Source organism: Castor canadensis, chromosome 3 (assembly GCF_047511655.1).
Source record: "Castor canadensis chromosome 3, mCasCan1.hap1v2, whole genome shotgun sequence".
Taxonomy (NCBI): domain Eukaryota; kingdom Metazoa; phylum Chordata; class Mammalia; order Rodentia; family Castoridae; genus Castor; species Castor canadensis.
This window is the reverse complement of record NC_133388.1, coordinates 176,095,009-176,167,097: the sequence shown is the minus strand read 5'-3', so window position 1 is coordinate 176,167,097 and position 72,089 is coordinate 176,095,009. Positions and strand designations below refer to the sequence as shown.

General features: G+C 36.9%; 1 protein-coding gene across 1 annotated transcript; it reads right to left on the bottom strand.

The window, feature by feature from the left end:
* Window positions 1-28,861: 28,861 nt before the first annotated feature.
* Slc30a8 (solute carrier family 30 member 8) lies at window positions 28,862-65,017 on the bottom strand. The gene is made up of 8 exons (XM_020187620.2): window positions 64,474-65,017; window positions 57,433-57,632; window positions 48,911-49,057; window positions 44,891-45,044; window positions 40,501-40,651; window positions 38,525-38,630; window positions 32,172-32,306; window positions 28,862-30,822 (listed from the first exon to the last, which is right to left on the bottom strand). The coding sequence occupies exons 1-8, from the start codon at window positions 64,542-64,544 to the stop codon at window positions 30,677-30,679; spliced, it is 1,110 nt and encodes a 369-aa protein (XP_020043209.1). The 5' UTR covers window positions 64,545-65,017; the 3' UTR covers window positions 28,862-30,676.
* Between the last annotated feature and the right edge of the window lie 7,072 nt (window positions 65,018-72,089).

Sequence of the window (72,089 nt, the reverse complement as noted above, 5' to 3'; positions counted from 1 at the left end):
TTTCATCCCCAGCCCTTAAAATAATGACTGACCCATAACAGAGGCATTGGAGAATTACTTTGAATGAGTGAATAATTTTTCTTTACCTTGATTTTACTGCAAATGATAATGTTTGCCTGTGGGCTATATTTTCTTAATGATTTTCTTATTCTCCATTGGAATGATTAGAAAGAACACAATGGCTAGACAGAATCAAAGCAATAAAATAATTTCTAAAGTGAAGTGACTTTATATTTCGTTCATTGCAAGAACAGTACTCTGTTGGGAACCAGGACCTGAATGTCATGTAGTTACTCTCATTGCATTAAAGACAACATGAAATTGAATTTCTGTATTAAATTGGTCTTATATGTTTTAAAAGGGATCAATTTAGAACCTTTTTCATCCAGCTTCTAAGAGGAGGCTTCTGCTAATGAAATTCTACAGGAATTGCCTGAAGGTCAATAATGTGTACATTTACGATTGAATCCTGTGGGGCTTTTTTACAATAATTAATACCATGGGGATTCTTTTTCCCAAAATAAAACATTTTAACTCTTAATGAGTATGCTGTAAAGCTTATCTAAACACAGTCTTTCAATCTCATATCAGGTAATTCAATTCTGATTTCATTCTCTTGGTCTTCTGATGGCTGAGAGAAAGGAATGTGTAATTGTTTCTTTCTTCTGAGTCAACAACTCTTTGATCTTCTGCATCACTCAGGATTATTTGGTTTGGTTTGCTCCCATTAGCAAGAGAGTACATTGACAGGTGGTTGGGATGTGGGCTTGTGAATTTGGCTGGTTTCTCTATCTAAGTCCTTTGGGAAAACTGAAATAAAGATTCTTCAAAATTAGCTTCTTATAGTCATAATAATGATAATAAGTAACACTAACACTTATTTAGCATGTACTAAGCACTTTCTAAACTCATTTTAGTTATTATCTAACTTAATCATTGACACAAAGAAGTTAAGAAAGTCAGCCACATTTATAGGGAAAGAAAATAGTGGAGCTTGGTTTTGAAGTCTGCTGATCTTACTCTAGAGTCTGTTTTCTTAGTCACCATGCTAACATTACTTTTAAAAATAAAATGTTTTGTTGGGAAGCACTTTTATATGTGACAACTTTTTTTTGGCTGTCACAAAAAAGTACAATCAGAAGAGTAAGACAGACAGTAATATCTTCATTTTTAGAGATTAGAACACAAAGATAACAAAGAATTGAATGTTTTCCTTAAGGTCATAGCATATTGGAAATCAGTACACTGTCATAGAAGAGTGGAAATTGTCTAGCCATTTGAATTTATGTTCAAATCCAATTTGTGCATCACTAGTGGCCTACCTGTATTTAACTCTTTCAACCTTAGTTTCATCATTGCATTATCTGAATAGTGGGGTGTTATATTAGTTACATTTTCATAGCTATAACAAAAATACCTGAGAGAACAACTTAAAGGAGAAAAAATTTATATTGGATCATAGTTTCAGAGGGTTCAGTCCATTATGATGGAAAGGGTGTTGTGAAGAAGAGCAGATCACAACATGGTGACCACACAGAGAAAGGGAATACAGGAGGGAGCCAGAGCAATGTATAGTGACAGAGAATGCACCCCTAGTGACTTTCTTCTTCCAACTAGGCCTACCCACAATCTTTCGCAACCTTCTAATAATGCCATCATAATATAAATCCATCAAGGGATTAATCCATTCATTAGGTGAGATCCCTCACAAGATATCCCCAGAAGTATGCTTTGCTGATCACCTAGGCATTTCTCAATCCAATCAAGTTGACAAGACTAACCACCACAAGTCTACATCTTTTCAACTTGATAGCCAAATAAATCTTATTAAACCATAATATTTCACTTGTGGCCCCCAAAGACTCATCCTGCCTACCTCATGATGCACATGCATTAAGTCCAATGTCAAGAGTCTCCATAGTTTTAACAGTCCTAACCTTGTTCAAAAGCCCAAGTTTAAACTCTCCTCTGAGACTCAAAGCAACTCTTAGACTCTTAGCTGTGAGTTTCTATAAAAATAAAAAGGAATTTGCATACTTCCAATATGCAATGGCACTGAGTAAGCATTCTTATTCCATAAAGGGGAACAGAACAGCAAGAAGGATTGGACAAAAACAAGACTAAAATCCGGCAAAGCAAGCATTAAATTCTGTATCTCCTTGTCCGGCATTCAGGGCATACTGTGATGAGATGATTTGAACTGCAGCAGGCTTAGGCAGCCCCACCCCTATGGCCTTGTAGACTATTACTCACTCTTAACTTCTTGAAATTTTGCATCCAACTTAATCATTCTACTAAAATTGATCTCTCAAAGTTATTAGACTAGTGTACCTAGCCTACAGTCTACCAAAAGTAGGTTAATCATCTCCTTTGTATGCTATCTGACATATTTACCTTTTTCCATAGTGTCCCAATTGGCTGCATACTTACATTCCACTCTAATTTACCAAGATTGTTAGTTGTTGAGGCTCTTTTTTATAAATTAGGAAAAAAACATCTGTTCCTCTTAGGTCTGTGGTTCTCCCACTGTTATCCCCGCACAAGCATATCAGCTTCACTTCCGAACTTACTGGAGATGCAATTTTCTAGGACCCACTGAATCAAAAAACAAAAATCCATACTGTAAGAAACCTGTCAGATTACTTTGAAGCACATTAAGGAGAAAGAACATGTCTCTGAGGAAATTACACCAGTGTTGCCAACAGGAGAGGGAGGGAGACAAAAGTTCAGCTACCAACAGCACCCCTCAACTGGGCTCCCACAGTCAAGTGTCCTTCCTCACCCTTGCAGATGTGCATCTTGACTACTTCATTATACTCATCATATTGCTAGCTGTTAAAATTAGTATTTTAATAGATTGAAGAAGAGACATGTAATCATAACAAAATCAAAGCATGTTTATAAAACTTGCATATTTATTTCTGAAAATAAAAATTTTAATAAAATAGGGATATGTATGTTCTAAAAATGATTCACAATATGTATCATCAGCAAAATTCAGCATTAATGCTTAATGCTGCAACTCTAAAATAAATCTTACTTATATCAGGAATAAGACATCACAATTATTGAGGAGATTTCTGAAGATGCTAGCCCTCACCATTAGACAAGAAAAGGAATGATATATTAAAATTATAAATAAAGGCACAAAGTTATTATTATCTTCAAATGATATAATTTCATGTCAGGAAACTCAAAGAGAATCAACCTACTTCACTAGGATTAATTAAAAAATAAGTAATGCTATATTATAACATTAATACATACGTAAATCAAAAACTTTCTTTTATATAACGAACTATATATTGGTAACAACTTCCTATTTGTAGTTTGACAAACTGTATACTGAGAACCAAATTCAGTAAGCTAAGACTAGTTTTTACATGTTAAAGGAATTACAATGCACACATGCAGAATACCTGGCACATTTATATGTCCTGCAAAGCCTAAATACCTGGCCCTTAACAAAAAAATTTTCCAACCACTGATTTAGATAATATGGTGTTCAAATTTTGTAAGAAAAAGTAAAAACTTTCTAGGAATAAATTTAACAGGATATGTGTAATAGCTACATGAAGAAAACATGAAAATCCAATATAAAATAAGACTTGAATAATTGGAAAAGAAAGTACAACATTGTTTTTGAATGGGAAGTCTTGGTATTATAATGATATGAATTCTCCCTATAGAATCTTGCCTCATGTTTTCCAGTGCCATCAAATGCTCTCTTCTAACTGTGCAGATCGACCCTAACCTCTCTTCAGACTCCAGATACATATGTCCAACTCTCTGCTTAATATCTTTATTCAGATGTCCAAAAACACCTTAGAATAAAAAATCCAAAGAGAATCTGGATCTTCTCCAAGTCATCCCACCTGCCATTCCCTATCTCTTTTAATGGAAACCTCAATCTTTTATTGGTTTGGACCACAAAAAATCCTTAGTTTTTAATGATTTCTTTCTTTTTCTTACAACCCATATGCAGTCAGGAAATTTTTCCATCTTTACCTTTAAAATATATTGCATTATGTCCACTTCTTATAATCTCCACTGCAATTGCTTTGGTTCAAGATACTATCATCTCTCTACTGGGATTATAGCCACAGTTTCCCAATTGGTCCCTTGTGTCTACTCTTGAAACAGCTGCCAGTTCATAAACCTAAATTTAAAATCTAAGTTAGCTCATGTCACTCTGTTGGACAAAACCTTCTCCTAGCTTTCCACTTTATGTAGGGTAAGAGCCAACATCATTGCTACAACCTTCAAAGTCCAACACAGCTGGCCCCCATTTTCTCTCTGAATTCATCTCCCAATACTCTCCCTTTCTCTTTGTTCACTCTAGTCCCACTGGAGTCTGTTATTTTTCTAAGACACAAGGTGCATATTCATGTCAACAACATTACCTTTCCTATTTGTTACACAAAGAATGTTTATTCCCCAAATAGCTAACCTCTCACCTCCTTGAAATCTTCCTGCAAGTGTACCTCAGTGCTGTTTCACCTAAAACTCACCCTCCTCCTAGGGCCTCCTGCTACCCACCCTCCCTTACCTTTCTCCAATAATTTTCTTCTAATGTATCAGACCATTTATGATTTTCTCTGTTTTGTTCACTACTTTTTCTCCAGTGCCTAGAATGTGGTACACATGGCAAAATTCTCTGTGAATAGTTGTTGAAAGAATGCAGACTATGAGGAAAAATTTTTTAAAAGAAGATTTGAGGAGAGCTAGGTTTTGCAGATAATACAAAGGACTACAAAGTTATGGTATATAAAACATTTTGTATAGCACAGGAATATTAAGAGAAATGTAACTGAAGAGAATGAAGATATAGGACCAAATAAAAATTTAATATATTATTGATGTGTCATTTTTAGTTGATGGCAGAAAAGATGCATAATTCAATAAATTGTAGAGGGAACAAAATTTTTAAAAATGAAATAGTATCTTGACTTATTTTTATAAAATGAACATAAATTTCTCAAAAAATGAGGACTCTGAAAAAAATATATGCTGTGGTAAATCAGGCAAAGATGACAAAGAAGCATGGTTAACAGACAAATAAGCAAATAATTAAGTAGTAATAACTATAAAAATAACAAAAGTAAACCTTCCAGGGGTGCAGTGAAATTTATAAAGTGAGAATGAGAATACATTTGGAGCTTGCAGAGTGAAGTTGAAAAAAACCACCAAGTATGCAACAGGGAGAGATTTTGAATTGCCAAGGGGGAGAGACAGACAGCTAATAAGATCTGATTCATTTCTTTGTTTTTCAGCTTTATTGAGGTATACCTGACAAGTAAAAAATTGTATGCATTTAAGGGGACAATTTGATGTGTTGCTGTATGCAGACATTGTGAAATGGTTACCATATCAAGGTAGTGAATATATCCATCACCTCACACACTCAATGACTGTGTGTGTGGCAAGGACACTTAAGATCAGCTCTTTGAACAGATTTCATGTGCATAACACATATTATAAACCATAGTCACTGTGCTGTGCATCAGATCTCTAGAACTGATCCCTAACAGATGTCTGAGTCATTTTAAATGCCAAAACCTTGGGTCAATAGTTTAAGAAAACGCTTGCTAAATAAGATTAATGCACATAACAGATTTTGACTGTAATTTAGAAATAAAACAAGGAAATAACTAACCTCAATCCAGAAGGGGTTATCTTTTAGCAAAATAACTCCTTTATCTCTGAGTAAAAAAAAGCTCCGCTTTTTTTCACTCTGGCCTTTTTCACTTACTAGTCAGCAGAATGAAGTTAATTTCCCATCACTGAGGTTGAAGCAACTCAAGGGAAACTGCAAACACTGGCTTCTGGCTTTCTTGGGAGAATCAAATGAAAACACTCCTTTTAGTAGAGTGCTAGTGTTAGTAACCTTGGCTGCTGTGGAAGTGGCAAACAAATCAATTACCTTGGTGCAGAGCTTGACCTCTGTACCTTAATATAGAGAAAGACTTTTGAGAACTGCCAAATGAGCCTCCTCTTGTGGAAGCAGTGATTTTTGTCAGAATTCCAGGTAGACACATAGCTCCTAATTCTGACCTTAATATATTCAAAAGCTCTGTGATTACCGTAGGGTTACTGATAATTTCAGACAAAATTAACTATTCATTTGTTGACTTTTTATTCAGTGCCTGTTGTGCACCTGACATGTTTGGTGTTGGGGACACAGTGATGAAGAACAGAAAAATTAGAAAAGAACAGGAAAATGTGTTCAGCGATCACTGGTTAGAGGTGGCAGAAGTGTCATTTTAACTGGGTGCCTGTGGCTCAAGCCTATAATCCTAGCTACTCAAGGGGCAGAGATCAGGAGGATCATGGTTCAAAGCCAGCCCAGGCAAATAGTTCCAAGAGACCCTATCTCAAAAAAACCTTTCACTAAAAAGAGCTCAAGGTGTAGGCCCTGAGTTCAACCCCAGTACTGCAAAAAAAAAAGAATTCACTTTACATAAAGTTTAACTATGAAGAAGCCAACTGTGGGAATGGGCAGAGGAAATATTCTAAGGAAAGAGCAATGTGGGCAAAGATGCCATAGGGAGAAAAGAATTTGCTACTCTGAAGGAAGCCAGTGGTGGGATCATAAAGGCACGATATTGGCTAGATCATAGGACAGGATAAGATATATGCACATATTCACATATGTGCTGGCAGACAGCGTGTAAGATGAAGCTATTGAAGCAGTCACTAGTTGCCTCCCATTCTACTCTCATTCACTCCTGGCAATATCTTGATTTTGTTTGGAGCAGTAGCAGATTACTGTAGATGGTGCGCATGTGAAGAAATGAGGCATAATTCCCCACGGAAAGCCTTTCCCCCTAAGTTAAAAACATCAAAGTCAACAATAAACTCTTGACTTTGCCCTTTATGCTTCTTCCTACCTCAAATATCTCGATATGCTCCATATCTGGGGATCTCTGCCTCTTGAGTAGCTAGGATTATAGGCTTGAGCCACAGGCACCCAGTTAAAATGACACTTCTGCCACCTCTAACCAGTGATCGCTGAACACATTTTCCTGTTCTTTTCTAATTTTTCTGTTCTTCATCACTGTGTCCCCAACACCAAACATGTCAGGTGCACAACAGCCACTGAATAAAAAGTCAACAAATGAATAGTTAATTTTGTCTGAAATTATCAGTAACCCTACGGTAATCACAGAGCTTTTGAATATATTTAGGAAGGGAATCAGCAGCCTTCTGCTCCATGGTGAAAATAGTGTAGAGAAAAGACAAAGGGGCCTAGACTCTTAGATGACTCTCTTGATTAGCTGCTTGGACTTCTTACTTTTGAAGAATTGTTATATGAGAAAAATTGATCCTTTCCTTTCCTGGTCCCTTGTTGAATTTTCTTTTACTCAGCACATAACCACAAGTTCTAATGGATACAGTTGCAGAGATCAAAAGAAGCAACACCACGCAGAACTTTATAGAACATGGGGAAGACTCAGAAGTTTAAGGACTGTGAGCACATATGAAACAGCCAATTACACTTGATAGCACATTGTAAGTTTTTAACAAATGGCTAACAAGACTATTAAAATGACAATATTCATACAATTTTGTCAGTCTAGAAAAATTTTAGGCTAGATTCTCATATAACTACAAATATTTCTTTATCCAAATGCTCCATTCCTTCCCAAAGTAAAAGTCTCAGAAAACTGACCATATGAACATTGGGTCAACACTGGCGCACCATGCTACATTAGGTGCCAATGATTACATGGACGCCATTTGGACAGATGATGTTGATTTCGCCTGATGTTAAAAGAGCAAGACAGCAGAAGCCATATGTGGTGTGCTAGAGATTTCTAATGATCAAATTACAAGGTATTTTTGAGGTTGAGAAAGCAAAGCCCTGATAGCCAGAGACAGCTTAGATGACTGGAATTGGCCCGTTGAGCCCCAAGAAAGAAGGGAATGGAGAACACTGCTTGCAGCCTCGGAGACACAAAGTCCTTAAGGTGGAAAAGTGGGAAAAGCTGTATCCCTCCTCTGCTCTGGGCACAGACAGCCTCCAAATGGGATGCCTGAGAAATGGGGCTAAGTGGAAATCTTCATCTACTTAGTTAGGATGTGAGACATTCAGAATTTCATCAGGCTGTGATATGCATAATATATAATATAATGTTATATAACATATAATATAGTGTTTATACATATATAGAGGTGCAGCAGCAAAATGAGAGTGTCTGTGGACTCCCATCTCTGATCTGGTTGAGAAGAGCTATGGAAATATCATTTATGAGTTATAAAACTTATAAAGTAGCTTTATAAAAATTATATAAATTTATTTATGTTGGACACCACATATGCACATAGTTATGTATGTATACATGTTTCATATACAAATTTATGTTACATTTGCCTATGAATAGGTGTATGTATGCATGTATATGTATGTATATTCATGCATGTATATTTATAAATGTCATAAATTCATCTCTGTGAATTACAATGGTGGCAGATATTGTTAATTATAAAGTTCAAGCTAAAATTCTGCTGAGATAGAAGTTATCAGCAAGATTGAATAAAGGTCATCAAGATAGTTTGCCCCAAGTCCAAAGAAGGTGAGTAAGGAAGCCCCAAAAGTCAATAAGGCACATATGACCCTGGTGAGAGTCTAATACCTAGAACTTAAGACTTGGGACAATTTATCATCACACTCCTGCCCAACTGAGTGAATCAAAACTTGAAATGAGCCACTCAAGGTGAAGGATATGATGTGTCTTTCTGTCTCAAAATTCCACTGGAGACACCCTCATGGTTGACTTATCTGCCAATGAGTCTGACATACTGCTTGTGCTTCCCCATCACCGTGGGAAAGACCCTCCATCAGACAGCAGGGGCTGGTGAACAGGGATAGCCAGCACCTGCACAGATGCCCACCATGCCTCTGTCTTTGTTCTCTACCATCCCAAATAGCTCTGGGGCAGAATTGTCTAGTGCTGACAGACAGTAATTTTGAAAACCAAGTCCTCAAAAGGAGCTTAGATACTTGTATATAAGGATATATTACATGTGTGTCAATATGCATTGTGAAATGGTTATAATAGATATGCAGCATACATAAGGAATGCAACAAAAATTTTACTTCCTACTGACTTGCAAGTTAGCAGAGCTAAGCTTTGTGGACATTTAAAAAGCAAACTAATTTGCAAAATAGATAGCAAGGACTCCCATGTGATTCTCAAGTACAACTTTCAATTTACAGGTCTTTTATCTGTCCTTGCTTTTCATCTGTCCTTCTTCCCTTCAACATCATTTGAACCTCAGCAGTTATATAAGCATGAAGATTCTGAAGGAGTGCCTAAAGGCTTCCCAAAAGAGTACAGAACAGTCTGTTTGAAGGTACTTTCAAATGTGAGACAATGGTCTCTGGACACCTGCCATATGTGCTAGTAAGATGCAATCAGCTCAGGGCTCAGGTTAAAATAGTTAGTAGTAGTAAGAATAGATAGTAGTAGTAAAATAGTAGTAGTCACCATGTTGATCTCTGTATATGCATTGCCTCACTAAATAAATTCTTTTGACAACCTGTAAGCTTTTTTCTTTTTTTTAAATTTCTTTTATTCATATGTGCATACAATGTTTGGGTCATTTTTCCCCCTTCCCCCCCCTCAGGCTTCTCTTTTGAAAACTGAAGAAAGTGGTTTGAATATATCAAAACCACACAAATAATATACAATGGAGACACAATTGAACCCAGATCCTGCTCTTAGCTCAGTTATTTCTTGAAAGACTAAAAACATGGTAACTTGTGTGTTGCACAAAAATTATGCTGACACCACTGGACCAGGATTATGTGGGGCTTTATCTGCAGGTGCTCTAGCCACAGCTTGCAAGAATCAATAGTAGTCGGAACAGGCTGAAATGCTGGTACAGGAGAACCATACACCCAATTTGAAGCACCACGATGCAGTTGAAATGCTACCCTGACAGAAAGACACATTGGCAAATGTCGTAACTTGAGATAGGCTGATTCTGAGCAGAAAGCACTTAGGCAACAGTGGGGCAAAGGAGCAAACCAAAGTGACCTCCAATAGGAGGCAGAATTGCTTATCTGGACTGTAGTAAAGACAGGTCAGGTGCTGCACTCATAATCTTGGGCATCACCAGCACTCAGATAACCATAAGTGACAGCATCCTGAAGTGTCAACTTCTAGGTGAATTCATACACATTGTGTATGTACTTACACTTGGCAGTATTTGTTGTTCATGAGGCCAGGTGGCTGGATGGAACACAAAATATCCATCTTTTAAATTATTTTTGACTGATGTCTAAAGACTTAAAACCACTTACGTTTCAATCACTGACTCTGTCTTTGAGGACAAAGGAATCTAGTGGAAAGATAGGTTTATAAGCAGCTACTGGAAGATAAATGAGTAAACCTCCTAGCGTTATCTAATATTCTCCAAATACTTGCAATAACAGAACTACCAACAACAGCAAGAGAGTCTTGTGTTCACTCATTCATTCATTCATTTATTCAGCTAGCATTTCTTCAGCCTCTATTAAATGTCATCTTTGCACATATAAATATAAATAAACTGGGAAACATTTTTAAAATGCAGAAAATATAAGTTTAATTATAATGTGATTAGAGATACAAATAAGTTCAGGACAGCTATGGTAGTACAGATCAAGAGACTGAAGCCAAGCCTGTGTGTCATTTAAATTAAGACGTATATGAGAATTTAGTCCTTTTCTTTAAGGATGAGAGTGATCTCTTATAGGCAGAAGAATAGTATTTGCAAAATTCCTGAAGGAGAAAGTCAGTACTTCCAATGAATGAGAATGTCACTAGAGTAAGAACAGAGGGAAAGATGAGAAACCCCAGATGAGGCGAGAGATGGATCAAAAAGAAGGACATCACCAACACTATTGCTTATTTCAGAATTTATTCAAAGGTTACTGAGAAGTGACAAGGAGGATTTTAAGTTGGGGTGTGACATAATTATAAAAAAACCCAGAAATTCTTTTAAACCTTTACATTTATTAACTGTACAAACCTTCCAAGCGGATAATCTAATCGCCCCTATCATGGAGATGGGAACATTCAGCATTAGAAAATTTCAGTAACTGATGTCAGACAACCAGTAAAAACACTGACCTGGGAATACGCCCAGGCAGTCTAGCCCCAGAACACAGCTGAACTGTTACCTGACATCCCCTCAATGGGCAGCTTTATGTTGCAGAAGATGGTGGATTGGTAAGCATGTTCCATCCATATTTCTTCAGTTGGTTGTCAGTGAACCAGAGTAGACTAGGAGTTCAAGAAGAAATCACTGGGCATCTATCTGCTGTGGGTATGCACAGCTGGCAGAGACCTTTTGACAAATGTGAGCATCACTACCAGGAGTGCTTTCTGCACCTATTAGATAGACATTTTGTACTTAAGAGGCTCAGCAAAAATAGGAGGCAGCCCATATTTCAACACCTTCCATTAAGCTGTCATATACCTTCCCCACATTTCCTCCCATATGGCAAGCCTAGGATTAATAAAATTTTTACTTAGTGAAAGTTTTCCCCTTTCACTTTCCTAGATATCCTGTATTCTGTTCCTGATATCACAGTCTAATAATTTTAATGTGAGATGCACAAGGTCAAACCTAGATCCTGGCCCCTTGGGTGGTTTTGAATCATTTAGCAACTGCAGCCAAGCCTTAATGAAGGCTGGAAACACACTGAGATTTTGCCTGCCCTGCAATACCCCTACTTGCCTTGCAGGGGAACAGTGATAATCACTTTCATGCAAATTGGCCTCTTTGGAAATTCTATATAAAACATGGTGCTACCCAATTTCCAGGTGCAAGAAACATGGAAATACAGTAGAAAAGGACCGTTGTTTAATTGTTTTTGTATATGGAAAATCCAGGGAATACAGATGTATAATTCTGCTATAATTGCATTTCAACCATGCATTTTAAGGTCTTAAAAGCAATTATCTTTTAAAGTTGTTTATTTTCTAAATAAGTAGTATACTTCCAGCACAAATAAAAACACAAGATTTTTATGCCTCCCATTAAAATTATATAGTTATATACACACAAATATACATAGGTGCATATACACATGTATATGGAGACGTAAATGTATATACATCTATGAAAGTACAAGTGTATTCAGAATATTTCAATTCTCCTTCCCTCTACAATTTACCCATTTCCCACCAGACATCCTCTAAACAGACAACTTCTGTCATTTTCTTATATACAGATCATTTCTTATATGTACTTCAAGTGATCCTGCAGATATACACAAACACACATACATAGTCTTGATTTTACTTACTCTTAGACAAAAGTCAGCATACTATACACAACATTCTGCAGTTGCTGTTTTCCACATAGTATATAAATATTCAACATAGAAATTCCTTGTTCTTTTTTTTCCCCGCTATTAGTCATACATGACTGTTGAGCATGTGGCTAGTACAAATGACTTAGCTTTCTGCCACTACAACAAAATACCTGAGACAACCAACTTATGAAGAGAAAGTTTGTTTTGGCTCACAGTTTTAGAGGATCCAGTGATCAGTTGCCCTGTTGCTTTGGGCCTGTGGTGATACAGCATACCACAGCAGGAACAGGTCATGGGGCAAAACCACTAACCTCATTACCAGGAAGCAAGAGTGAGTTTCACAGTTATCATCAAGGACAACCCCAATGGCATAATTACCTCCTACTAGGCCCCGCTTTCCCCCACCTCCCAGTAGAAACACCCTGAGGACCAAGCATTTAACACATGAGTCTTTGAGGGACATTTAATATCCAAACAATAACAACTGAGGAAATTTTTGTTTCTCAATAGTTTTGTTAAAATGAAATGCACATATACAATTGACTCTTTTACACTGTACAGTTCAGGGCCAGGCATGGTGGCTGAAGCCTATAATCCCTTCTACTTGGGAGACAGAAATTGGGAGGGTCACAGTTAAGGCCTGGGGAAAAAAGTGAATGAGATCACATCTCGACCAGTAAGCAGCATGGTGGTGTGTGTCTATAATCCCAGCTCTACAGGAGGCTGTAGATAAGAGGCTGGTAGTCTAAAGCCAACCCCAAACAAAAAATGCAAGTCCCTATCTGAAAGAGCTGGAGGTGTGGTTCAAGTAGTAAAGTGCCTGCCTAGCAAGCATGAGGCCCTGAGTTCAAACCACAGTTCCACCAAAAAATAATAAAATGTAGTAAATTATGCCATTCTGTGTTTTTAATATACTCACAAAATTGTATAGCATAATCACAATTTAATTTTAAAATATTGCATCACCTCTTACCCAAACTCCCCTTCCTTAGTCCTAAGAAATGCTAATACATTTTTTAATCTCTATAGATTTGCCTTTTCTTGACCTTCACTTTAAATGGAATGATATAGTATGTGGTCTTTTATGACTAGCTTCTTTCACTTACTGTACTACTTTCACGATTCATCTATGTTATAGCATTTGTACATTATTCTTTTTTATTGATTAATAATATTAACAATATTCCATTGTGTGCATATAGCACATTTTATGTGTCCATTCATCAGCTAGTGAATATTTGGGTTGTGTTATGGTTTGAATATGAAAGATCCCTGGCTTGGTCTCCAGCTGATAGTGCTATTTTGTGACAGGAAAAATTTTTGGAAACGGGGCATAAAAGAACGTTTGAGTCTGTCAAGTCCTTCATTCATATTTACTGAGATGGTCTCCACTTTAATTGGAAGGTAAAAGTCTTCAATCTGTTCTTTGTGATCTGAGTTCTACTGAGTTTCTCTCTGTGCTTCACAGTTCTCGTGTCTTCTGCTCAATTCTAGCTAATGCTGAAAGATGAGTACATATACTAGAATCAAGGGACTTTATCTGTCTTCCAGTGTGACTGAGAATGAAGTGTGAAGGCTTCAATTTCCCCATTCTACTTATTTGCTTCATAATACAAAAAGAGAATGTGAAAAATGTTGGCTTCCTCAAAGCCATTTCAGTTTCCATTTCAACAACAGCTAATGAGGTACACAAAATTCTACCTTCACATTTTTCAAGTAAAATAAATTGAAGCACATTCAAGACCAGAAAATTATTTTAGGACATTTGATGTTTCCAGACTATAGAATATAAGGGTGGGGCACTCACAAGTCTATAGCTAATGACCTTGATAATATTTTGAGTAATATCTAACAGTTGGGAAATTTTTCTCTGAAGTCATGTGTCTATGATGACCACCACTATTATTAGTATAACTGGCTTCCTCAAATGAAGAAGATTCACTGTTTTGTCAGGTAGTGAGGTTAAGAGAAAATTTGCAAGAAAACCTAGTATTATTTTACATTCTTTTTATTTTCAATTCATTTGCTCCAGCCTCCAGCTCACATTACCTTGCCTTCTACTACCACTGAGGAATGTCGCTCCTGTGCTGCCAAATGTGGGAGGAGAAAGCTGTCTCATGCCCTGCAAGTCATTTTCAGTGCTATTCATGTAGCCATCAAGAGAAATGAGCTGGAGAAGGAACATAAAGTTTTAGACCCTATGTTTTAGAATTACACAAACCAGGTTTGAACCTTAGCTTTATTATGTATTAAGCTGAGGTTTGGACAAGTCACTTAATCTGTTTCCCACATGTACTATTGAGGTCATTATACGTATGTCATGAAGTTTTGATGAAATCTGAATACGAGAATGACTAATTTCTCAAGCCAGTGCATGACACCTTGTCAGTCATATTATAGTTATTACTAATATTAGATCAATATTCTATTGCTATTATGACTGTCATCTACAATGAAGAAAAGTTAGGACTCTGTTTTTCCCTCTAGCAGCTGGTACAGTATCTCCAGTCTCTTGTACAAGATTTTTTCAGGACTATGCCAAGTTGAAGCTGTTATTGCCATTTTGATTATTTAATATTCATTGAGCACTGAGATGGTGTAACATTTGCAGGAACTCAGAAGGAGGTGGAGGCAGCCTCTTCTACTCTGAGTTGAGCAGGGATCCTGGAGCTGGCTGGATGTGTGTCTGAGAATAGTACATCCAAAAAAACCATCTGGACCAAAACAACAAGGGCTTCCAGAAAACCTGTGGGACCTCTGACTCAAACAAAGTTATTTGACTTTTAATCAACTAAATTAAAATTCTCCAAACCCTCCTCTCTAAGATGCTAATTTTTCCTAAGAGGCATATGATGTATAGGAGCTCATATCAATCAGGCCGCTGTTTTCTTTTGTCTCATCTCACTTATGTCAGCTGGATTGATAGCCTAGAAAATAGACTTTTCCCTTTAAATAAAGTAAAGCTCTAATTTAAATAAACACTGTTGCCAAACTTTGACTTTAAGAAGCTTGAACACACTTGGTGTTTTATAGCTTTGCTGTTCCAGTTAATACTACTCCTGGAATAGATGCAAGGTTTCCCTTCTTATTAGAAAAGTGTGTAGGCCTTTTTCCAGCCAACTATACCTTCTAGAATCACTCAGTCCTTAAACTCCTATCTTCTTAAAAATTGTCCAAAGGCCATGGGTGTCCTGAATTATAGACAACATTAGTACAGAAGCTACCTCCTCCCACAGGTTAATTACTAATAGGAGTCCGTTCTAAGTCACAAAATGTATCCGTAATTGCTTTCTTTAGCTCACTACTGGCTTTTGCCTAGGTACATAGCATTTGGAGAAGTCTAATTGTACTAACAGTAAGTTATTAACACACTGTGATATAAACTTGACCTATTTTACCTAGAATGATGGCTAAAACTTCAGACCAGATCCTCTGCTTCATCTTCATGGAATTATCTTGACTTTCCAGTGCCAGGCACAAGAAAGCAGCTCAGTCAATGATTGTTGAACTAAGCATAACAGCTACAACCACCAGAATAATTTCTCAGCTTCCATGGATTTGTATTTGCATTTTAGCTCCATTAGAATCTGTTTCCAAACCTCATGACCACACACTATTATAAGAAGATATCAATAAGAAATTCTCCATAATTCAGACAAGCAAATAGCCAGCATATAGTCCAAATAGGCAGGCTATTTAGTCAAGTGAATAGTCAAATGTGTACGTGAATGTGTGTGTTTTAAATATGTTGGAGGTTAAGAGAAGAAGAAGAATGTGGAAAGAGGTAAATAAATTGTACAATTGCTGTGATGCATTGTCATACAATAATCACAGTTAATAAGGATGATAGTAACTGCTGATTTTATAGTAGTTTGCAGTTCACAAAATGCATTTGCCTATGCCATCCCATTTGTTCTCCACAACAGTTGAAGGATATAAGAAGGTCCAGGATTTTTATTCTCATTTTACCTTTGCAGAAACAAAGCTCCTAGAATCAACAATGAGTAATTCAGCAATTTACAGTGACAATCGGCTATGTTGACACCTATCTTGTTACATTTCCAACCACCTACTCCTAGCTACTCCTGATACCCCAGTTCCTTAAAGGTTCAGTCAAAGATTATAAATCCACTCCTATATTTTAAAAGTTAGAATATTGCATAAATTTTCATTTAACAAGTTATCCAATGATCAATTAATTCCTAGGAGTCATGATGGTTTGGGGTGGAAAAGAAAATGTTTAATAAGATAAAAGATCACTGCTTTTGAGGAAACCAACATAAAGTTGGGGGAGTCAAAATTACACATAAATATTTTTGTGGAATATGATGAGTACCTGCAAAGTATTGAATAAGAAAGGAAGAGGGAAAAATGAACTCTTCTGAGGGTAGAAGACAGAGAAGGTGCACAGAGTTAATCATTAGCAGGGCCTTAAGGACAGATAGAAGTTTTAAGGAAGAGAGAGAAGTTAAGAGAAGAAAGGGTATTTTAGGAAAGGGAAGTGAGCAAAGATGCAGAGTCAATGAGTAAGCTCATTGTGAAACAATGAGCAACACAGAATATTACAAGTTTAGGATACTTGAAAAAAGTGGAAATTAAAATGACAGTTCAGTGACACTGTAATGAGAAATCCAGATTTATTAATATACATTAATGGTACAAAACACGTGGATTCATAATGCCATTTTCAGATATGTATACTAGGTAATTTTCTGTATTTATCCTCTCTACTACCCACATTTATTCCCTCCTCTCACTGTTTCCTTTCCTATTCCTTAAGTAATTCCTCCTTATATGTTCATGTCTTTTTATTTTATTTTTTAAAATTCCACATATGAGAGAAGACATGCAATATTTGTCTTCCTGAAACTGGCTTATTTTGCTTAACATGATGATCCTCATTTTTCTCTCAAACAACATAATTTCATTTTTGTTTATGGCTGAATAATACTCTATTGTGTATATATGCCACATTTTCTATTGATTCATTTATTAGTGGGCACTTAAGCTTATTCTATGACGAGGCTAGTGTGAGAAGGCTACAGTAAGCATGGGTATGCTGGGATCTCTATTGTATGGTGCCTTTGGTTCCTATAGATATATGTCTACAAAAGAAATCTAATTTTTAATCATATGTGCTATGAATATTTTCAGAATTTATTTTTTAAAGATAAGGTTTATAAATAAGCATTGAACCTAAGTACTTGGTTAATAAATGTTGAAATTTCTTCTCTGGAAAGAGGCCAATCTTGTTCCAAGATAGATGCAGATAGAATATGGGCCTTGGGGCCAGCAAATCATCTGGGGTGCCATGGCCTTTCCCTGTAGGGAGGAGGATGCATAAAGAAAAGGACAGATCCTGTAGACTCAGAGAAAGAATCCATGCCTGGAAAGGAAAACAATACGTAAAGTTCAAACCTGGTTTGGGTTTACTTTACCACAGTCTCATTCAAATGCTGATGATGGCAGAAGGCAAGAAAGGTTCAAAAGGAGATGTATCTCAGGAGCGTGGAGCTGGTATTGACCAGGCATCTCTCCTTACACACTCTACCCAACACCGCCCCTTGATGCTGAGTGTGGTTTATTTCACTCTGTAGTACTTTCCTTTTTTTGTGCATGTGTATATGTGCATGTGCTTTAACAACAAATATCAAAGAATAAATACTAAATGAGCCATGTTATTATAAGAGGATTGGGGGTACTTGGTAAATCTTTGATGAATTTGTTTGAAAATGTATTTTCCAAAACAATACTAACATGAAGACTTGTGGCATGCCAAGCACTTGCTATGGCTTCTTTTCCGGGCAGTGGAGAGCTTTGCAGTTACAATCAAATGTCAGCTCCGTATCTTGGTCTGTAGAGCTAAGTGCATCCCAGCCCAGCTTGCTGTACTTTCCCAAGCCTTGCTCATTATGTTCAGGCATACAAACTTCATTTCTTTTCTTCAAGGATGCCAAGTTCTTCCTACCTTAGGTCTTTGCCAGTACTTCCCTTCTTTTCCACCATCACCTCACATGACTGGCTCCTTTCCCTCTACTACTTTTTATGGCTGGATCCATCCTAACATTTAGGCACAGCCCAAATGTCACTTTTTCAGAAGAATCTCAACAAAAAGCTTCTTCCCTCAATCCTATCTCCAATCATTACCCTATCATTTGATTCCATTTTCTTCTTACTGCTTATATCCAAAAGTGGCTCATATATGTCTCAATTTGTATTGTCCATGTCCCCCACTAAAATTTAAGTTGGTATCATCACTCCTGGATCTTCAGGTTTACCACAAGGCTTTACACAAACTATACAGTCATTAAATACTCTCTAATTAAACAAGTGGATGTAAAAGTAAAGGCAGTTTGAGATGAGATAAACTCTTCCCTACATTGGCAGCATCATTTTATATGCCTCCATTTCTACTGGACATTTCCAGATATAGAGAGAAATAGACATGTTATTCCACTTTCATCCCATTTTTTTTAATATCTTCCATCCAGAATATTTGCAACTTGTAAGCTAGTTTTATTACATTATCTCCAACACCTCACCCTTCTTTCTACTCCCACTCTGTTCTTCATCCCATATCACTTTCCTGGTCAATTATTATATTTCTGTGAGTGACAGGAAAGGAATTTATGCCCTAACATACCAGGCACTACACTAAGCATTTCATAACTGTTATTTCTGAATGTAATTTACTACAAACACCTTCCAAATATTGACAGACCCTACAAATTTGCATTTTAACTTCCCTACCCTTTTTAAATCACCTCTTACTTTATTTTTCCCAATACCTTAAAATAGATCTAACACTCAACAGAATAAATCCATTTTTACAGTCCTCCACTATGGATCAGAAATATTTTCAAGGCCTATTTTGATCATTTAATTCTTCAAATAAATCCACGCATCTTTCTTTTAAGTAAAGAGTCCATATCTTCCCTATATTACAACCATGTGGTCCACAAATTCCTGTTTGAGAGCTGGGATGTATCCCGAACAGAAAGGAGAGTGTGTGCTCTCTCATGCTATGTGTGGACACATTAACTACTACTTGCCTAATGATTACAAGAAGCTTGTGACATAGGTGTTGTTATCCTCATTTGATTATGAAGAAACTGAACTCTGCTCTATAATGTGTCCTAAACCACACAGCTCAAAAGTAGATGCACAGAGTTCACATAAGTCAGGAACAAAGTGAATCTAAATCTAGTGTCAAATGCAGCTATCTGCATTCACAATGAAGCATATGAAAAAGTTGAAATGTATCCCTATCTTATTGATAACTTTTAAGTTCTTCTGGATGAATGGATTTTACTTCACATAAGGTAATTTGTTGAATACTACTTTGTGCTAAAGACCCATGCTAGGTGTTATTGTTCAAAGATAAATAGAAATTCACAATTTAGGGAGGAAAACAGCTAAAAACACAACAGACAGGACACAAAGGAACAAATGCAACAGCACAAGAAGATAAGTGATTGAGAAGCATGCACTGAAGCTGGAATGATTGGCAATGGGTAAGATGTCAGGTAATAATTTCAAAATATGATAAATTAGTGTACAATGACTAGAATTAATTGAGGACTTACTATGAGTGGTACAAAGGGCTAAGTGATTTACTTGCAGTTTTTACTTTAATCTCCACATTGCCCCCAAAGTGGATATTTCTCATTCTTTTACCAAGACCAAAACTGAGGCTTGTTCAGTTTTACTCACTGGTTTCCTGGTGCTCAGTCAGTGTCAGGCAGCCTGAGTCAGACAGACTTCAATGAGAGCATTCAATGGTTGTGTATTATTTTATATTTGATATAAAAAGTTTAAGTATTGAAGAACTGAAAGGCAAAGAGAGGCACTGAAGTCACAAAGACAGAATTGAAGAAAGAACTTAATACTTGTAGGGCATAGGACTTGGAGAATTAATCCCATATGAAATTTAAACCCCACCTCTAAGGAGGAAGCACTGATGGTCAATGCTAGTGTCTTAGCCTGGTGAAGGCCACCATGGAGCTCTGATGAAGACCTCTGAAGAAAGAGAATAGCAAGTTGGTGCACTCCTCTGAGGAGGTGTGATAAGGCTGGCTCTGTGAGTATTGGGTAAACTGCAGACTGGAAATTCTGAAGGAATGAGGATGAACTGGGTTGCCCTGGTGATGTAACATTGCTGGACTGACACTGCTTGGAAGAGGATCAAGCAGAAAAAAAAGTAAGAAGAAAGTCCCATTTTCTTCCATCTCAGCATCTAGGGCCTTCTAACAAGGAGCCTCTGGCCTCCTAACAAGAAGCAACAAGCAGAGGAGAAATGAAGTTAAGGCAATCCCATCCCAGCACCATGAAGCTAAATGTAGATGACAGAGTTGAGAGCTAGGAGACAAGGCAAGACCAAGCAATCATCCTTTCATTGTGATCTCTTCACTCTCCACTCTCCTAGACGGTTTTTTTCAATCTTGTTTGAAATCCCTCATTGTCACACTCAGCTGATGGCCTTGTTTCCTACTTGATTTAAGAAAATAATCAGAAGAGAATGCTGGATTGCCCCTACCATGTCCACCCATCTACTAGCAGAATTCTGTGGTTGTACTTTGCTTTGTTTATAAATGCCCCCTGTAGAACCACGCCCACTGCCTGTGCTCTAGAGTCCGTGCTTTCTGGTTTATGTATGTACACTGCTCCAGCAGTCCTCTCTCCTCTCTCTCTAGTTAGTCCCAGTAAGTACCCACCAATAATCCATATGCTTCCCTCATTTATCACTCTCTCTTCACTTAGGTTGGGCTATTTGATTAGTTTGGCCAGTATACTCTGAACAGAAGTAAAGAAGTGTTAGTTTAAAGTTACTATAAGTTACAAGTATAAGATGCTGTTAAAGCCAGTATTTCTCTTCTTTTCTGTCTTCTTTTGTTACCCAATGGTGCAATTTTCAAAGTGGCATTGCCTCTCTCATTATGGATACCAGAGAGATTCTATAGAGCCAGCCAACAAAACTGCCATGTTTATAACTTCAGCCATACTTCTGAGCTGTGCACCCAAATAAACAACTATCTAATTAATATCATGTTTAAGACTCAGTTTGTCTCATACAAAACTCCCAATGCTGTTCCAGCCCACAAACATATTCCCCTCTAACCTTTCCCAGCTCTGTTTCTGAGGTCTGTTCCAGAACTCACATTCCAAGCCTAGCACTAGCATTCATATCATTGCCCCAGATATACCACTGTACAATGCAGACACTGACATCTCAGTAATTGGAGAAGAAAAGCGAAGTGAGATACCTCACAAGTTGTGAAATAAGCAGGAAAAATACATGAGGAAATGTGACTAACTCTGGGATTGGATTGTGCCTGAGCAATAATTTTATGAAATATATTTTTCAAGAGAAAAAAATGCAACTGTATTTATTTCTTTGAGTTGATGCCTCACCCACAAATATGAAACTTTCTTCAAGACCCCTAGAATTTAGCAATTCAGTAATTTTTAAATCCCTGGTATGAATATACACCTTTTGAACTAATGTCAACTTATCCAAGCAATCATCATGTAGTTGATTGATAAATATTAGTAAAATGAGTTGAATAAATGAATTGAATGAATGAAAATTCTTTAAGTATGGAATTAAAGATTTTCTTCAAGCTTTGTATTATTGGGGTATCTGTATTGTGGTGCAAATGTTTATGCTTCAGTAAAAAGACCTCAGTAGTTGAGGAATAAGTGGAGAATTCAAGGGCATTTTATTTTATTTATTTTTTTTTCATTTTTCTTTTATTATTCATATGTGCATACAAGGCTTGGTTCATTTCTCCCCCCTGCCCCCACCCCCTCCCTTACCACCCACTCCACCCCTTCCCGCTCCCCCCCCCAATACCCAGCAGAAACTATTTTGCCTCAAGGGCATTTTAAGATCACCACAATAATAACAAAAATAAGAAGAGGGAAAATAATTGCAAGTCCTTAGCTATGTTGGATCACAACACCAACCCCAGAACTCTCCTTTCAGTCAACATGACATATTATCTAATCTAAGTCCCTGAAGAATCTTCTTTGTGGCTTCATGTGTATAAAGTACTGGAGGTTGAACTGAAAGGCAGTCTACTTCTTGTTTATGAATTACTGAGCCAAAAGTATCTGAACTACCCTTTCACCATTTCAAAATGATTTTTTAAAAAAGGCTAAACTCTATGAGAAGGAAGAAACCAAAATAAGACTTCAATTTTTTCAGGGCCATTAATTATCTATAGAAAGTATTGTTGTAAAGAAACTCCAATATGGGGTATTCATAGCTTTCTAACCATGGACTTTGCTATGTGAGAGGCAATTTTGGAGTAGAGAATAGGTCATTAACAGATTCTTGTTTGTTAACCCCATCTATATGCCAAATAAAATCCTCTGTTCATGTCCGAAAAAAATAGAGAAAGGGGTGGAAAAGAAGCAGGACATTGGTTTATTATATCCCTACTGTTTCCCATTTGAAGAAGTAGTTTAACTTCAAAAGAGACCTCAAATCACATCTGATCCTAATTGCCTTGTAGAGGTTAACTCACCACAGTTTACAATGTCTTCTGTACAGCTGGTGCCCTTTCTTCTTCTGTAATACCCCCAAAACACTCTTAAACTCTACACATCTCAGAAAATAGCATCTGATGGTACTATTGGACTGTGTGCAACAACCATCTGGTTTTAATGGCTGTAAAAAGGACAATTATGTTTTAGCAATTGGGTAACCCTTTGAAGAAAGGAAATATAGGGCAATTATATTGATACATTGTCTTCAGGACTTGAGGACACCCATGAAAGGGTCTAATTCAGTTTGATACCTCTCATCACTTCCTGGCCTTTATGGTAGAAGAGCACAGTTTGGTTTTTACAACTGTCAAGTGCTACTACTGCCTCTGACCACCCTCCTCCCTCATGGAGTTTTGTGCCCATGACCAAGATGATTTCAGCAGCACCCCAGTTTTTAGATCATCTTCCTTTTCTTCTAAGCTAATATGCTCCCCAGATGGGTTCTTTCCTCCAATGAAAGATTGAAAGTGGAAGAGTATATGGTGATCCTCACTGGTGTCAGGGAAAACATTTTCTGCTATGAGTTTGGCAATTAAAAAAAAAGATGACTTAATCAGAACTCTTTTTTTCCTAATTTTATTCTAAACATCATATATTAACATTTTAAAATAGAATTTAAACAGGTGTCCAGAAACAGAATGACAAGTGTTAAGTGCGAAATCTGAAAGTTAGGAAACTCAACCACATATGGTCAATTTTTTTTTTTAACATCCGCCTGCACTGGCCTGTTAAGTGGCCTCATCACTGTCAAGCCAAGCAAGACTTGCAAAACTTGGGAAGCAGGTATTCAAAGACAACATTTGCTTGTTGCCTTTAATGATTTCTGTAATTAGTCATTTAAACAGATTGCCCTATAATCCAAAACACGGAATGCAAGGAGATGAGCTGAGAAAATCATTTCCTGAAGGCACTTTAGAGCTAATTGTGGAAAATGAGGCTTGTCTCTGTGCAGGGTTCTCTGGGTCATGTTTCATTGGATGGAGATCAAACTGGGGAGAACATTCTCTAGGAATCTATAAAAGGCATTTGCCTGGGAACATGTTTTTTTTGTTGTTGTTGTTTTTTTAACACCAGCATGCTAAAGGTCTTTGTTGGCTTGCAAAGTTTAACATGTATTAAATGATCCAATTTTGTCATTAGCAATTTTGAAACCAGAAGGAAATGGACATGGTTAGAGTGAATTGGAGCTATGAGAAAAAGAGAAAGAGAGAGAGATAGTATTTAGTATTTCACAGGAATAGAGCAAGACCTGGGAGGACTATGACTTGGTCGTTATTGAACTGGTCAGTTGTACTTTGTGTTAATAAAATGTACTTTGAGTGACTAATTCAACTTTTACTTCAAAGATGAAACTGAAAGCGTTCAGAGACCATCAAAAAAGGACTGGGCTATTTTAATTAATCCCTCACCAGGTAACACTCTCTCAGTAAATGCCTTTATCTCAGCAAGTCTCAATTGCTCCTTCTCAGAGAAGAGGCTGTTTAATTCTCACCAATAATTTTGCCACTCTTGTGAGAGCTACAATGACTTTAAAACTCTTCAAAGTTGGTATGATTTAAAACTCTGCGTTTGCCTCACATACTTACTTATTCACTTTTGTATGTAACTGTTCTGAGTGCTGACAAGATGCTATATACAGGTCCAATCCCTCTAATTGTCCTAATTTATTAAATATTCACATACCTGACTAGAGCATTTAAGTAACCAGCTTGAGGTCATATCATAGAGCTGATAAAAGGAAGAACTAAGATTTAAACTCAGGCAATCCAGCTTCAGAACTAATGCACTAATGCTTGATGTACAAATACCTTCTTCTTGTCCTTCAGAATTCCAATTTCCCGTTTCCCATCTGCAACCAGACATATGGAACACATAAATTTCTTTTATGGACCCATGCATCACCATAGAGCCCGAGATGAATCTTAACCGGGTGCTGAATGATGAAGAAGCGTATTAAGGATGGAGAGGGAGTTGACCTGATTCCAGTACTCAGAAGAATGAGGTATATTGCTTTGAAAGACAAGAAAGGTCATCAACATTTTGATAGCCTGGAGCATACAATGCTAAAGTAAAGAATTCCACTACACTCTTCCACTGACTTCAATGACCCAGAGTTCTGACCATGTCAAGGAACGGGCAAAGCAGAGTCAGGACTTCAAAACTGATGGGTGGCACATAAAGCCCCTTAGCCACATCTGATTTTTCACCTTAAGATCCTTAAAAGTCCCCTCTGGAAACTGTCTTGCACTTCACTATCCAGATTTCTCTGCCTATTGCTAAAGAAGTACAATTTCAGAGAAATAGCAGAATTAGCTAGGACAATCCTTTTGGTTGATATACTGAATAATTACCTGACATTCAATGTATTTCCACACAAAAATCAAATCTATTTTTAAAAGGAGGCAAAGCAAATAATTGCACTAGAATCTGTGTGTTTGCCAGCTCATCTGGTCTTTAGGGCCCTGCTTTGTACAAAATATGGAAATGGAGAATCATTCAGTAGCCCTTGAGACAGAAGAAAAGATTTGGCATGAACTGTCCTATTCACAGAGCCAAATATGGCAGGAGACATCAGGAACCTGAGCAGCTCTGATCCTTGTTGCCTAACCATGCTCACTGAGGTAGGGGAGAAGTCATTTGTCTCCACTGAGCAGGGCCAGTGTCAGCAGAATGCTAAGTAGCATTTCAGTGGTGCTGACTGATTTGCAGAGAGATGGCACAGATGTGACCTTCTCTGTCAAAGTCAATGTTTTCTTGGCCTTCAGAATTTCAGAAAAATACAAATATAAATGAAAAATTATAGCAAGGCCTACCTCTAGCCCTAGAGTCATTGCCTCAACAATTATTGCTTATTAGTTTCCAGTATCCAGCTAGAGGTTGACAGGGACATAAAAATCATCTAAGATATAACTCCTGATCATAAATTGTACAGATTATATGGTTTTAAAACATCACAGAGTTGAGACTTTCTGTTGTTATGTAAATTTTGCTTTTCAAAATAAAATAAGCTAATAGATAAGCATAAGTGTGCTTATGTACGCTCTTCCTTTGGTCTAGAATGCCCTGTTCTTCACCTGCCAAGAGAACCTGCATGTGCAATTCAAATCCAACACAGTTGTCATCTCAATGACATGAAGCCTTGATGACTAGGCCTGCTCAGCAGTCCTTGTCATTTTCCCTCTGTGCCCCACTACATCCTTACAATTTGAACTCTGGGTATGTGTTAGCCTCTTCTCCTCAGTGGCCTCCAGTGGTTATGTTTCTTCCAGATTCTGGCTGTTCTTCAGAGTCATCTCTGGATAACCTAAACACAGAAGTCCAGATCCCAAACCAAACCCATGCCTCAGGCTTTCCCAGACATGGGTCTGAACATCTTTTTTAACTTATTCTCCACAGGAGGTGACAATTAGGGTTTGGAAGTATTCTCTGTGTTTGTTTCCTCTTTTTTTTTTTTTTTTTTGTGGTACTGGGGCTTGAACTCAGGGCCTTCACCCTGAGCCACTTCACTAGGCTTATTTTGTGAAGGGTTTTCCAAGTTTAGGTCTTGCTATTTACCCAGGCAGGCTTTGAACCACAATCCTTCTCATCTCTGCCTTCTGAGTATCTAGGATTATACAGGTGTGAGCCACTGGCATCTGGCTCTGCTTCCTGTTTATATGCCAAACACAAAGCAGGTACTCAGACCATGTTTTCACATGGAATGAATTAATTGCATCTGTTTATTCTTCCTTGTAGTTTAATTATAATGGCACCAACTTGGATTGTTAACTTGAACATTTTTGAACATCTTTTTCTTAAAGATACCTGGGTTTCTATAACCATGTTCTTTGATGGGTCCCACAGTTTAAACACTCTGTAAGGTAGAAATATTTTCTTTTGATATTCCTATTTCAGCCTATTACAAGCATGTACCACCACACCAGGTAATAGTTTCGTTTGAAAAGTGACTCTATGAAATTTTATTTCTCATTACTTTTATTTTTATTATATTATTCTTGGGGGTACATTGTAACATTTACAAAAGTTATTACAACATGTCATACTTGAGTTCACCCCCTCCATCATTCTCCTTTACCCCTTCTCCCCCAATTCCTGGAATAGTTTCAACGTATCTCGTTTTCTATTTGCATACATGAGTACACAATATTCCACTACATCCAGCCTCCTTCACCCTTTCTTATATCCTCCCTCTTCCTGCTGGTTCCAATCCCCAGAAAGGACCTATTTTACCTTCCTGTTTTTAATAACTTATTAATAAACAGGTTGGAATTTTAGGATAGGATGGATTTATTTCAGAAAAGAATAAAGATTAATTCTAAAAGGAGTCTCTGTATATTCATGGATATATTCAGACTAGGAAAAATCCCAAGAAATAATCTATTCTAAAGTCCGTAACCAAATTTCTAACTGCCTGATGGACATTTATGCCTTCACACTTAATATATTCAAATTCATTTCCTCTCCACCAAACAGCTAAACTATCTCCTTGTTGGGGTAAGGACTGCAGTTCAGAGAGTGATAAGATGATGTAATAAAATCAAGGACTCAGAATGATAGAATCCTGTCTTGCAAATTGCCCATCTTCCCTATGAGAGTTCTGTGAGAAGGCCTATAAACAACAGAATACAAATCAAGATACCAGTCGATTAGTATCTGAGTCAAGATCTAATAATCTAGTGAAATGTTTCATTGGGACACACTTCTTGGGCTGGAGGCTGAAGGAAGCCATCAGGTTCTTGAGTAGAACTACTCAAACTGAAATGTTGAGACTACCCCACTCAATCATCCCTGTGCACAGGGGATGAGAGGGAGAGAGGGATGGGCATATCTGCAGAGAAGGCCTTAGTCTAAATCAGCTCTTTGCTCAGAAGAGTCATTAAGAAAAGGAGAGAACCATGACTAGTCCCGGCTCACAGAGACACACTCTGCCTAGTTTATTTACCAAGGGGGTAAGAAAAAAAGAAATGAGAGCATGATATGTCCCTGGCTATAAAACACAGGAACTTTGTGTAATAGTAAACTTAGTCTAGTGAATATCCTAGTCTCAGACAAATCATATATACCCCTGCCTCCTTGGTGGAGAATCTGGGAAGTAAGTGCACAGAAGTGGACCTAGAATAAAAGGAGTTGCCTCAATTTTCCTCTTTTATCTTTAGTTTCTTGTTCAAAGACAGCTATTCAAGTTCCAAATCCCCCAAGCCAAGCAACCTCTGTCCTTCCCTTATAGCATGTGTGTGTGTCTGGCAGGGTGGTATGTCTGGTTGTTTCAACTAGGGGTGGAGAGCACAACTGGTAGCTAATGGATAGGGGCTAGGGATTCTGATAAACATCTTACCATGCAAAGGATTACCTGAACAACAAAGAATGATCTGAGCCCAAATGTGAAGAGTACTAAGGCTGAGAAACCTTGGACTGGAGGGAACATTTATTGAGCAATCACTATTTACCGCCAAAATAACCTTGTTTGCTACATTTATTATCCTTGGTGAAATTAGAATCTTCATTTTCAGATGAGGAATTTGAAGCCCAGAGAAACAGAACAACTCAGTGTTATAGATCTGGAAGGAAGCAGAAAGGGAGGAAAACCATGTTTTTAAATTTTCTGTCAAGTTCATTCCTCTACCAGTTTCCTATTTCAGCTATGCCACTTCATCTCCTCTCTTCCATAACCCCATTGCCAGTGGAATAACACAGGTCCTCTGGAGTGAGGCCTTTGGGTAGGCCAGCCCATAACCTTTCCAATTAGTTCAGATTTTCTATTTCCTTAGCCAGACTCTTGGGTAGAGGGTGAAGCTCAGTGCTACCTGTGAACAGCTCTACCTGTTCACTGACGGACAGTGACATCAAGGAAGCACAATCAGTCTTTTACTTTTAAACTCAACATGTTATTCATCTCATTCTTTTGAAGAATTTAGATTCATCTTTTACATGCACTTCTGAAATAAAGATCGATTGTAGGCACAGATTCCTTGGTCAAAAAAAAGGGGAAAAAGTGTTTAAAGAGAAAACCTAAGTAGACTTTAGGATAAAATATATCTGGTTTTCTGCTTTGGCCTTGCTTCTCTCTCCTGTTTCATGTCTTTATGTTCTTTAACTCACCCACTCATGTGTATCCTTTTGTCACAAGGGCTTTCCACAATTTCTCAAATGTCTCCACTCATTTTATTGCTTCTTCGAGGGTCATGGTTCCCCCTAAAATTTGCTTAGCAGGCATCTATTTTTGGTTCCTTTCCAGTTTAGATGCTGTTTCCTCAGAAAAACTTTTCATTAACCTCTTTCAATCTAAATTGGCCTCTCTTCTTTCATATCACTTGCTACCCCTTGCAGCATATCTCTGGTGTGTTTATCCATTCAATACCTGTGTCCCCACAAAAGAACAGAACTCCATAAGCATAAGAAATCACATAGGCTTGGTTCAGTGCTACAGTTTAAATAGCCCCACCAAAACTCATTGTTGAAGTTTAATCCCCATTGGGAGGTATTAAGAAGTTAGAAACTAAATCTGACTATGGTATTTAGGGGTGAGACCTCTGGGAGATTAAATAAGACCATAAAGGTGGGGCCCTAATCCAATGGGACCATAGCTTTATATGAAGAGGAGGAAAAATCTGAGCTAGGATGTTCAGTCTCACTTATTCTGTGATGCTCTGCACTCCTTGGGATTCTGCAGTGAGTGAGCTCCCACCAGAAAGATCTATTACCAGATGCACCCGCCTAATTTCAAACTTCCCAGCAGGGCCACGAACCTAAAAAACCTCACTTCCTTTCAAATTACTTTGTGGAATTAAGTTATAGCAACAGAAAACAAACTAAGACATTCAGCCCATAGCCAGCATTAAAACATATTTTTGAATGAATTACCAAATAATATTTGTTCAGTTACTTAACTTCTTTGAACCTTATGTCCTATCTATACAATAATGATATTAATTCCAACTTCTCAAAGTTGTTGTTTGAATGAAATGAAGTGACAGAGGTAAATGTCCCAATATAATAATTGAATAATAGTGCTCCATAAATATTACTCAATATCTGAGAGTTTTTTATCTTAATTCTTTGACTAAATGAGTTTCTATATGACATGGGATAAGTCATTATCCCTTTTGGTATCTCCTCATTTTCTTACATTATTAAGTTACACTTTATGAAATCCCTCAAAAAGCAGCAATTTCATAATTTTTCTTTTGCAGAGAAGTAAAATATAATTCAATAGTTTCAGATTCATAACAACATAATTTACATACAAGATGAGACAGGAAATTTCTATCCCATTTAGTGAATAGTGATGTTGATAGGAGTCAAAAGTTGTTACGCAAATGACATTAAGGATGGTGGAAGAGTCAAATTCTAATGACTCAAGATTCCCTTTTATGCCTGATGAAGCTCTTTTCATCATTGTTTCTCATGTTTTGGGGGAATTTTGTGACTCTTTGTCACTGACACTAATTCCAAAGAAGACTTTCCTGAATTCAACATCACCCACTAACTCTCAGAATACATTATTGAAGGAAGGTGAATCTTTTATTGCTTTTGGTTACAAATAGCTGTTATTTCAGCCTCAGTTAAGAATAATTTAGACACATGTTCCTGTAATTGAACACAGCTACTGATGAGTGTCTAATCCAATTGATTGATTGATCTAAATGCATCTTCATTCATGGTAGATGAAGCTAAATAAAGAAGAAAATAATATGCATTGCAATGTATCATCACGACTTTCTCAAATTTCTTTCTGACTGCTTATTTTATGTTTCAGAAACTACATAGCAGATTGTTGTGGCCTATCAAATGCTAGAAGCTGACAGTGTGACTGAACTAGTCCTGGGGGTCTTCACAGAGAAGGCAGTCTGGGTCCTGGTCGGCTGGAGATTCCACCTGAATGGTGAGTGAGTGCACAGTGAAACTGCTGCTGAGAGCTTGAGCAATCCTTCTGTGCACAGTCTGGCTGTCCCAGCTGGCTGCTGTTGACAAAGAACCACAGAAAGATTAGCGCTGGTTTCACATAAGGGTGATAGCTGACATCAGCTTCAAATGCTTTCTCTTGGGCCTGGAGGGGTAGGGCACAGGCAGAACACTCAGAAGAAACTGTATTGTCTTTGACAGTCAACTACATTCACACAGACAAGCCAAGGGACATTCTAGTACAGCAAAGTATCCAGCGCTATGCAGTCTCTTCCTGCCCACAGTTACCTCTGGACTCTGGCATCCCTAGGAGTTGAATATAGAAGGGGAGAGAATCCCTGGGAAGGGTTAAGACATAACTATTATTTTTTATACAGTCCTATTCTCTAGCCCCCAGGGATCTCTGTGTTGCAGCCCTTGGATTTAATTAGAATTTATATCAAGGCAAGTGACAGGAACCAGGAAGCATTTAGAGCTCCCTACAGACTTTTCTTAGAGCAGCAACCCTCACTCCATTCTTTCTCCTGTTCCAAACAGTACCAGGAGGCTGTAAAGTCTCCTCCATTGTGACCTGATTGTTTAGCATATTCTTACATTTGTGATGAAATATTGGTGTAGAGGATGCTATAAACTCCTGGAAGCTAGATCTGAGCCCTGAAGAGAAGATGAGGATGTCTGAGAAAGTACAGCTCTCAAATAACTGTCTTAGTGTTCCTGTACCCTGCCTCTAAGTCACTTCTTGAGTCTTTTTTTTAGCAGCCTATCATATCATCTTGGCCTGAGATCTCTCCCTAGCAGTGAAAGATCTCCAACTTCCTATTTCTCCTAGCTTTAGTACATATCAAGGGCAAAGTCATCTTCTACTTGCAAAAGCAGCTTTTAACTATAGTCCTAATACCCGAAAAATTATCTCACATGGTTGCAAAATCTCTAAGCACCTGGGGAAGGACCTACCATAATTCCTACCACCACTTCTGTTAGCTTATTAGAACTTTAAGAGTGAGGCCTGTATCTTTCCTCTTTCTATCTTCAATGTATGCACTTACACACAGGAGATACTCAATCTAGATTTTTTGTTAAATTCATTCTTATTGTTTTGACTGAAAAAGCACCAAGCCAAACAGCTGAAGTTGACTTTTCAGAGTCCAAGGCTTTGAACTTGGGAGGCAGTTAGCCTTTTGTACTATCTCTACTCTCTGCATTCAGCCTTAAGGATGTCATCTGAATCACTGTTGCTATGACAACATTGATAAGTGGGTTGGTTTCAAAGGGCCTGGGTAGTGCAAAACACTTTACAGTTGTTTTGACAGGCAATAGACCCTAAGGGCAGCTCTACAAAGAGGCCAGAAGACTGACATTTCAGGACAAGGGCTGAATTTTGTCCATGGTGTTTACAAAATTCACTGACCTGTAGCAACATGAGCTGAGAGAATCACTTGGTTCATTGTTAGAGACCAGATGTGCAGGCTATGAACAGACACCACGCCATCGACTGCTAAGATGAGCTCTTTCACACCATTGTAACTCAGGCCCTTTGGTACACCTGAAAAAAGGAAAGAGTGGGAGGCTGTTGTTAGTCACTTAGCTAAATACAGTTCATCAAGATGGATATACAGGTTGTGAAGTCCTCACCAAAATTCTAACTTACCTCCCTTTTTTTGATTTCATACTGTCAGTGTTTATGAATCAGATCATATCAAAGGGTTTGCATCAATCAAAAGTTCACAGACAGAATGCTTGCAGAATTTACTATGCAACCCCTAAGAATAGTAATCATCCTTAGTACATTAATAAATTAATTATGCTTTTTAAATTATCTTTGTACACACTCTGGAAAGAAAAATGAAACAGTATGGGATTTAGTATCAATAAATTCTGGTTGGCATCCTGACTACAACTATTGTGAATTTGCTCAATTTATGAAACTTCTTTGATCCTCAGCATATTTACGGTAAAGAAGAGATAAGAACAATGTGTAGATCACAGAATTATTTGAAGAGCAATTCAGAAAATACCTTTTCTTTGCAAATTATAATGCTACACAAGTGTTGGTTATCCAAAGGTCACCTAATAAACTGTGTTAATAGGGGAGTCTAACATTTTAATGCCATCTTATTACTTGGTTTGTAAATTTTCCATTATTTTAGCTACATTAGTCATCATTCAGTGTGTGGATCACAGAATATAATAGTTTGTTGAAAGAAATAGTGTTGGACACACAGGAAGGTGGGAAACCTGGGTTGAAGGAACAAGGTGACTCTAAACCACAAAAGAGAAGGGATGTGTAATCACTTCTCTCAAATGTTATAACATTTTTCATGTAGAAGATAAGAGAACATGAAAGTGTAATAAGAATGGCTTTGGCTAGCTCCAGAGACAGAAGCAGAAACCATGGTTGAATAATAAAACAGAAGTCATCTCAATATAAGAACTAACATTGTTGCTAACACTTATGGGCCCTTGAGCACCTCTGTTTAGTATGTTCTCAGGCATGAGGACATGTTAGGAAATAACAAAGCTTCTCGAACACCAGACAATTAAATGCAGATCCCTGGGTATAGTGGCCATGCGTGTAAGTATTTTTAAAATATTTTCCAGATGATTGAAAGGAGCCATCTAGAACACACAAAGTAAAAAAGAACTGGTCAACATGTTCTTTTACTATATGAGCACCAAAAAGCTCAGGGTACTAAAAGTAGATTACAGGAGTTCTAAGATGGATCACAGAATGTGTATGAAGTTGTAAGTGAAACTGTTACATTCCAATAATAATAACAACAATTTCACACCCTCTATTATATTCCCTTGGCCTTCCCCCTCTTTCTCCCTTTACAAACTGCGTTCAGTGGGTTTTATCATGCTGTCTTCACACGTGCGTTCGCACACACACACACACACACACACACACACACACACACCATACTTTAATCCTCTTCAGCCCCTACTATTCTTTCCTTTCCCCATCCCCATTCCCTTCCCACCTATTCCCCAGAAGTCCCCCTTTCACATTCATGTCCCATTATTATTATTATTATTACTATTATTATTAACATCATTTTAGGTCTAGACTCCATATGCGATATTTGGCTTTTTGAGCTAAATCTCACTCAACATCTAATTCTATCCATTTTCCTGCAAACAACATAACTTCATTCAACTTATTCAAAGTACACTGTATGCCTCCATGGAATTATCACAATGAAACACCCTTGTACTATTAATGTAAGCTAATAAAAATAGTAAAAAAAAAAAAAAGAAAGAAAGAAAGAAAACAGACCCAAATAAAAATAATAACAAATTTTTATTGGGGACCTACCATGTGTAATCTTTCTGCCAAACACTTTACTTATTGTGACTATTTCATTCCATAGTCCTAAGAACTTTATGGACTAGTTATCAATGTTACAATTCTTATTTAACTGTGGGAGAGGAAATTGGAGTTAGAGAAGTTAAGAAAGATCACTGAGACCACCCAGGTAAGTGACAGAGCTGGAGAGTCTAACATACATATGTCATGCATATGTATGAAATGTCATGCAAATGCAGGAGTTTAGGTATTACAATCAAAAAGTTGACTATCATGCCTAATGTGTGTCATCTGAATACCTGCTGCCATTTTTCTAGGACCCTTGAAATGAAGTCATGACTCCATTACCTTTTTGCTCTCTTGCTTCATTCACCTCTTAGCTTTTATGATGAACAAAATGCCACCATTACTTGTTTTAATCTAGGAAACAAGGTTGACAAACAAGAGGCATGTCCCCATTGTTTATAATGTCACATCATGGCCTAGAAACTTCTTTTACTGAAGGGGAATCTACAAAAAAATACCAATTCATCCAGGAAAATGCCCAAATTGATATTAAAAATAACTCCCCAGGTTAATACATATAGAAAATACCATTTAACATTGCTCATAATTAAGGAATTACATATGAATGCTATAAAATAAAATGTTTCACTTATCACTTTGATAATACTCAGTGATGGTGAGCATTTTAAGAAATGAGCATTCACACATGTGTTGGTGGGAAAGAAGTTGGTGTGGTATCTGATAGACATGTCAATATCTAACCAATTTTAAAATGCACATAACTTTTAAATAGTCATATCGGGTCTAGGAATTATTCCACAGATATACAGGTGTTAAAAATATATGTATGATTACATATATAGGTGTATGTAATATGCATACATGATTACTCCACTGTTTATGATGTCCACTGTAAACAAGTACATACATAATAAGTGGAGTAATTACAATTATGAAAAACAATGCAGTGTGTTTAAATATGTACAAAGTGGAAAAAGGAAGATGCAGAACAAACTAGATATCAATGTGTAATTTCACTTTTATTAAAAAGACACATGTAAATATGTGTATATATATGTTTGTAAATGCATAACTATTTTAGAAAGATATATGTCAACTTTTTATTAGTAAGAATTCTTGAGAATAGGACTGAGAATTCAAAGGTGGAAATATAGAGAAAGTTTGCCTTACTGTTTTATATTTTTCTGTATTATTTTTAAATTTTACTAATTACAAGGACTTTTTTTTACACTAACTTAATTTTAAAACCTAATTTAAAAGTTGTGTCTTCCAGAAAAGAGTCACCCGCCAGTTTCAATAATTAGCTAGGATAGACCAGTCTCTACACTTTTTCTTAAATAAATTAAGAAAAAAAATTGCTAGGAAAGCGCTTTACCCAAGACAGGAAAAGTGGAATATAGTCATCTTAAAATGTACACCAACTTATCTCTTATCTCCCTTCAAAGTGATAATTCCTGTAATAGCAATGATGGCTGCAGCTTAGCACATGGCCCTTAGGAAAGAAAATAGACATATGTGTGACTTGACAAACCAAATATTCTCACATTCAGAACCAGAAAGTTTACTTATTATTCAGCTTGGTTGATGGATAGCTCATGTTTGACTCCATTATCCATCTCACTGTCATCAGCACTATCACCTGTCAATAACTATAGTGCCCACCAAGAACAGAATCCTTAAATGAACATTCATTAGTGTCATTAGTGTCACTGACAGCAACTGCATGCTGAGACTGTTTCTATTGTTGTGTCCAAATGTGCTGGGAAAAAAGACAAACTTAGCAAACATCTGGATATGTTCAATAAGCTGGACCTTCTGGACCTTGGATGTGATGCAAAGCACTGGTTCTGGTTGAGTTTTCCAGGTGATATTTCCGAGCTGTCAGGTAGGAATTCCTTAAGCAGTATGAAAAGACCAATCCAGAGGTTCTTAAAGCATGGTCCCTGGACCAGCAGCATTGGCATCTTGTTAGAAATTTGAATTCTCACCCCTTTATCCCTCCATTCCCTACAAGACCTACTAAGAATCATGGAGGTGGGTCCAGCAATCTGTTTTAACAAATCCATCAAGTGATTTCAAAGCCTCCAAAACTTGAGTACAGCTGACTTAGTCTAACAAGGGTTTTAGGCAAGTCCTCCACCATACCTGTTTTCCTGGTATATGTAATAGAAAATTTAATGTCATTTTTGGTAATTGCAAATGGTCTATATTACAATGACAAACAACACTGCAAATGTAATGCAGTACCTTATGTTTCTAACAGACTTTAATACAGTTTGAGTATCCCTAATTCAAAAATCCAAAGTTGGAAATGCTCCAAATTCCAAACCTTTTAAAGCATCAACATAATGTCACAAACGGAAAATCCCACATCTGACCTCATTTAATGGGTCTCAAGCAAAATACAAATCCACTAAAACCAGTGTATATAATTGCCTTCTGATTATATGTATGAGATGTACAGGAAACATAAATAAATTTCATGTTTAGATTTGGGCTTCATCCCAAGATACCCATCATGTACAGGCAAATGTTCAAACTCATTTACAACTCAAGACACTTTGGTCCCAAACATTTTAGATAAGGGCTATTTGGCCTGTCTAGTAAGATAATGTCATCATGAGTGAGTAGATCTCCCATTTTGACTATCACTGAATAATTTTTCTGGTGATGAAGATAGGTTTGTTCTAATCAAGATGCTCTTACGTAGCCCTCTCAAGATCATCAGGGAGAAGGCCAAAGCCTATGGCCAAGAACTGAGAATTTCTTGGCGTGAGGATAAATATTTAGTGCAGAATTTGTCTCCACACCCTGGTTTCATATTTCCTATATTCTAGTCAACTAAAGATCTAGCTGATTATCTCAATGCCGAATTCTCTCAACAGCATTGACAGGTGGATACAGTATTCCTAGATTTGAGTTGAGGAAACTCAAGTTCAGAGGAGTTAAAAGTCTTTCAACAGTAAGAAACTTACATGACTAGAACTTGGACTGATGTCTGAAACAGAGACTCCCCCTTTTCAACTATGATGTCTCTGGGAGTTAACTATGCAAATAAAGATATGGCCTGGAAAGGGCACAAACCAAAAGTTTTTCAACTACTTTTTGCCAAATGAAATGAAAATCAGCAAAATGCAGAATGGAGAAAGGAGAGGTGGCCAGTGAGGGTTGCAGGGTGGGGATGGTGGAAGGTGATCTAATCAATGTACAATGTAAGCCTATTCAGAATCATCAGAATGACTCCCCCCCATACAAAGAAAGTATCCTAAGAAAAATGGGAAAACAAAACATATAAAAGCATAAGAAAGAATTTCATTTGTGTGTGTGTGTGTAGTACTGGGGATTGAACTAAGAGCTTTCATTTGAGCCATGCCACCAGTCATTTTGCTGTTTAGTTTGTTTTCCAGATAGGGTCTTATGCTTTTGACATAATGGTCTCAGAATGAGATATGCTACCTCCACCTCTTGAGTAGCTGGGATTACAGGCATGTACCACTATGCTCAGAATTTTTTTTGAGAATAGGATCTTGCTAACTTTTACCACAGTTGGCCTTGAACTATGATCTTACTATCTTTACCTCTACAGCAGTTGGAATTAGAAACATGCACCACCACAGCAGACCAATAATTTCACAATGCAGGTTCAATCTGTCATCAAATCCTAATTAACTGGAAGATCCAAGGGGCCATACAAGCCAGAAGAGTAGTCAGAGGTAGACTCTGGTCATGGAAAATGAAGTTAATAATCCAGGAGTTCTTACTCAAGACCAAGAGGAAGCCAGAAAGAAACATCACTTCCTCAGCCAATCATGGGCTCCTATCTCCCAGCCATGTTAAAATCCCGCACCACTTCTTTGAAGCAATCACAGTTCTAATCTGGATAACTTCTCTCTTCCCTCACTGAAGTGTGGCCCCATGAGGCCAAAGCTAGTCTCTGCGCTGTGCATCTTTGTAACTTAGCTTTAAGCACACCATCTAGCAGCGTCAGAGCTCAGTAAATGCTTTCTGGGCAAATAAATAGAAGGTCACCCTGGTATTCTTGTACTCTGAGATGCAATTAGACTCAAATACTCAGTTATAATGCTACCTGAGAGGTAGAATTTCTTGTCTTTCTTAGGTCTTTTACAGATATACTTAGAGATAAAATGTAGTTTTGCAATATCTCCCTCCAGTGTTATATTTAGTATACGTACTTAGTGTTTTCACATTGTGGGATATCATTTTATAGCTGCCAAAAGTTTAAACAGAAGTCAGTTATTTTATTTGTTCCCATATAAATAAAGATGTATTTTCACAAAAATTCCCTATCAGTTTAAACTTTCTCTATAACACAAATTAACAGAGAGCACACAGTCACCCCCTTTTGTGATGGAAGGGAAACAAAATCTTTGCTCCTAGGAATAATAATGAAATGAAATCATTCCTACCTTCCATGAGTAAGATGCAGAAGTCTTTTAAGATTGTAATGGTGCTGGCCAAGACCAGGATGGAAAAGATAAACGTGCAGATTGGATCAGCAATTTTGTAGTCTGGCTGGAAATTATAGCAACTTTGGTTAAATGAATTTATATTTTGCATCAAGAAAGCCTGAGGACTAAAATATGTGAACCTCCCTGTTTCCTTCCTTCTGTGTTACCCATTCACTCTCCTGACACTTGACATCCACCTTGAAGGCAAGATGCTCTTTCTAAAGATTCAATGCTTCTTATCTTTAGATTACCAGTGAGTAAAGAATGGACACCATCAAACATTCTCACCCATAATTTAAGAACTAAAGAGTGCCCAGGCATAGCTGTGTACACTTATAATCCCAGCACTCCAATGGCAGTAAGATCCTGAGTTTGAGGCCAGCCTGAGCTAATGATGAAGGGGATGAATTTAACTATGATATACTGTAAGAACTTTTGTAAATGTCACAATGTACCCCCAGGACAACAATAATAGATAATAAAAAACTAAAAATAAAATAAAATGCATACCGAAGAATGAAAAAAACCCACAAAAGTTTGAAATAGTATTAAGTGTTCTTAATACTAAGACCTGATTTAACTTCTCTCAAATTAAAGCAAGTACAAAGTGTGTGATGAAACTATGCACAAACTATGTCCACACTATCCAATGTCTTTTCAGCCTTTATTATGGTGAAGAAAAGAATCATTTACTCAGAGGTTGCATATACTCAACATACAACTATCCCTTGGTCTTGGCTGACAGGGGTTAGTTTATTTTTTTCCTCTCCAGTATGACACATACTTTAGGCAGGTGTCTTTGACACAGTTCTAATGGTGTAAACCAAGGTGTCATTCTTGTTCTCTCTCTCCCCTAATGCCCTTGACATCAAGGTGAAACTGCTGCTATTCTGCCTTTTATAAAGTTCAATGCCACAGAAAAGCCTGCATTCTATAAATTTAGCCTCAACTTAAAATCTTCTGTAAGAGCACTCTCAAACTCCAGCAGTCCTTATAATTTGTAACTGCTTTTGCCTTGTAACTTTCAAGGACCATTTTGTCAACTTGAATTCAGTTATCATTACAATTTTTATTTACATGTTTTCATATTTTAATAAAAAAAAGTAAAGTCCCTGCAAATTGGACATGATACAAAAAAAGAAAGAGCTACATGTTCTTCACCTTCTTTGCCCCACCACCACTACCACACCCACCCGCCTTATTCGTTCTTGATACTATCAAATAGAGATACACAGTTAATATTGATTGTTGAGGGTCAGAGGCCCATCTTCATTCCCACTTTGCACCTGAACCTTGCTTTGGTGGAGGAGGGAAAGAAACAAGCCATCACTGCATTGTGAGTGATACTGGCAGAAAATTGAATCAGGTGTTCTACCCTCCCCAACTAAGCAGCAGGTACAAGGTCCAAACTAAGTCAATTGGACTTCCTTTCCAGAAATATGAATCTTCAGTAGTCACAAGAACAGGAAAAAAAATTTATTGAGACACATTTATTTTAGTGTGGTCCATGGGACAAAAATTGCATAGTTTCTGAAATCTAGATACCAAAAATTACCTTATTTTTTACCTTGATTTCTGTCCTGGAGCACATTCAATAAATTTCAGCCAATAAATGTAATTTTGTTTTTTGCTTAAGTGAGCCAGAGATCTTTACTGTTGCTGACAACCTAAGAATTCCATGGTGTTTACAGTTCCCTTGCTGATCATTTTACCCCCAAGACAAAAGGACCTACATTCTTGCAAGACTGGAAGATAATAGCTGTTAGGACTTTGCAAAGACTAAGATTTCAGGCTTTGAGTGTTTGCTTTAATCTTGCAAAGTAGTTTGTATAGGTAAACATCCAACATTGATATTAGTAATATTGGAAGATCGTTTTCTACACAACCTAATGCATACAATTATGATGATGGTAGACAAATTCAAACTCACTTACCTTAAAATAGATAATAAGTGCACTGATTAGCACACTGATGCTCTGAAATATGTCTCCAAGGGCATGCACAAAAGCTGCCTTGACACTGGCATTAACTTGTTCTTCTGTGTGATTGCGGCCAATGCGTTTTTGGTGCAAAATCACAGTTAATCTGAAAGAAAGAAAATTGTTCTTGGCATATGTAAGATTAGCCCTAAAAAAACCTATGCAGCAAAATAATGTAGTTGGCAATAGCATGGCAAGAAGTTAAATATTTATGCTTTAAAAATGTACCAATTTGGACTGATGTTTGAACTAATGTTTGGACACAAGTGTGTCATAGAACTTTAAATTAGTCACACAAAAGCAAACTACAGAAGTTTTCTCAGTTTTCTCATTCACACACCTAATGCTACCTTGTTTCACATTAATGATGGAAATAATGGAAAATAATGATGATGATGATGGAATAATGAAAAAGAAGGTGGGAATGCATCATTCCTTTGACGGTAGTCATGCATTTGACAAGGAAGAAGGGAAATCTCATTCATTTACTAAATGCCAGGCTCTGAGCTAGGTTTAGAGGCCAGTTTTAGGACAGCTTGAGTAAATGAATTGGTTTAAAAGGAAAAGCAGTGGGAAGGGATAAAGTGAAATAAAAAGTTATGAATTTTTCAAAGTTGGGTTTATAAAATATTTCATTTAACTTAATTTTGTTCATTTCCATGAATATTTAAAATCTGAATAGTTACCTAATGACCAATGATGAGAGCACTGTGGATATGTATATGTACTTATTTATCCAGAGACAGAAATACATCAGTGCATTATATAAGTACTAGAATATGTAATCTCTTTCCAAGACAAAGTGATAAAATAGTGGGGACTGTAATTTATGTACCTGGTTCAATTTGGCTACAAGTTTAAGAGGGATTAGACCAAAGGTAAAATGAGAACTATTTCATTGGTGGCCAGTAAGGAATGTTTTCCCTAAAACTCTTTTCTGAACATTTTGAAACAAAACTTTCAAAAAAAAAAAAAAAAGAAAGAAAGAGACAGACCACATGTGTCAGGTGTTACACACCTTATAGTCCCAGCTACTTGGGAGGCAGAAGGAAGAAGCAGTTCAAGGCCAGATTGTGCAAAGTTAGTGATTCTCTATCTCAAAAAGAAAATACAAATAAAGATGCTGGGGGCATGGCTCAAGCAATAGAGAGCTTGCCTAGCATGTATAAAACCTGGGGATCAATTTCCACTGCCAAAAATAAATAACTAAATAAACAAACAAATAAAAACTTAAAAAGAACAAGACTTATTATTTTTGATACCATGTGTCTTTTTGTAGGTAAAGTTTCTGTTAAACTTCAGGTCATCTCCAAGAAGTAAAACGACTGCTCTCTACCAAGATTCGATCAGTTCAGAGAACACAGTTTTCAGGTTTGAAATTCACCCTCAAATGTGAGTTATTATTCAAGGTTCTCTAATGCTAATATCCTGATATGGCTGACAGTTAATAGAACCTCTTGTCACTCATTCCTTTACTGGTTTTGTTTAAAAAAGGGAAAAAATTTACTAGGGAACTCAAATGCCAGGTACTGTGAAATGCTTAGACTATAAAGTGAGTGAAAATAGATGTACAGCTCACAGTAACTTTGTGATGCAGACAGCAAGGATCTCACACACACACACACACACACACACACACACGGAAACTTCTAATTTTAAGTATCCACTGAGAACTGATACTATGGATAGTAACAACAGAGTCTGACTTAGTTAGGGAGCTATAGCAACTGAACTGTATTCAATAGATTATGCTAGAGTTAAATAGGCTGGGGGAAGTAATGTGCCAGGCAGGAAAAAAAAATTAACCTGCAATAGCCTTAAGGGTCTGTCTACAACCTTCATCACAGAATCCCTTCATAACTTCTGCTGGAACTTTCTGTCTTGATTTTGGAGCTTCAAGAAGTAGATTTATTCCCAAATTGCACTTCTGATATCTCTACATTCAGACTGAACAGTATCTAGCAGTACATGAAACCTGCAATCTCAGCTCTTGGAGGAAACTTTTACCCATAAATATCTGCATAAATAGGAAAGGCAGAGCTTGTTGATTCTGTTGCCTCTCTAAGTTTAAAAAGTACTTGCAATATTAAGGTCAATGTTCAAAAGTAGTTGCACTAAAAAGAAAATTTGGATGAGATCTGTTTGGAAAGGCAAGCTGCATCATTAAGATTCCAGATTAATGTAGTATTGGCTAGGTAAATCTTTCATCTGTGTGTGGCATCGACACAACCTATGTGATATAGGCTCTCAGGAAATTATTAATACTTTCATTCTTCCTGCTGTCTTGAGGACATATTGTTCTCCTTATGCAAAGATGATGTTATTGACCCCCAGTCAGCAGGACATATGCTCTGAGTATTTATCTCCTAGAGATGATAGATTTGCATTGATCAACCCACACTCTTTGTTACAGTGCCAATGTGAAGACCAGTTTCAAGTTAACTGGTAGGAGATAGGATCTAGTTAGTGACAGCAGATCAAACATCATTCTTTTAAGTTTAACTCAGAGATTTTGAGCAATAATCCACAAACTGAGAGATGAGGAACTGAGATGTCAAGACTCTTAGAGTGACCTGAAAAAACATCTTCAAGCTGTTCATGCCAGTTTATCCTCTAACTGCACTGACTCCATTATGCCCTTTCTTAAAATCCACTGTTTAAAGCACTGTTTATCACTGACCTCTTCACAGTCATGTAGAAACCTACCTCATATCATGTATCCAGCTTCATTGCAAGATAGGTAGATGTTAGATTATAGGGATAGAGTATCCCTTATCTGAAGTGTTGGTGCCAGAAATGTTTCAGATTTTTTAGTTTTTTTTCTAAAATTTGGGAATATTTACATAGACTTTACTAGTTGAGCATCCCTAATCTGAAAATCTAAACTTTAAAATGTTCCAAAATCCAAAACTTTGAGCATCACATTGGTGCTCAAAAACTATCTGATTTCAGACCATCTTAGATCTCAGGTTTTCAAATGAGGGATGCTCAACCTGTATATGAGTTTTGCATTACTGCTGTAACAAGATGCCACAAAGCCTTAGTGGCTTAAAACAACACAAGTTTATTATCTCCCAGTTCTGGTGCCAAGAAATATAAAGTGAATTTGCAGGACTGCATTCTTTCTAGAAGCCCTGGTTGGGAGGGACTTATTTTCTTGTTTCCAACTTCCAAAGACATTTTTCAATCTGTTGCTCCCAGCACCTTCCTCTACATTTAAGGCCAGCAGCATGGCATCTTTTCTCCTTTCTGACCTCCTGCCTTCCACTTTTCAGGACACTTGTGGCTACTTGTGGCTACCTAGAAAACCCAGCAAAGTTTCCTTTTCCTAAAATCTTTAATCATATCTGCAAAGTTCCTGCTACCATTGAAATTAATATATCCAGAGGTTCTAAGGATTAGGATGTGTAAATCTTTGGAGTGTCATGCTTCTGTGTATTACAGATGATAGGTAGGTAACTGAATATATAGATAGTAGATCAATGTAGTTTTAAGTAAGACTGCCAAGAATTGGATCATCAAATAGGAAGGAGGAAATGGACCCCAAAGCATCAAAGCCCTGGCCTCACCAACGTCATTGTCATGAACAATAGAGTAGTTCATTTGGAGAAAAACAAACATGTATGAGAAGGAATTTTCAATTACCATTTCCTACAAGATTGATTTAAGACTGTCTATATAAGAAAATGGACCAACAGGCAAAAATTAAAGAAAGTGTTTAACCCAACTTAAGGAAGAATTTTCATGCATTCCCAATGACGCAAAGATAAAGTAGACTTGGAGGGAAATAAATTCCCTGATTTTAGATCTATTAAAATATATAAAACAAATGATCATCTTATGGGGATATTGCAAAAAGAATTCAAAAGTAAAAGGGGACTGGAGTAAATAAACTTTAAGATCCCTTCCAATTCAGCACTCTGAGAACCCATAATCTACTTGAAAGGAAAAGAGTCACATCCCATATGGAGCCATCAACATGTATGAGACAGCAGATGAGCCAGGAGCTCAATTGTAAGTCTTTGGTCTAGATTCAAATCCTGGATCTATATTTAATTTTATCAGTACAGTTTCCTATTCTGAGAAATTGGAGTGTTATGAACATTCAACTTGTTAGTGTATGTCAAAGGATCTTAGCCCAGTTTCTGGTACATTGAAAGCTTTCAGCTAGTAAAAGCCAATATTTTAAAATCCTTTAATATGGGTGACCAGACTTATTGGTCTCTAGACCCTCACTCCAACACTGTGTTTGATCTTTAGCATCTTCACAAGTATAGGATATATATCCTTGTCTTTACAGGCATGAAGATAAGCCAAATGGGCACTTAGTGTAGGGGTGACTTACACAACATTGGCCACTACTGCACAGCCAGAGATGATAATCATGACGGTTGCCTGAATCTGGTAATCAGGGTACAGCAGACGCTCACATGCCAGGTACACCAGCACACCAGTCACCACCCAGATGCAAAGGACCGACAGCAGGGCACCAAGGATCTCTAGGGATTCAAATGTGCAAAGACTGTCACAAGCAAAAAAAACCCATGCTTCACCTACTCCCCATACAAGAGTCATAACACTCTTCACCTTTCCCCCAGAAAAAGAAACTTCAAACCAGCTTATTCAGTGATTCACAAAGCAAAAGTGTGGATGGATTTGAAAACTAAATGAGGCACTTTAATGCTGCATTCATAAAACACCTGTGTCTGAGTTCATCATGCTCTCTATTTCTAAGTAATTTCCAACAGATTTTTAGAACAGATTAATTGCTGCCTGCTCTTACTATTTTCCTTGGGGAATTTAATTTAAACAGGTGCTAAAATGATCAAAACTTAATAGGAGGTGAAATAATGAGGTACAATGAGTAAAATGTGTTTAGAAACTCTTAATTTCCCCATAAAACATTTACAACTTGACAGTACCAGCACCTTTAGTGGGATAAAATAGTAAAAATGAAGGCATCACAGGGTACTTGATGAAAATGAATTTATTTGCCAACGCAGCATATTATAAACACAGACAAAAATCTCGGGCTTATCAACACTCTGTCTTTTAAGAGCAGCAGAAAGGAAAATATGCACAGAATGGAGACATTTGCATTAATATCTGAAGAGAAGACAGTGTTCAATCCACCCATTGAGGAAAGTAAACTTTGCTCACTTAGGCATTTTTTAATGCCTCATCCTGATCTTTAACTCTACCTTTGTAGGTGGATTCTAAAAACCTACATGGGTCTAGAAACATTCTGTGAGTCACTGGTCAGTCATATGCCATATTTTTATCCTTACCACCTTTAAACTATTCCCAGATTAGTTTCATTTAAAGCAAAGCACTGTATTATTGCCTACTGTGTGACTACTGCTTTTCAGACTTTAGTTGCTTATGTACACTTTATGATTTTTGCCATATTCACATGCCATCTGTCTTAGCCACTTCACATTTTCTTCAATAAATTCACTCTTTATACTTGACTTCTTCCTAAACAAAGTTATCTATGAAATTACAATTTCGATGTGCTTGTTTATTTTCAAATACATACTAGATTGTGTAATTATTGTCTATGTGACACTAAAAATCATCTGACTATCCATCTGTGGAACATTTCTCACACTATAAGAAATGCCTGTGTAGATGTTTAGGATGTGAATTCAAGCATCAGACATATGTGTTCTGCCAGTGACTGGCTATATGACTTTACCTGAGCAACTTACCCTATGTAAGCCTGAGCTTCTTTATCTACAATGTAGGTGTAACATATATTACATATACCTATATAGTACAAAGATATACAACAAGTTGGGTTGAATTTTATCCCTCCAGAATTCACATTGAAGTGCTAACAGTGGTACTTCATGTAGTGACCTTAATTGAAAATAGGGTCCTTGCATATATAATTAGTTAAGATGAGGTCATATTGTAATAAGGAGATCCCATAATCCTATATGACTGGTGTACTTATTCTGAGAAGAAATCTGGACATAGACATGCACACAAGGAGAATGCCATGCAAACATTAGAGCAGAGATCTATAAACCAAGGGACAAAAAAATGCTAGTAAACCAATAAACTAGGAGAGAAGCAAGGAATAAAATCTTCCCTCATAGACGTCAGAAGGGACCAAATCTTGCAGATGCCTTGATCTTGGACTTCTGTGTTCTAGGACTGTGAGATAATACATTTCTTTGTGAGCCATCCAGTTTGAAGTATTTTGCTAAAGCAGCTTTAGAAGCTTTAGGAAACTAATACGACATATAGAAAACACCCAAGAAATATTTGTTGAGTTTATTAGTGTGGTCAGACTAGAATAATGAGGACAAGAGTGAAGAATTTATGGTTAGCTAGAAAACAAATCCAAATCAAGAAATACAAGTAGAGCATTCACCATTCTAAACCCATAATTAGATGGGTGTAGTGAGACAAGAGCTAAGAAGATAAAAACCAAACCAAGTGCAAGAGTCAGTAGTCAGATCAAATATAGTACAGGTATGCAAAAGTAACTCTTTAGAAGGGAAATACAGAAGGAACCACGGACAAGTGCTGCCATGATTGCTAAGAAAACTGTTAGGTTGGCAAGGCCATCAGGTTGGTCAGATCAGTCTGTGAGTGTACTAGGTTCACCTTGTCTACAGTAGTGCTGTTTAAAAAGAGCAGCCACCAATCATGTGTGGCTATTTAAATAGAAATTAAGTAAAATAAAAAATATTGTTCTTCAGTGGCACTCAACCACATTTAAATTTCTCAATATTCCTATCAGACACTGTATTATGGACTGTTTTACCTCATCCCCGAGAGTTCTATTAAATACCCTTGATCTGGAATAGCAATGCTCATGGCTAGGGTGACATAGTATAAGCAATGTTCTAAATTCTGAGTCCACACTGTGTTTATAAATCGTTGTGCATTTATAAAACAACTCTGACTAATAATATCAGAAAGGGTCAAGTGAAAGTAAAAGTATATACAGACAAATGATGTGTGCTCAATCAAAGGCATATGACTTTCAAGTGTAGCTCTGCTCAGGGACTGGTAAAAGCACTCTCAGATGACAGTCATAAACTCTCCTTATTGCCCTTTGTTGCCTCATCTCTTCCTGAATGTTAAAGGGAAGGCAATACAAAATACCTTGGATAAGAAAATGTTTAGTATGAATTTGGAACCTCCTCTCATTCTACACTTGAAAGCTTGTAGTCCACACTGTTGGTCTACAAGCTGTGGTTTGTGTCCAGTGAAGGCTGGCCATGTGAGCTGCCAGTGCTCTTCCCTCTGATCTCCTTTACATCAATTTCTCAAACAGTGTGAAGACATTGAACTATAACTGTTGGTTCTCATGTTTTGCACAAAAGATATAGACAGAAGCTCCCCCAGCTGGTAGAGAAATGGAATTGCATCATGTGTATGTAATCGGGGGACAGAGGGAATTATAAAAAAAAAAATGAGCTAAAGTAAAAAAAAAAATTACCCTTATTATGACCTGAGCCACTTCTTAGACAAGAGCAAGCAGTTACTTAGTGAAAGAAATAGCTTTAAGACAGCGAAAAAAATGGAATTTCATTCCCTTGTCCTCCTCATGCTTCTCTTCCTCGTCTTTCTTTGTTATACTTGATGATTAATTGACCAAGTATTCAGCTGAGCCATCCATTCACTGAATGGTTGTCTTGTGCATTTTCTGCTGCTGTAACAGAAAACTATAGGCCAGGAAATTTACAAAGAAAAGAAATTTATTTATCACAGTTGTTGTGGCTCGGAAGTCCAAAACCAAGGTGTCAGCAGCTGGCAAGGACTGCATGCCAAATCACAACGTGGTGGAAATGCAAGAAAGCGAACATGAGTCAGGAAGAGGAAAATGAGCTGAGCTCATCCTTTTTTATCAACTCTTGGAGGTGCCACATCCTAATGCCATCACAATGGCATTTAATTTCAACATGAATTTTTGAAGCAACATTCAAACCATATGACTAGCTAACTATTGTATGTAAGTAGGAAAGCCCATATTCTATTCCCAACGCCCCAGTGAGAAATGCTCCAATTTCTGCAATTTCCTTGGACTGTGTGAGCCTTACTTTGTAATACAGCAGAAGATTTACCTTAATCCTCTCTTCCAGAGTAATTATTGAGTGACATAATGTCTGTTCCACACACTTAGACCTTGGAAATGGGGCGTCTACTATTGTCCCATAGGAGAGGAGGTAGTGCCCATTAATCTGGTTGTCAGCTGAATTAATATTGAGAACACACATTCCCGTTTGCACCAGAGTTGTGCCTCTAAGAGAATTTCTATCAAGACTTTTCTCTTAACCTTCCATTTTACCCTTGAATTGACTCCACAGTACTACTCTGATGTTATTGTTTGATTGATGGACTATACCTGCTCGGTGCCACCCAAACGTTAGACGTTTTGATGGGGGCCTCGATGACAACCACAAGGAAAAAAGACTGAGCAGGAAACTGGTCAGGTCAATTAGGAGATGAGCAGCATCAGTGATGACAGCAAGACTCCCAGCAATGTGACCACCTAAGGATACAAAATATTACATTGGGTTGAGGACCCAGAATGCAACTAGATTCTATGCATATTAAGTATAGTTACTATAGACTCCTGTAACTTTAGAAGAGAACATGTTCTTTTTTTTTATTGTTTTATTATTCATATGTGCGTACAAGGCATGGGTCATTTCTCCCCCCTGCCCCCACCCCCTCCCTTACCACCCACTCCACCCCCTCCCTCTCCCCCCCACCCCCTCAATACCCAGCAGAAACTATTTTGCCCTTATTTCTAATTTTGTTGTGGAGAGAGTATAAGCAATAATAGGAAGGAACAAGGGTTTTTGCTGGTTGAGATAAGGATAGCTATACAGGACATTGACTCACATTGATTTCCTGTGCATGTGTGTTACCTTCTAGGTAAATTCTTTTTGATCTAACCTTTTCTCTAGTTCCGTGTCCCCTTCTCCTATTGGCCTCAGTTGCTTTTAAGGTATCTGCTTTAGTTTCTCTGCATTAAGGGCAACAAATGCTAGCTAGTCTTACCTATCCTCACCCCTCACTTGTGTGCTCTCGCTTTTATCATGTGCTCAAAGTCCAATCCCATTGTTGTGTTTGCCCTTGATCTAATGTCCACATATGAGAGAGAACATACGATTTTTGGCCTTTTGGGCCAGGCCAACTTCACTCAGAATGATGTTCTCCAATTCCATCCATTTACCAGGGAATGATAACATTTTGTTCTTCTTCATGGCTGCATAAAATTCCATTGTGTATAGATACTACATTTTCTTAATCCATTCGTCAGTGGTGGGGCATCTTGGCTGTTTCCATAACTTGGCTAGTGTGAATAGTGCTGCAATAAACATGGGTGTGCAGGTGCCTCTGGAGTAACCTGTGTCACAGTCTTCTGGGTATATCCCCAAGAGTGGTATTGCTGGATCAAATGGTAGATCAATGTCTAGCTTTTTAAGTAGCCTCCAAATTTTTTTCCAGAGTGGTTGTACTAGTTTACATTCCCACCAACAGTGTAAGAGGGTTCCTTTTTTCCCAAATCCTTGCCAACACCTGTTGTTGGTGGTGTTACTGATGATGGCTATTCTAACAGGGGTGAGGTGGAATCTTAGTGTGGTTTTAATTTGCATTTCCTTTATTGCTAGAGATGGTGAGCATTTTTTCATGCATTTTTTGGCCATTTGAATTTCTTCTTTTGAGAAAGTTCTGTTTAGTTCACTTGCCCATTTCTTTATTGGTTCATTAGTTTTGGGAGAATTTAGTTTTTTAAGTTCCCTGTATATTCTGGTTATCAGTCCTTTGTCTGATGTATAGCTGGCAAATATTTTCTCCCACTCTGTGGGTGTTCTCTTCAGTTTAGAGACCATTTCTTTTGATGAACAGAAGCTTTTTAGCTTTATGAGGTCCCATTTATCTATGCTGTCTCTTAGTTGCTGTGCTGCTGGGGTTTCGTTGAGAAAGTTCTTACCTATACCTACTAACTCCAGAGTATTTCCTACTCTTTCCTGTATCAACATTAGAGTTTGTGGTCTGATATTAAGATCCTTGATCCATTTTGAGTTAATCTTGGTATAGGGTGATATACATGGATCTAGTTTCAGTTTTTTGCAGACTGCAAACCAGTTTTCCCAGCAGTTTTTTTTTGAAGAGGCTGCTATTTCGAGAACATGTTCTTAAAGTTGATTTAATCCCCCTTTTCTTCCCAATTTGACAAATAAACAGACCCAAAAAGTGTATAGGATCTGAGCATGTAAAAATACACTTCCAAGGGAGAGACTATTCCTAGGGGAACAAAGGTAGAGAGATTGGGAAGTGTGGTGCACATATGAAGGAATCCCAGTTAGACTGGGGATAAGGATTCAGAAAAGGGCAATATAAGATAAAGTGGAGAGGAGTAGACCAGATTCAAAGGGTCTCTAAATCCAGGCTGAGGACCTGAACTCTGTCTATAAACCAGATATGTTATCATTTCACTTGCGATTTTAGCATAGTCTACACTGCTTCCTTTTGCTCTATTGATTTATGTTATGCTCCTGACTTTGAAATCCCTGCTATAAATAATGGAGAGCAGAAAGGAAAAATGGAAGGCACCTTCCAAAGGGCATTTTGAGTGGAACAACAATCCAATAAAGATAGGAATAGAACCCAAGCCACATGAGCCCTGCTTTGCTTTTCTGTCCATTTGGTGTGCTCCATCATCTTCCTTCCAATTCTCCTTTGAAGACCCCCAGCTTCAGAAATAGAAATTAAAGAAAAACCTTGTCTCTTCTTTTCTTAGCAGGGCTTGCTGTTTGAGAGCAATAACCTTTATTGTTCTTACTACATCTTCCCACAAAGAGTTTCTGCTGACTGATTAGTCCTTCCTGCAGCTTTTTATTGCCTTGTGTACTATAGAGCGACAGAAACTGTCAATCACCAGCCTCTCCATCATCAGACTCACCTTGTCTCACCTAATGATTTAAAAAAATTACATAGAAGGCTCATAATTGCAATAATCCCCACAGACCGTTGGCTCTAGCTGTAGTTAATAACGGGTTTGTCAAAGTTTAATGGTCTGAAGCAAAGTAGTCTTCAAGCTTGTTACTGAGCTGTCAGTGCAAAAATCGGAATGATTCATTAACCAAAAGGCAACATTTTGCTAACAAATCAGCTGTCCTTCCAATTATCCTCTAATGTTGCTCTATCTGCCAAACTCAGTCCTGATAATAAAGCTGTGTTAATAATGCATTATTGCTCGTCTGGAGAATGACTACATACAGATAAGCAGCATGCTGCAACCTCAGCAGTGAGTGATGAGGAGTCTGTGTTCTCCACTGAAAATGTGGCTAAGTCAAGGAAAGAAAGCGTTATAGGAATTCTTCAACAGTCTCAGCTGAGTTGGGAGGTAACGGAGAAAAAATAGGGTTTGCTTTAGAAGAAGCATGCTGATAGGAAAGCCTGGGATCCCAGAATCAATTTGCAACCATCAGAGCTGGTATTAAGTGCCATCCAGAAAATTGTGGGGCCTAACAAATTGCCATAGAGCAAATTGCTTGCAAGAAGTGGTTTGTGGTTACACTTATATTTGCTTCTGAATGCACAGGGTATTATTGACAATTAATTCAATCATCTAGTCAGTATTTATTGAGCCCTTACTGTGCATGGTACCAGGGACAGGATACACAAAGCTAAACAAATCAGTCCCACTTTTCAGTGATTTAATTCTCATTGCAACTGAAGACCTGGGTTAGGGATCAGAGAGCCCTGGGGGCATTGAGGAGCTTTTCAAAGAAGAAAGTAGTAAGAATTAGCAAGAAGAAAAGGATTTTTTATGAAGAAGTAAGAGCATAGACAAAGATACAGATATGGAAGAATGTGGCACCTTTTTGGAAAAACAGGATGTGTACAGAATCAGAGGAATAATGAGATATGAGACTGGAAAGACACATTGGGGAAATATGTATGGGCATTCTAACATTCAAGGAAGTTGAATGTTATCTTGTGGGGTAAAGAGATCTAGTTATTTTTAGCCAAATTTGGTTGCGTTCAGATTTGTGAGAGGTCTTTGCCAGCAATATGGAGGGTGACTTGGAGGGAGGAGAAGCAGATGGCTAAAATGTTGCAACAATAATAATGGAAATTATGGTAAAGGCATGAGCTAAGGTAGTAGTAGTGGTATTTCTGGAATATTTGGCAAGATGTGCAGAGCACAGATAGACTCAGGAGTGAGAGTAGACTCTATGTAGGCCCATGGGGTGACAGAAAAGAATTGGGTCTAGGTCTCATTCACAAACGACCTCAAATTTAGATCATTGGCATTATGTCCCCATGACATTTTCCATGCAGAACAGATATATGACAGGATTGAAAAAATACCATTTCATCTGAGAACATTAGTCTTGTGTCCATTACTAAGTACATTGTGTGCTATTGATTCACATTTTAAAAACTAGTTATCTTTTGGATAGTATTTTATTATAGTGTACAATATAACATGATATGTTAAAAGCTTGAATTATTATCTAACAAGTATTTGAACAACACCATAGTTTTCATAGCCACGTTTTGACACTCTTAAGTTTTTAATACCAGGAACCTCAAAAAATATTTGTGGCTGTGTCACTGAGACACTCTGATAGACACTCTACAGAACAGAGCAAGTACCCTTATGAATGTGTGGGTATCACATCACCCTGCTCTATGTTTCTCTTAGAAAGAAAGAAGGTTTTTGCTCTCATCTCAGATACTTAGGTTCCCAAGCCTGCTCTCAGCTCAGTATTTCTGTCTAGCAACCTCATCTTTCCTCAATCCTTATTTGGTGCTGAATAAGCCTGCTTGAGAAGCCTCACCCTGACCACTCACAATTGCTTCCAGCAAATGGACATACTTGAGCTATTTTTCTGAGCTTCCTTGCCTGGAAGCAAGGGATTGGGGAGGGGGTTGGGGGAACAGGGGGAGGTGGCACAAACAATATATACATATGTAAGTAAATATAAAATTAATAAAACAGAAGGAGAAAAATGTCAATTGCTCCACAAGATCTATAGAATGAATTAGACTCCCCAGGGGTCTTAAGGCTTCTTGACTCCCCAACTATCATTCTGTTACACACCCCACTGATCACTGCCTTAGTAAGCTTTTTCAGTTTTAAGTTATTTATGCTTAACATAAACTAGCTCACAACAGGAAGATTATAATTTATTGGCTCACATAACTGAGAACAGATCTGAGTAAGATTGGAGGAGGTATAGCCTAATCCTAAATTCCAAAAAAATGTTGTCAGGGCTCTGCTTTGTCTCTGGCTGTTGGTATTAATTGCCTTAAGGAAGACAGATTTCCTCCTCTTCCATGACAAAGGTGGGCCTCTGGAAGCTCCAGGACTATATTATTTCAGCTTAGTATTTTTATAGGTATTTCTTAAAAGAAACCATACAAATGGCCCACAGGTACATGGAAATATTTTACCATAACTAGCCATCAAGAAATGTGAGTAAAAATGCAAATGAAAATCAGTAAACATCACCTCACACTTGTTAAAATGGCTAGCCAAAAGGTAACACACATTGGCAAGGATGTTGAGAAAAGGGAACCCTTGCACACTGTAGGTGGGAGTGTAGATCAGTGCAGTATTATGGAAAATAACATGGAGATTACAAAAAAATTGAAAATAGAACTCACATATGATCCAGCAATCCCACTTATGGGCATATAGCCAAAGGAGATGAAATCAATATGTCAAAGAGACATCTGTATTTCTGTGTTCATTACAACATTATTATTCATAATAGATAAAGAATCTAAGCATCTATGGATGAATGAATAAAGAAAATGTTATATACAAATATATGCATGTATGTGTATATGTAGATAGATGTATAATATATGTATAATGTGATACTATTCAGTCATAAAAATCTGGAAATTCCGTCATTTTCAACAACATGGATGAAAACTATAGGACTTCCTATCAATAAAATAACACAGGCACAGAAAGAAAAATGGTGCATTATCTCACTTAAATGTGGAATCTAAAAATGTTAAAACCCGAGAAAGAGAGTGTATAATGGTGGTTACCAGAGTCTGGGGAGAAGGAAGAGTTGGGGAGATGCTGGTCAAAGGACAGAAAATTTCAATTAGATAGGGGATATAAGTTCAAAATATCTACTGTAAAAGATGGTGACTATATAACTATGTATTGTATTCTTGAAAGTTGCTCAGAGTAGATTTTACCTGTTCTCACCACCAGTGAGGCAATCAATATCATTTCACACTGCCAATTAGACATTAGTTGGGGAGAAGGTGCCATCCATCTCAGCATCCATATGGATTCAAGGAAATGCGAAGGAAGAAAGTAGTGTCGGTACCAAGTCAGTTGATACATTTTCCAGAGCCATGCTTGCACAAGGCTATGCATCTAAAGAACATCACCTTTCCAAATCACCTTTCAAATGGATTCTGTTATTAGGCTTACCATTTTGTCAGTCTCTCAAATGAGCAATTGAATATGAGCTACAATCTTATGAATTTCCAAAGGGTATTTGCTAGACTGGAACTGCCTAAAGCAAATTCTTTCAAAATTCCATCAAGCTATTTAGTCAGTTCACTCAAAAAACTTATCTTCGCTCTAGAAATGATATGGTATTGATTAGTTTTGTAAATTTTTACTAGAAGGTACCACCCTTGAAGTTGTTTTGGACTTGATGGATCTGAGTTCCTTTCTGCTTTTCAAAAGCTGTAGAAGTCAAAATACAAGTGAATAAGCCAAAAGACTCTATAGCTAGAAGAAACCAACTAATTCTGGTTGTTAGATATTGTAATGCTAGCAGGGTCTATTTCATGTTATCATTAATTTAACCCTCCTTTGAGGTAAGAGAAGGAAAAGAAAGCCATCAATATACTGGAAATAGAGTATGCAGATAACAGTGGTCACAGAGATCATAATTCTATACATCAGGTAGCCTACAATACTTGTTTTTTATATTGAGGAAAAATAAGATAACATTGCATACCAAAACCTTTGGGCTGAGTAAATTCCAAAATTAATCTATCATGTTCTCTGATATGACAATAAATTTGAAAATTTCAATATGATGGGTGGCTTTGTAAAAATATAAATAGTCAAAATTTACTCAAGAAGTAGAAATTTGGGATAGATCAATGAATGAGGTAGAATATACACATATGTATACACACATACTGGGAGAGAACTAAGAGATAGAGAGAGATCAAAAACTTATCTACAAAAATGTTTCTAAAACCAGAACCCCAGAGTATTCTCTAAAAAGGAAATTACAGTGTCTTATAAACTGTTTAGTTTCTTTATTGTAAGAAAATTATTGAAACTAAGTTTTCCAAGTTAGCACAAAAAATTTTGATTCAAAAATCTTGAAAACCACTACCAAAAGAAATAAACTAGTTAAGTTTCAATTATTAATAAGGATTTATATTCCCAAATTACCTTATATACTTACAAAATCATAATTAGATTGAGAGAGAGCTGAGCAGAGTGATCTCATGTCTAAGTGGGATAACAGACAGAAATAAGTAGCCTTTACCTTCCTCTGTTAAATAAAGAGAAGATGACAGATGTTACAATACATAAAACAATATTAATTGTGTGGCTGACAAAGAGTAGGAACTCAAATCAATGAGGCACCATAACTGATTTTACTACTTATAGAAGTTTGACAGGTGAAAAAAGTATATCAAATATCAATGGGGAAATTATGTCACAAATGATGCTGAAAAGTTGGCTAGCTATTTAGAGAAAGAATTTTCAATCCTTAGAGCATGCACTGTATCTAATTTCACACTGATGTTAAAATTAAATTCAAAAATTCAAGCAACTTTAAAAGGTACTTATCTTCCCAGTAGAGGATGGGAGGATTGTTAAAGAATAGTAAAATAAATCTGATCAAAATGAAAAGTTTTATACAGTTACTTCTTTAAAATTTAAAACTTCTCAAAGTCAAAACAAATACTAAAAGGTAAACAAGCTACAAAATAATTATAACTACTATATGGAAGGTTTAACATTCTAATATATAAAGAGTTCCCAGACAAATATAGAGGATTGTAAGAAGTTCTAAAATCAAGTGAACAATAGACATTAAGAAGGAAGGAGATGGTGCAGAACAGAGGAAAATACATATCACTAACAAGCGTGCAAAAATATTCTAATAATGACAAAGAATCAAATAAAGTATTTGTCTGTACATTAACAAAGATTTTTAGAAGTCTAAAATGCATTATGGTAAAGATTTGGAAGGAGAATCATTTCCTTCTAGAACTGGCAGACCTATGAATCGTTTCAGTTTTCTGGACAGCAGTTTGGCAATACGAATCAAGAAGTAAGAAAAATATTCATGTCCTTCAAACAATTATTTCTGCTTTTAGAAATCTCTTTGAAGGGATTAACCAGAAATGCAGGCAGAGCTTTATTCAAATTTTTTCATTGTGGCATTTTCCACAAGCAGGAAAAACTCTCCCTAAATCTCTAACAATAGAGAAATGGTAATGTAAATTACAGAGAGGCATATTATAGAATATTATTCAGGCATAAAAATGTTTTTGAACATTAAAAACTGTCTTGAATAGTTCTTAACTCTGGTCAAAAGCATTCACTGTGCTCTTAATTATGTAAAAGAAAAAACCTCTGAGCTATGCATAGAAAATATATTGTACAAAATATTCCATAATGTCATTGGAGGTTATCGCTCAAGTGTGGGATGGTAATGAATTTTGTTCTTTCTTCTATTTTTCCAGTTTATGTACAATGAACATATTGTTATTTTATGCATACAGAAAATATTAAATCTTACTTTTAAAGAACTTAGGTAGCCCTCCCACAATGGTGCAGGGTTTTGTTTGTTTGCTTGTTTAATTGGAAAAGTTTTCTTGGGCAGTACTCACCCACAACCTCTGCGATCATGAAAATAAAGCACATCCCTGATGCAGCACAGAGTTTCCACTTGGCGTGCACTTGCTCATTTGCTCTGTTCTCTGTGGCCTTGGAGTTGCTATGGCAGTGACAGATGCCTCCTGGCTCCGGCTCCACTGGCCTTTCTCCAGGACACTGATCTTCATTCACAGGTTTCTGTTGGAGTTCCACACTATGGACGAGTTTGACAGGAGCAAGAAGTGAACGTTGTTACAAACAAACACCTCACTGACAGCACTACCCATTCTCAGTACTGCTACTAGGACATTTCCTAACTAGCTGGGAGGTTATCCTTCACAGCTCTCCCCACAAGAAATCTCAAGTGTTAAGAAACAAGTAAGAAATTTCCTTCTGAGTTCACAGTTACTATAAGTTTCAATTTTATTTAGCTGAGCTTCTATCCAGCCCATACCAACTGGTGATTAAGAGGTATCCAAGGACTATCAGAAAAGAAGCAAATAGACCTTCATGCAAGACTTTCCCCATTATTTCACTTATAAAAGACTCTGAACACTTGGCTACAAGAAATAAATAATCAGGGGGCATTATAAAATGTGTCTATGAACCAGACTGATGATTCAAACACACATCAATGTCATTACTAGATCACAGTTCTTATTCATGCTGAGTCCATCTGAACCCTGAGAAGACTTCTTATCACCCTTGGGCAGACAATCTCTAACACTCAATGTTACAATGAGTCAAAACCTACTTATACTTGCCAAAGCAGGCAGTGAGTTATTCTCTTCAAACATAAAGCATAATTTAGGACAATTCATAGAAACCTAGACTTTCACAGATGGGAAGATTGTAGATAATGTTTAGCCCAACTTTGTAGTTTCTTGGCTGAAGTAACTAAGGTTCAGAGAGATGGAGTAATTGTCTGAGGACAAATAGCCAGGAAATGACAGAGAAGGGATTCCAAACCCACTGTTTTCCTACCATGCCACATACAGCCTCCCTCTCTCAGTACACCTAAAACCAATTTTTCCTGATGTAACTATTCATATCCATGGATTTGAATTAATAAGATTTTTTTAAATTTAATAACCTTTATTGAAACTTTAATGAGATTTTTAGAATTAAGAGCTTTGTATTTCTACCTCTGAAAGGTTAAAATAACACAATAAATTAGCTTTTACTTGAGGAGTTATTTCATTTGGTTTGTCACCACCTGAAATTAAAAATCTAACAGTTATGGCCTAGCTGATGAGTATTATGGTGACTCTGTTATCATCATATCTGCATTTTTCTGAAAAAAATATATATAATAGAAAATCTAGAATTACAGAGAAGCACAAAGCAGAGAAAAATTACTAGTAATGATAATTCAAAGAGACAACTAGTACTGATGTTTTATTGTATAGATTTGTAATATATACATTTTGACAGAATTAGGACATATACTTGTTATAATGCTTTGAGTTGCAAGTACAGAAAACAAAGATTGCACCAGAAAAGTTAATAAATGAGATTTATTGGTCCTATAACTGAAAACATCTAGAGGTACAGGCTCTGGGCACTGTTTGAACAAGGCTTCAAATTCATTTCTCTGTTATTCCCAACTATGCTTTAACCTCAGACTCGTTTTCTGCATTGCAGTGGGATGGTGAGCAGAGGTAATCATACTGCTTTTTAATAGAGGGGGACGGTAGTCCAGCTCACAACTTCTATAAGTGATTCCAGAGGTGCCATTATTATTATTATTATTTGGCCAAATTTCAGATTTGGCCAAATAAGAACCAACCACTGTAATTAGAGGAATATAGATGAGCTGATTAGCTTAGACCTTGTTATATTCAGATAATTGGCTTAACCCAACCATGCTGACTCCTAGAACTGAAACTAGGGCAAATTCTGGACAAATCACATGGCAATAACCTAGTGAAGAAGGGCTAGAATGGATATGAGTAAGATGACCATGTCATAACAGTATTCCAAAAGATACAGTTTTTGAATCTGATTCCTCGCTATCAGAATCAGTTAAAATTTTCTGTTTATTAAATATCTTATATAATCATTTTAATATATGGATAACATTATATTTAACACAGATATGTCATAGCATAATTAACTGATTTCTCTATTTTTTGAACAAAATTTTCTTTTCTAATTATTTCCCCGTAAAAGCACTACTATGATTCATGTCTTATGGTTAATCTTTGCTCAATATATTATTATCTTCTTAAAAAAATAATCTTAAAAAGGGAATTACTTGGTCAAAGGGCACCTAGTAGAGGTTTCCTCTCTACTGAGAAGGCAGCACGAGAAGGCAAGGTCTGGCATTCTCTGGTCATATGAAATCCACCTTTATTTTATGTTGTTTATGAAACTTGTAGTTGGAGAAAACCAGATGGTATGTAACCAGAAGAGAGCACTTAATCTGGGAAAGCTTAGAAACTGGATCAAGGCAGGGATTCCACCAAGGTAACAGTCTCTGTGGAATTCCACAAAAGAAGTGTGAAAACTCTGGCCCATTTTTGCTTTTGAATATTGCTTCTTTGTCCTAGACTCAAATATTAACCAGTATGGATATGCTTTGAGCTGAGATTGCTCCTTAAAGCACTAAGGCAGAAGTCTGAAAGTGATCTTTAGAGGGCTTATTGATATTAGATGTGTTTAGGGACAAGGTATGGTGGTGCAAACCTGTAATCCCAGCTATGAGAGAGGCAGGAGTAGAAGGAGTGGCTCAACATCAGCCTGGGTAAAAGTGAGACCCTCTGAAAAATAAACTAAAACTAAGGGCTGGGCCCAGTGAATCATGGCTATATATTCCCAGCCAATTTGGAAGTGGAGACGTAGAGGACTGCAGTTCGAGGGAAGCTTGGGGTATAAGAAAGTTAGCAAGACTCCATCTCAACTAACAGCTGAGTATCATGGCATGCATCTGGCCTCCAAGCTATGCTGGAAACATAAATAGGTGGTTATCAGTCCAGGTAAGCCCAGTTTTAAACATGAGCCCTTATCCCAAAAATAACTAAAGCAAAAATGGCTGGGGACATGGCTCAAGTGGTAGAGCACTTTCCTCGCAAGAATAAAGCCCTGAGTTCAAACAATAGTACCATCCCCCTAAAATTGGATGTTTTTTTTATATGTGAGTATGATGTGTCTTATAAGGGAGACAAGAGCCTACATTCTTCACTTGGTTCACAAAAGAGCATATGACTGTGAAAAAAGTTAAAAACCAAAGTAAAAATACATGGTTCTTTTCATTACTGCAAAGTGATCCAAGTGTCACTAGATACAGAGGAGACAATTGACCTTAAAAAATGATGTGAATTCTAAGAAGTATTATTTTAACAAGTAGGTTATAGAAGTGAATGCTGTGATGCATCACAAAATGAAATGTGAATTCACTAATATGAATAAATCTTAATAGAGCCCCATGCATTCAACTATGGTCAAAGCCTTGAAGAGCAGGAATGATAGGCCAAATAGCATTAAAAAAGAATACAAGAGAGAAAGGTAGAGAGCAAAACGCAGAGAAATATTTAAAAATTCTAGAACTTTGAGTTCATCTGTTAAAATAAGACTTAGAAAATGAGGTTTTATTTTTTATAATCATGCAGACACTTGGGTTTTTATTTTAATTTTATTTTGATTTGTAATAGAAGCTAAGTCCCCTTACTTCTCTGTCTCTGAAATGAGGCTGGTATTATTTTTACATTTTACCCCTTATTTCGTGCTGACTATGTATGACTTGACTATATATGTGTTTGCCGTTTCACATACTTTTCCCAAGGACTTCAAATCACTGTAAGAAGAGATATGGAAGCTTTGGTCTTCTAGTGCATTTCCAACACTTTGTGCATTCATTAATTCATTCCACAAATATTTATTTCATGCCTGCAATATGCCTGACCTCTCAGAGGTGCTAATGATTCTGTGCTCTATAAGACAAAGATCCTAATTAAAGGAGATTATATGCAAGTTAAGGGAAACAAGCTGAAACTGAGCCAGCAGTAACAGAGACCATGTAATATAATAGAGTGAGAGAAGGAAGAGAAAGCCGTGTTATTTTTAATTAAATTTATTTTAATGAATATGTAAAATACACAAATTGTACCTATTAATGGGGTATGACATGGTATTTCAATACATGTATATGTAGAGCTGTGTTTAAATTAGGCTAAGCAACTCTGCTTCCTCAATTTTTACCATTTCTTTGTGGCAAAAATATTCAAAAATCTTTTCTTCTAGTTTTTGAAATATATAGTATATCATTGTTACCTAAAGCCACAGTGCTATGTAATAGCTACACCTAATGAGGAGGTAGGGGAAGGCCCTTCTGGGGAAGTGATTTCTTTGTAAAAAGTTACAGGCTAATCAGAGGACCTATGTGAGTAAAGAACATCAGGAGCAAAGGGCACTGCTGACACAGATGGCCACAGACAAGAAACATGTTCTGTTGTTGAAGAGCTCACCTTGACCAAAAAGGAGATTACGTGGATGGCTTTCATGGTATAAAGAGTAGAATGGGATAAGGTCCAAAAAAGTAGGAGCACTCAGGTCATGGAAAACACTGCAGTCTTTTGCAAATAATTTAATTTTATGTAGTCTAAAGGCAGAAAGTTGGAAAGTTTTGAGCAGAGGAGTAAATAAATCATGATTAACATGTCTACAATGATCACTTTGGGTGATTCCTGGAAGGGTGGAGGGTAGAGAAACAACCATGAAAATCCTTTAAAAGGCAGTTACAGCCAAGACACTAAAGGCTTGGAGCAGTGTGGTGCAAAGAAAATGGAAAGAAGTAGACATATATGAGAGCTATTGGGAGGTAGAAGAAATAAGACTGCTAATCAACAGTATTAGTTAAGAGAAAGGTAGGTGTCAAAGATGGCTCATAATTCTGGATTCTGCTACAGTGACAAAAAGACATCAGTTTTGTTTGGATTGGCCCTGGAGATTGCATCTTCCTTCTTAGACAGAAGATAAATGTTAAGAGGGAGAGAACATTCTTAAAAATCCCTTAGTAGTTCCTGGCTTCTGTTTCCACTGCTTAACCTCTCTCCTCTGCCTACACTAGAAAGAGTCCTGTGTATTCAGTGCCTAGAACCCTGTCATGAATGTAGTAGATGTTGAGATTTTATTTTATTAAAAGTTTGTGAAATAAGTGAGTGTTGTGAAACAAGTGGTTTGAGGGGACAGAGATAAAAAGAGTAGGGAATAGAAATATTCATGGAATTAGATGTTACTTTTTGTTCCAGACCAAGTACCCAATCACCACCACTTTTGGGGAGCTTTATTTAGATATAATTCACCACACAAATGACTGACTAATTTAATGTATACAATGTAATGGGCTTTACTATATTTGTGGAGTTCTGTAACAATCACCCAAAATTACAACCATCGTTCAAACCCATTGGCAGAATTTCTCAATCTTCCTAACAACCGACTCCTTAGGCAACCACTGATTTATATTGTCTTTATAAATTTTAGACATTTTGTGTAAATGTAGTAATAAATTTCTACAAATAGCTTCTTTCAATTAGCATGTTTTTAAAGTTCATCCATGTTGTAGCAAATATCAGTACATCAGTATTTTGTTGCTTTTATTTCCAAATAATACTGCATTATATGGGTATACAATATTTTATGTATCTGTTAAACTGTTGATGGACATTGGGTTATTTACTTTTTGGCATTTATGAATAATATTGCTATGAAAATTTATGAGTAGGATTTTTGTAGAAGCATTTTTTCACTTATCTTGAGTAAGTACATATTAACTGTATGTTTAACATTTTGTGGAATGGCCATACTGTTTTTCAAGTTACTCCACCATTTTATACTCCTATACACAATTTGTGAGATTTCCTATTTCTCTAGGTATCATTGTCAATACTTGTTATTGTTTTTTATTACAATCATCCTAATGGAAATGAAAGAATATCATTGTGATTTTCACTTGCATTCCCTAGTGATTAATGAAGTTGAACATATTTTATGTATTACAATTTGTATAGCAAACATGATCTCAGTTTTTATAATATTAATTTGGTTCTAAGAAACAGAAAGATTGTATTTATTATTAATAAGTATTCCCTTAAATTCTGTTTTCAGCATGAACTCATTTCAGATTTTTATTCATCGTGTACATATTCTGAGAGTATTTCTCTTAACTTCCCACTTGAATTAATCTCCCCAGACACACCAACCTCTCTTTCATACATGTCTCTATCTTTAACATGTGCAATGAGCTCAATCAGGAAGTTTTCCCAACCCTACTTTCTTAACCCTAGTCATTTTATTTTTTCAGTCCTTAGCCTATCAGTTCTGAAAAGATTTTCTCTGACCCTGAAGTCTAAATAAGACCGAAGTTTTTTTGATGTATCCTCATTGAATGTGCCAGCATAATAGCACTATCTTATTCTGTAATTGCCTCTTTCTTATACGTATTCCAAGTTAAGTCACAAGAGGACAGAGATCTAGAGCTAGGAGTATTTTCTTTTCCATTATTTGCACAGAACTTAGCATATATATGTTCAATCAATAGCTGAAACAAGTGAAAATGAATGAACATATTGCTTGGCCTCTGTGGGATATTTTTAAAGGAAGTAAAAATATGTAGAACATTAAATTCAGTTATATTTATTATAGGCATATCTATTAACTAATATTAAGATTAATATAACCACAATTTTCTCCATCATTGAGAAGTCTGAATTTTTTTCTAAAGCAATTTAATAAAATTTAATTTCTACCTTAAAAATGGGAGTAATTGAGGAAAGGAAAACCAAACACATTAGATTGTATATATCTCCTTTCTATAATAAAAACTACAGAAAAATACCTTAATAAAATGTTTGCTTCATTACATTTATAATATTTAAGGAATAAAATCAACTATATAGAGTATTATATTTTTCCAGATATGAAGTGTATAATTCAGTTGTTGGTTCTAAAATGTTCCAAATCACCCCCAAGTTGAAAACAAGAAGCAATAGGATCTGGGGGCTTATTGGATACTTTAGACAGAACATGAAGAAGTAGAGACCTGTGTCTGTTACCTGTCTAGCATGAAGGCATACATCTTGGTAGCTTTGTCATTCATGAGGTAAGTTCTTTCAAGAAAGTCCATGGTGGCTGTAAGAGCTGCTGTGGTTGTTCTGTTGTTGTTGCTTTTTAGCTCAGTGCCCCGTTTTGGAAGCAAAGCAGCACTGACATTATTCACACACTTTCCAAAAAAATGTAAAAAGGTTTCCGGGACTTAAATTAACAAGCTACCTATGTTAACATTCTTGGTGGTTCTGCTAAATTATACCTCCCTTGAAATATCACCTGGCCTCATTCTTTCACCCACAGAAGCTGCTTTCCTAGGAGACTTGCAGGTGGGAGCCTATGAAGTGTGTGTGTGTGTGTGTGTGTGTGTGTGTGTGTGTAATTTGACTGTGCTTTCTAAGAAGTAGAGGAGCTCAAAGGTTTCCTCTTAAATGCTGAGGTAGGAGTTTGAGCTTTAGAGCACACCTGAGTGAGCTGCAAATAGCTTACCTTCTGTATACTGATCTCATATTTCTCTCTCTCTCTTCTCTTTTTTCTCTCTCTCTCTCCTCCTTTTCCCCCCTCCCCTCTTTCTTTCTTTCGCACCCCTTTCTCAGCATTTCTTTCTTCTGGGATTTAGTTGTGAAATGACCTCTAAGCACCTGTCAGGATTTGGTCCCCCTCAAGGACCATGAAGGGAAGGACAAGGGTCATTAGTTAGTGAAGTCTGTGATCTGAACCTGTTCCTGCAGATTTGAAATCTTCTGTCAGGCAAAAGAAGGGCAGACTCCACTTCTGGACAAATAACAGTCTTCACTTGTACAAAAACCAGACCCAACTCGAGTCGCCTTGGTTGGCAAACCTTCTGTTGAGGCTGAAAATCTCACCCTAGGAAATCCTTTCTGGGAATGGAGCCTTCTGGGTTGCTCCTCAGAGGTCTGCAATTCACAAACTCCTAGGAGCTTACATTTGACCTCATTATGAGGCACTTTCCTTTTCACATACGAGAAAGTACAAGAGCCTGGTCAACATCTTTGGGTGGACCAAAGATTTACAAAGATGTGACAAGAAAGATGGTTGGAGACAAAGTGGAGAAGAGGGGTGAGCCCAAACCACTGAGTCCTCATTGTTTCTGTGCTTCCTCTGCTGAAAACTAGGGGTGGTTTAGTCCCAGAATAACCCAGTAGGCATTGTCAAGTAAATTTGCCATCTTGGGGACCAGAGATCACTCAGAGTGGGCAAATAAAATAAATATCATCCCTTACAGGCAGAATGTGGTTCAATGGCAATGGGAGAAGGCAGTGAGAGAGAAACCAGCCTTGGATGAGAATAGCTAAATCTAGGACTTCAAATATTTTCATTTATAGCATAAACTCTAAAGTCTCTTCATAAGACACCACTGCCTGAATGACTGCTAACTTCACTCTGACAGTGAGGGACCAGAGAAATAGCTCCAAGGAGGCTAAATGCTCCAGCAAAGACATGGATTTCTGGGTCTAGTGTTAGCAGAATAGAACCCAAAGTATTTCTTCTCTTATATTCTCATTTATCCTTCAAAAATTAACTTTGCAAAAACAATAGGTTATTATGCGGGGAAAACTGGAAAACAGAAATAAATTACTAATCCACCTGTGTAACACAGTGCCATACTTTACAGCTTAAAACATTTGTGAGTAGTTTTTAACACATATGAGAAAAATAGAATTCAGGTGAATAAATAGTAAAAAAATAAGGAACGATAATTTATACTAATAAAATTTTAAGATAAGGAAACTACTACTCAAAATCAGGCTAAAAGAAAAGAAGAAAAGATAAGTAATATGAAAATGCAGGGGCTATAGGTATCAACAAGAAAAAAAAACCCCAGGATTCCATACCACAATCTTTGTCACTGGTGTGAACATGGATGCAGATATACTTACATCTATTAATGACAGATGGCCTAAATACATCTAAATAAATACTTGTACTGTTTATTTATAAGTTATTTTATTTAAAATTGCCATTTTCATAGCTCTATACTTTAATATCAGAGAAACTAGGTACCATATTCATCAGACTTAAGAGTTTCTAAGTGCTATTCTTGAAAATAATTACTGCAAATCTTCTACTACATATAGCATAAGAGAAGAGAACTGAGAATTACAACAAATAAAAAATTTTATGTTAAAAACAAAAGCAAGTTTTACTGCTATAAATTTAGATGCAGTCAGTTATGATCAAGAATTTTCCTTATGTTGTGTTGTGCTATGTGACATGTTCATCTGTTTATTACCTTATCCTCTTACAAGTTCATTTTAATTGCACCATCATCACCCTCCCAAATATTTAGTCAGCACAAGGTTTATGAAAAATTTTCCATTCTTCCAGACTAATCTCTGGACCATTTGGCATGAGCTGCCCACCAGGACTAACAGTCCTGAACAGACTCCGTAAGAGTTGTGCACAGGTTATGTATCTGGAAAGAAATTCAGATCAGAAAAGAATATCCCCTCTTGCTGACAGTTGGTTTGGGTGGGCATTCTGCTGCACATCTCAGTTTCCTAGGCAACCAGCTTCCCAACCATCCTGAATTACAGGTTGTCCTCTCCGCCCACTCTCCATCACAAGCTTATAGCAACTGAAGGGGCAAAACACAATTTATAACAGTTACTTCTGGGAATAAATATTCTGTCAGTCACAAGAATATCACTGACATAACTGAAGAAGCGGTTTGCTCCCCATTGTTACCTGCTATCAGCAACAATTTCTTAATAGTATTTTACAAACAGTACCTGATACTTGTGCAAAAAAATTTTACACAAGCATCTTTCACATTGATATTTTACTTGCAGAGAGGATGTGTGTATTTATGCAAAACTATCATGATCATCCCTAGATGTGAAAGTACCAATTTCTCACATTTGTCTTCCCAACATTTAAACTTCTGTTTCAGAAATATTTTATAATGCCATTGCTTACATAGAACTGTCTTAAAAAGAGACACAAAAACAAGTCTGCTTTCAAATAGTAAATGTGGACTTTCATCATGCTTGATTCTTTCCTGCTTTTGTGGCAGAGTGGTGAAATGGTTTAATAGAGGACTTTTCAAATTAGACTTAGTTTGAGCTTCTGGTTAGAATACTTCCTTAGATATGTGATCTCGAACAAGTAGTGTGACCTTCGTATTTTTCAGTTTATCATCTATAAAATGGGAACATCATTAAAATCCATCTTACAGAGTTCTTGAAAGGAGAAAAAGAGATTATCTATATAAAAGCTCTTAGTATGTTCTGTGGCATATAACCAATTTTACATCGCTGTACATTGCTATATACTTTGCCCTATCTAAATAAAATGCCCTGGCTGCCCCTAAAAACTTGCCTCAGGCTTAGCTGAAGACTAAAAATTGCCCATGAATGGACATATCAATGAAGTAGAGGTTATTGGAAAGAAGACCTGGGACTTGAACCCACTCTCAGCTGTGTAACTTTGATAGCCCTCTCAAATTCTCTGGGCTCAATTTTCTCAAATTATAGATTTATGCCTGCCTTATACTACCTCCTTACCAGTAGAATGCCACTCAGAATGTGTCCTCTGTAAAACACTGTCTTCCACAGCAGGGAAAGAAATTCAAACTCACCCTGTGTAATCACTCACTAAAGAGTCTCAACTTGCTGGGCACCAGTTTTCATCCCTGTAATCTTAGGTGCACAGGAGGCAGAGATCAAGAGGATAGTGGTTTGAAGTCAGCCCAGGCAAATAATTTGCGAGACCCTATCTTGAAAGAACCCAACACACAAAGAAAAGAGCTGCCAGAGTTGCTCCAGGTACAGGCCCTGAGGTCAAATCCTGGTCCTACAAAAATAATAAAAATAAAAAAGAGTCTAATCTTATATATTTCCACATATTCAAGTTTCCAACTTGTGTAGCTTTTCCTTTGCAAGGTGGTTTATGATTCACTGCAGTGTAAGTTTTTCAAAAGTTCTATCCAGAAACATGAAAATGAAGACACTGGAAACTTAATTGGGTTGTATTTTAGATAGCATTATGAAATTTTCATTTTAATATAAAGTAAACATACATAAAACAGCAACTATTTCAAATATTTCATTTCATTACTGGAAAATGGACTGAAAGCCATCCAACTTATTTTCTTCTTGACAAATTAGGATCATATAACTTCTTTTTTTACCATTTTTATTTTTAAAGAGATTGAGCTACAGAAATGTTCTAGCAAAAAATGCAATTTATATTTATTGAGAAAAGAAAGACTTGATAAAATATTGATATTAAAACAATAAAAGAAATATTTTATTAAGTCTCATAGCTGCAAACAAATGATACAAATATAAACTGGCAGTGTTTTTAAGCATGGGGCTAGATGGTTGGCATGTTTATGAAGTATATATTTTATCCGTTAGACTCCATATACTCCATTTTCTTTTCCAAGCACTGTGCATATTTGAACTAATTAACCCTAACATCATCCTGTATGTTAGGATGTATATTGCTGATTGTGTCTTACAAACTTCAAAGCACCAGTCTTTTGGCTTCACAGTCTCACCACTATGCATGACTGTCTTCTTTATTTTAGTTATAAAGGCAAGCAAGGGAGGATTATAGATACCTAACCCACGATTTTAAGGCAACAGACAACATAAGGTAGACAAATACATATTTTATGATATTCTTACCCCTTGGTATGTAAGTACACAGAGGGTCACTGACAATGAAAACTCTAAGTTCCTGAAAAAATAATGGTAAGAGAGCCCTCTTGCCCATGTCTGGAATGCACTATCTAATTTGCATGAGAACTGTTTACTTTCCTTTAGTGAAAGGCTTTAGGGGCCCATAATTTGTCTTAGGGAGCAGGATTTTCACCAAGATGAATTTTTACCTGATGAATGCCAAGAGAGCAAATGATCAGCCTGTCTTCTCCTCTGAATCTAGAAGCCTGGATTTATTTGACTCCTGGCTGACAGACTTGTCTCTCAGGAGATAGTCCAGAGGCAAGACAAAAGCTGCCTCAGAGAGCTTTCCCCAGAAAGACTGAGCCACTGCTTTTCAGGTCAAATCCAAAATATATCATGGGGTGGCAGCTGTCTTTTCTGCTTGGAAGCACAACCACAAGGCATGGCGACTAATTCATCTCTTCTTTGGGTATTAGTGAATTTGCTTCCAGTGAGGCTACATTTTAAAATATTGCTAATCCAATTGTAGCAAATCTCACCACCATCATCACATCAGAGGACGATTTCTTTGAATTTGCCTCCTACAAAGATCAGCAAGTCATCATATAACCTTCTGAAAACCTATGCTCTCTACCCAATCACCCAGATATTGGTCAGTGAGCAGTTGACAGGAGAGCTTCCAGTTTCTTTGACGTTATATAACTCTGGAAAAGGACAAAAATATTTATTTAATAATAAGCAGAAGCAAAGTATTATTGAAAATGTTATATTTAGCAAAAGATTTTTTAAAAAACCCTTCTATGCCTTGGATAATATTCCCCTCAACCAACAGGGATCTAAAACAAAGATTATCCTCTGAATCTTTGCCAGAAATGTGACACTTCATCGTTCAGAAAATGAATGTTTCATTAAAATATGATAAATGTTCTTATTAAACTGTTACAAAAATAATATCCAAGATAAAATGTCAATGATCTCATAAGTATTATTTGCTCAACAAAAATCAACATGACAAAACAGTATGAAAACTTGTTGATACGGTTGGTCAGAATGGGATTTGGCATGAACAGCATTTCCTACTCACACATTAGTTTCCAAGAAAGCTGGTAAGCAGTAAATGCAGAAGTTCCTAGGACTTTTTCTATTGAAATAAATAGAAGCAAAACCCAGCTCTATGGTTAATATGATGACCCAATGAATAGTAATCTTTCATCGCTTTTTAAAATGATCATTATTATGGATATTTCTGTCAACAAATGAGGAATAGTTCTTTCTAATCTACTTTATAACACATACTCATTTCTCTTTAACTTTTCAATAAAGACATGACTCCCAACTGAAACAGGTATACTGATTAGACCTAAAGTCTGAATACAATGGATTCACTGTTTGCCCAACATAACCTTTGCATGGCTCACTGGCCATATTAAACCTTGGGACATTCCATTCTAATCCATGTGGTCATTCGTTACTAATTCATACTCTCTACTAGGCAGATTGATTATCCAATTTCTACCCAATGGGTATTAAACTATACTCTGATGATATTTCTTCTTAGGACTAGTGTATTTAGTATCTGAATCCAGTTACAACAATCCATTTTAATTCCTACTTTGAAGCAATGAACATGTTTTCATTCTGATTGAATTCAGTTGGTAAATCTGAAGGCTGTGACTTCTAATTCTGATTTTCATTGTGTCAATGAATATAAGTAGGTTGGCATCTTTCTGCTCCAATTTCTATCTAGAAAAAAGTGAGTAACAATAGCCTCTTTAGACACCTGTCAGTAAAACTATCCCTTTTCCCCTTCAGACTAAATGAAACACTTTCCTTGTATTTTGTTGCATTAAATATTCACATTAAAGATCGGTAAGTTACTTATTAGCAAATAGATAAGATATAGATTGATAAGTAATTTATTGGCAAAAAGGTATTGTATAAAATATAAACTATTAGGTAAATACCAGTTTTAACTTTAAAAAAAGTAATGAACTCAGCAAAGTATATTAAAAATTCAGAAAGGTAGACAAAGTCCTAAGATTAAGATCCAGCAAATAAGTCAATTTTTAAGAATATTCTGAATATTTTCACAGAGTTCTTTGGACATTTGTGGGCGCACACACCTATATCTTTTAAAATCAGATTTGCCAGATTTTTGTGAAACTGCTATCTGGTAGTGGAAACAGTTGCATCACTAATGAAGCTATTTCCTTTCCTGTGGTTGATGCTGGGACATTTCAGGTCCCTATTCTGCCTCATGAACCAGGGAGTTTGATGCTGTGACTGGTGCTCCATATCCACCCAGTGAGTTAGCAAGGCAAATCTACTTCCCAACTTGTGTCTTCTATACTAGCAAATTAAACAGGCTTAAGTCCACAGAAGTTACTTTTAACTAGGGAAAAATAAGGAGAAAGCAAGAAGCCTCAGGAAACAACTCAGCTCACTGCATAACCCAAAAACTACCACTCCATCCCCATCCTCCATTTCCTCCCAATTCCTAAGGAAAGTCCTATACCTGATGACTGAATTCCATGCTGTGCTAAGCTTCAGCAATTTAGACAGATGTAACTTCTGCTCCCTGAGAATTTATAAAACAGAATCGTCCTTGAAAAGCACCACATTTGGAAGTGAGTGATTTTTTCCATAGCAATCACACACTTGCAAACTTGTCACAGTACTGTCAACATTTTATCCTTAAAGTCTATGGTATTCATTCACAAAACTTGAACAGAGAAGAAGAAAATTGAATATCTCCAGCCCAGTTACCTTCAGTGTCAACAATAAAAATTAGAAACTCCTACTTTAGCCATTTTCATTATTAGATATGACTCTTGTCAGTCAAAACATCATCACACATCACAGATTATAATTTCTCACTGCTTAAAAATAATCTTACTCTCTACAGCCTGAAGTTAGACATTGAATCTTACAACGTTACTGTGAAATACATACTTTGTCCTATGCATGCAAAT

What these genes read in the sequence shown, in the direction of transcription:
- Slc30a8 (XM_020187620.2), bottom strand. Translation starts at nt 64,544, where the DNA reads ATGGACTTTCTTGAAAGAACTTACCTCATGAATGACAAAGCTACCAAG. An exon ending in GCAGTAGTGGCCAATGTTGT is followed by an intron (nt 40,652 to 44,890) that starts GTAAGTCACCCC and finishes TCTTTCTTTCAG; the next exon opens with ATTAACTGTGATTTTGCACC. An exon ending in CACTTATTATCTATTTTAAG is followed by an intron (nt 38,631 to 40,500) that starts GTAAGTGAGTTT and finishes TATAATTTCCAG; the next exon opens with CCAGACTACAAAATTGCTGA.